General features: G+C 34.2%; 1 protein-coding gene and 1 long non-coding RNA gene across 2 annotated transcripts; one reads left to right on the top strand and one right to left on the bottom strand.

Annotated features, from left to right (window-relative positions):
• The first annotated feature begins 7,415 nt into the window (after window positions 1-7,415).
• On the top strand, window positions 7,416-8,673 carry LOC125864866 (probable pectinesterase 56). Its single transcript, XM_049544961.1, has 3 exons — window positions 7,416-7,440; window positions 7,592-7,912; window positions 7,988-8,673. Exons 1-3 carry the CDS (start codon window positions 7,416-7,418, stop codon window positions 8,671-8,673), a joined length of 1,032 nt encoding a protein of 343 aa, XP_049400918.1.
• Window positions 8,674-59,633: 50,960 nt separating this feature from the next.
• Window positions 59,634-60,912, bottom strand: LOC125864881 (uncharacterized). The gene is made up of 2 exons (XR_007446291.1): window positions 60,727-60,912; window positions 59,634-60,137 (listed from the first exon to the last, which is right to left on the bottom strand). It is a non-coding gene; the product is annotated as an uncharacterized LOC125864881 (long non-coding RNA).
• Between the last annotated feature and the right edge of the window lie 11,177 nt (window positions 60,913-72,089).

Genomic DNA, 72,089 nt, shown 5'->3' with positions numbered 1-72,089 from the left:
AAAAAGCTAAAATATCATTTAAAAAGAAATGAAGTACAAGATTGTATTTTCATCAAAAGAAAATTTCATAGAGCTCACGAGCTGATTCCCTCTGAATAAGAAAATATACATAGTTAGGAAGCAATACTGTAATTAAACTATGAATTAAAATGTTCCCACAATTGCATAGTAATTCTGTAAGTAATTGTTCAAGTTGTAGAAAAATTCAATAAAATGAAAATGACATTTAGTTATCTAGGAAAGGAGTAGTAAAAAATGACATTTTTCACCAATCTCTTATATTAATTAGATATATCTTTTTTTCTCTATTAAATTTAAATTACAAAACAAACGTGTATATGCAATTAACTATTTGTTTTCATTAAGATTGAATCCAATGCCAAAAACAAAAAGATTGAATCCAATATTCTTATCCATGAAATTATTAATGTAACAATGCAAATATGTTAATCATGTATAATATAATGTAATACCCGATTAGACAGTCTCTAAGTTCTAAAAAAAAAGATTAAGAATCCACGAGTCCATCTGTCTATCAATGAGTTTTATTTTTAAAGAAAATGGATGGAATAAATTAAATATTCTTTTAGTTTTTTAGTGAAACTAACAGATTCCCAATTGATTATTTATTTAGAAAAATAGGAGGATTATAAACAATAATAATGAAAGTATTTTATTAGAAAGTTTGTAAGATCTAGTAGTAGAATTGTTCTATGTCACAATAAGTATTAGGGTTCAATTCCATAATACAGGACCTAAAAAATCGATAAATCAATGGAGACATCTGCTTTTTTTTTTTTTTTTCAAATGAATTATGGTTAATTACTTTGTTGGAAAAATAATTCTAGTATCTCAAAAAAAAATATTCATATCATTGTCTAAATTCATTTCATTATATCTTGTTAATGAATATTTAATACGTTAATTATTCTAAATTTCTAACATATTTTTAATGACTATTAAATGTCCTTATCAGTCTTATTTGACCTTTCTCCTAACATAATGTCTATATCATTACTTTCCTAATTGTAACAGATATATTATTTGGACATTATTCCTCTTAATTAGCCGTTAATCTTATTGATAATCCTTTATTTTAATTTTGATGGTTGGATCTCTTTAACCAAATTATGCTATCATCTTTCATCTATAAATACTAAAAGGTCTATTCTTGTTGGAGAGAAAAAAAATACCAAGAACACAAATTTATTCTCCTCTATTGTGTTTCATTCTTATTGAATCTTTGTTAGATTCTGACTCTTAGTTTTATATCAGAAGAGCTTGTTGAATCATGAAAGATACACACATAGTGAAATATCTTTAAGGACAGTGAACACACTTCAAGCTTTGATGAATTCCACACATATATATGTGATGAAAATAGTTCTCATAATATTTCCAACATTCTTACGAATAATTTTAAACTTTATTCGTACAGAAAATCAATTACTACACATATTTGTGGGGGGTTGTGTGAAGGAGAGTTGTGTAACTTCAATGCGAGGTGAAGCCTTTTGCATTCATATTAATAAGGTATGTGACGATACTATATCCCTATAATTTTAATATATATTTATATGTGAAAATTGTCAATATACCCCTTAATGTTAAAGACGATTAAGAGAAATGATAATTCCGCTAAGTGAAAATAGAATTGATTAAATGGATGATAGATTTACGTGGTCATTCCTCAAGATTCTCTTGTAGCTAATTTGTGAAAGATGGAGTGTTAGACTTTGGTGGTACCTAGATTATTTTGTGTTCTACACCCAAATTGGAGAAGAAGAATATTTATATGTGTTGGTGATTCTAGAACTGTATAAGTTCTTAGAATGAGATATGTTATTCTTATTAAACTCACATATGAAACTATTGGTATTATCTTAGGTGGTTACTTGATATTAATATTTGTGCAAGTTGATTTCTATGAAATTGTGAGAAAAGATTGAATGAAGATCTTATTTGAATTTGATAAGATGTTAATAAAAATTATAACATTTCGGTGGATAATGAGTTTGATTTTGTTTGCTCTTAATATTTTTAAGTGATTGATGAAAATGTAGATAGCTATGCTTATTTGATTAATTCATGATGTGATTTATGGTACGTTAGAATTATGCTTTTAAATTTATTTCATATTAAGAGGACACAATGTTTTAATTTTACTTTTTAAATATTTTCAAGTATAAAACTTGAGATGAAATTAAGTATATTATGATATTACATGTTTGTGTTTATAGAGTATCTAAATTATTAGAATAAATTTAGGATGCCAAAGTCTTTTGTTAACTAATACAAGTTTTAGACATTTTTTGTATCATGATGTAATGGTTCATTGTGTTATAACTGTTGATGATGTCTCAGCATGCTTAGATGGTTCCAGACAGAGGCGAAGCCAGGATTTGATATTTGTGGATTCTAAATTTTAAAACAGAACAACATATTAGTCTAATATATCAATTGTTAAATTACAAACATAGACACACATATATCCACAAACATATAAACATATCATAAAAATTGCACTCGACAAGTTATTATGTTTTGAAAACAGAAATGATGCATCATTTGGTACACTTTCAAATACTTCATTTGTTAATATGAAGATTTGAGTTATTTATTTCAAAGTTCTAAAATATTATTTGGTAAAAGGTAGATAAGTGTTATATTTTAGTATAACTTTTGAATTTTTTTTTATAATCTCAATATTATTTTAAGTAAAATTAAAATTATTAAATTCACCATTAATATTGTTGGGACCTAAAGGGAAGGTTTTACTTGATTCACCCTTGAGCCACTCTTGCCTTGAAAGTTGAAGTTCCGAAAAGCAAATAATAACTTAATTAATATAATCAATTATTAATACATGGAACAATCTTAAAATCAAAGATTAAAAATAAGATCTTTGAATAAATTGTCATACAATGTAAAGAAAAATTAAAAAAGAAAAGAAAAAGGAAGAGCTGAGGAGAAGCTGAGAAGAGTAAATAGTACTTACCGGGGCAGATGTCTGCACTTTGACAACAAACAGTAGCAATGAAGTAGGTAGTAAAAATTAGAACCCTAACTTTGAAAAATAAAATAAAATTGGGTTTAACGTTTTATTGAATGCTTCAAAATAAATCAATAGTGAGATGTTGTTTTAGAGTATGACACTATATTTTTGTTACTTACAATTATCTATTTTGAAATTAATAGTCATATGTTGTTTTGGAGTATGACACTACTTTTTTATTATTTTCAATTATCAATTTTCTATTTTATTGTTTGAAAAGAATTTAGAAAAATTGAATTAAAGGAGGGTAAAAGATCGGCACAAAGCACATTTTTAATCCAAAATAAAAAATCTAGAAAAATTGAATTAAATAAAAAGTTGAATAGTTTAGTTGCCAATGGGGCTCGAACCCCCATCCAAAGAATCAGAGCTGCCCAGACTTATCACTGCGCCACCCACCTTAGCTTGATGTGGATTCGCACGCAATATTTAGATATATTTGTACATGATTTTTTAGTATGTATATAGGGTCTATGTAAAAGCCAGTGGGTTCGTCCGAACCCTCATTTAACATTATAGCTCCGTCCCTGGTTCCAGAGATAATTAAGATGTTGCATTATGTGAAAGCTTTGTGACATTGGTGAAAAGTGACACTTTTTAGTTGGTCTGAGCAACCATGGATTATTCACTGTATTTCCTTCCATCTTGATATTGCTCATGCATGGGACTAGGCATTGTTGTTTGAATGGTAAAAAGTTTGTTTCCATAGATTGAAATATTTGAAAAGGTGGAATGATCTGGGAGGCTTTTGTACTTGGCTTCGTTTGTAAGTTGGACCCTTATACTTAGGATTATACCAACTAAACCCTTAAAATCACTGAAACATAATATTTTAAATATCTTTCTCATCCTATGCAGTGCGTGTGGTACACTCATTTACACATGAAATTCCACGTCATTTTTAATGACACATAAGAAATTAAACATTAAACCAATAAAATAAAAATAAAAGGCGTACTTCTGCGTATGCTGGAAATTTTGAACATTATTTTCTCCATTTTTTGCTCTCAAATTGAGCATCCAATTCATGTCAAATGGGTGAAATTCATACCTATTCTACTTGAATTTCATACTATTGGTTCACTAACACAACCCAACAACTCTACATGACAATTTTAAAATTTATTTCATAATTCACAAACCCATTCGCCATTTTTGAAGCTTCATTAAGCTTATCAATGAAGTTTTTCATTTTTCAATACCCACTATCACCAAAGAATACGCACAAAATTGAGATTTTGAAAGTGGGAATACGTGAAAACGAAAAAGGACTAGGATTGACGTTGATTTGCAGCAAAAAAAAAAGAATTTTGAGAAAGTATTTGGGGGTGGGACAGTTCGTGTGGAGGGAGGGGCGTTAAGAAGAAGGGATATGGTGTGTCGATCCTGTCACGCCACGAACGTACACCCTGGACATGACCGATACTCGAAACTATTGTTGGTCCTCAAGCGAACCCTTAGCCTGGATGACTACTTAGTAGAAGACTTACTCAAGCAATGATAGAATCAAAACATAATTAAATCAGTTAAACTCAAATAATCATCTCATAAAATCTGGAAAATACTCAATTGAAATACTATAGTTTGTAAAACAACTCAAAGAGAGTAAATACTGAGATACACCTAGACCGTCTATCTATAAAGCCACTATTATTAAAGAAGGATGTCGGGACAAGACCCACGACATCTAAAAGATATTAACTAGATAGTAAATGTGAATTCCTCCAGAATGAGCGGAGGCTCACCAAAAGCTAGCTGGAGTGTAGAGTGATCTCAACGACGCACCTATTGATGATCCTAAACACATGTATCTCTATCATAAAAATGATGCAAGTCGAATGATATCCTTACATTGAATGTACGGGTATGTAATATAGTTGTAGCGAAACAACTGAAAGAAAGGACTATAATAGATAAATATATATATTCAAGTTGAATGTAAAGAAATAAATGAGTTAAATCATTTAAAGCTTTACAAAATATTTTCTCATCTCTGAACTCAACATAAGAAGTGATATATTAAAATACACTTTAAATCTATTGGAAGATTCTTTAACCGACAACCATCACTATGAGCTACGTGATAATACAACGTCTTACTCACATTGCCAGAACTGTTCTATACCGTGTCGGGGTATAGAACCTCTCAACTAAGTGGATCCATTAAGCAATAAGGATTCTTCTAAAAAGTATGATCTTTTACCCATATTGGCAAGACATGATTTATGAGGATTTTGTGTTTTTTGAACTCATCCTCATATCGGTGCTTAATAATACTCTTAATAATATATATATATATATATATATATATATATATATATATATATATACATACTCATGCTCAAATGTATAAAACACTCTTTCTCTGGTTTGAGATAATTGCTCAAACTATTCTTTTAAAAAAGTTAATGCTCTGAAATATCTCTGAACTCATAAACTCATAAACTCATTTAGAAATCATAGTTTCTTTTTTCTCACTTTAAAAATGATATCTTTGGAAAATACTTAGTTCCTTCTACTCTATCTTGAAACATCTCTTCAGACTCTACTCAAAACTCTTCTTTACATTTTACGATGGACACCTAATACGATGCATATGTGAAAACACAACAAAACTTCTCATTTCATTCTATTCCTTTATATATAAATTTTTGAGATATGCAGGGGATTGTTGGAAAAACTAATTCTAATACCTCAAAAAGAAGTAACCATATCATTGTTTAGGTTTATTTCATTATATCTTGTTAGAGAATATTTAATATTTTAATTATTCTAACATATTTTTAGTGACTATTAAATGTCATTAACAGTCTTGTTTGGCCTTTCTCCTAACATAATGTCTATAATGTTAGTTGTCTAATTGTAACATCACTTGGACATTATCCCTCTTAATTAGCTATTAATCTTATTGATATTCCGTTGTTCTTATTTTGATGGTTGGAGCTATTTCTTCTCCTCTATTGTGCTAGTTTTTTAATTTTCTATGAATCTTTGTTAGATTATAGTGACTAGTTTTATACTAGAAGAGCTAGTTGAATCTTGGGGATATATTCATATCGGATAAAATAGCCTTAAGAACAGTGTCTGACACACCTCAAGCTTTGGTAAATTTCATACAAATATTCTTGATGAAGATATTTTTAGTAACATTTCCAACATACTTTACAGAAACGTCATATAATAAATGTGGTATCTGCAAAAAAGACAATGTTGTTGGAGTCTGTTTTTGTTAATGATGATATTCATGCTAATGGTGGTGATGGTAATAATGATGATAGAATTGATGCTGTTAGGGGCATTTGTGATGGTCCTAGCCATTCTTAATAAGTACTGGTATTAGTAAGACAATTAAGAGGAAGAAGGGGGAAGGGAGGATATGATATGGAAGGATTACTATTATTCTCATAGTATTTTATTATTTTTATTGTCTAATTTGCTTCGATTATCATATTATTGGTCACTGTTATTGTAATTTTCTCCATTTTATTCTATATGGCCTTCCACTCCATTTTTTCACTTTCTTTAATTGATCTTGATACTCTCGACTTGAGTCGAAGATCTAACAGAAACAATCTCCTTATCTTTATATATATATTATCCATATTAACTCGTAAAATGATCAAAATTGCTCTAATGATACTTAAAAGGACCATTTAAATCTAGTACTAAAGAAAAGAGGCCATTTTATTATTTTTCTCGTAGTTTTGACATTTTACTTTCATGTGACCAATAGTGTTCTTTAGCCAGTTTTGTCATTTTACTTTCATGTGACCAATAATAGAATATTTCTTCATGGCTAAAAACAAATGCATATAATGTATAATTATACATAGATGTGAATGTTATTATTATTATTATTCTATTGAATATTTGGAGTTGAGTGTTTAGATACTTTACTAAAAACAGGGTCAACTAAGGTAATTGAAAGCAACAAGTAACGAATTAAATCTTGACTGATAATAATGATCAGAATTCTATTTGAACTTTGAATTCCTTAGCAATGTTGTAATAATTAATTAGAATTTTCCTCTCAAATATGACTATAGAAGTTGTAAGTTGAAAGTTGAAACTACATAATTTAACAAAATATTATCCGCCTAATTAGTATTTTTTTTATTTCTCATTCAATGTATGGTACTCACATTGAACCCCGATTAATGCACTTACTACTCTAATTCTATAGATTATTATTATTATTATTATTAATATTATTATTATTATTATGGCTATTATTGTTTTATGTAGTAAGAGTAGACATTGATAAGAAATATCCATTTATTCATAATAAGCTTCAAGTGCTTGCGGCTTGCTCCTCCCAGTGACTCGAAGTTTTAGTTCTTTATTCTTCTTCACCTTCGTGATGGTTATCTCAGATACTGTTTGCGGTATCGTTCCTTCATATCTCTAGATTGTAGTTGTAACTCATTCATACTATAAAAAAATAATTCTATCTCTATGCAATGGGTACTAGTTACAACCTATATGTTTTCATTAAGGCTGTTGAACTGATCAAATTATTTTATTTTTTCAATGCAGGGAACGTAATGGCGTTACTTATTATTATAACTATAGTTTTATGTTGTCAAAGTCAGTTGATTGCTGAAACACCTAACGTTGTTGTTTCTCAAGATGGGACCGGGGATTTCAAGACTATAGCTGGAGCAATACTAGCAGCCCCGAATAATAATGTTCAACCATACTATATCAAGATTAAACAAGGTACATATTGGGAATACATTCAAGTTGATGAAGAAAAGATGAATATAGTATTGATCGGAGAAGGAATGAGTACTACAATAATAACGGGTAATAGAAGCTTCGTTAACGGCAATAAAACCTATGACACTGCAACAGTGGGTAAGTCTCTCTATATACTTATGGATTTCATTAATTTTGATGAATTTTAATTCTTTGTTCTTATTTTGTTTGTAGGGGTTTTTGGGAGTGGCTTCACAGCCCAAGACATCACCTTTAGGAACGACGCTGGACCAGGAAAGTATCAAGCAGTTGCATTAAGAGTAGAAGCAGATTTGGCTTCTTTCTATAGATGTCGCTTTGATGGGTATCAAGATACTCTATTTATCAAAATGAACAATCAATTTTATCGTGATTGTGAAATCTATGGCACGATAGACTTCATTTGCGGTGACGCAAAGGCCCTATTCCAAAACTGCTTAATTAAAGCACACATTCCATTGGCCATGCAGTATAACACAATCATAGCACAAAAGAGAGAGTTTGAGAAAGATGCAACTGGAATAGTGCTTCAAAATTGCACTATAAAGGCTAGTCGAGATTTGGAGAAAATGGATAACATCACCACCTATTTAGGTCAACCATGGGGTATATTCTCTAGGACAGTGATCATGGAAAGTTACATTGACCACTTGATAAGTCCTAGAGGATGGATTGAACCTGGAAATACATCCATTGTTCGTCGTCGTCCATATTATCTGGAGTACAACAATAGAGGACCATGTGCTGTTGCCCAGAAACGTGTGAAATGGGCATCCCTCACTATGGATCCGAACATTGCATCAACTTTCACAGTTAGAAATTTTATAAATGGTGACAAGTGGATTCCCGCCAATATCCCATATTATTTAGACTTTTCTTAAACAATATTAGGGTTGTGTTCCTTCTACTTATCATATTACAAAAATAGTCAGTATATGTACCTATCTTGTTACATCAAATTTTCTTGGTACAAATGTTTCAGATAAACAAGAAATAGCTATGTGTTTTATGAAGGAACAAACTATTTGACTGCTTGGAACTTCTTTCCCATACTCTGTTTTCCCCATTTTGCTTTAATTTGTACCTTTAGTAACTTTTCCCCCTCTTTATTAACCATCAGCAATTTTGATAGTACTAACTAATTTGAATTCGCAACTAGTGTAATTGTATATCTCCACTGAGCCTTGAGGGTTCTTCGTTCATATGACTCGAGACCTTTGATTAGTAACGGAATGATCCCTAGTGACGGAGCTAAGTGGAGGAAAGCATAATATTCAACCCCAGTTGTTTTTTTTCTTTATCATGTTTCACATTCTATATAGTTGGATCCATATGTCAAATGCCATCATTTCATGTAGCTGTGAGTGAATTGTATCCATTTTATATTTTTAGCTGATTGTCAAATAAATATTTAATTAGTTCAAATTCAAAGTGGAAAGGTTGATCAATAGGTACAAGTAAGGGCGGACCTGGAGGTAGTCGAGGGGTTCACCCGAACCCCCTCAACAATAAATTACATTGTATATATAAGGTATTTTAAAGAATTTTTATGCCTTGATTGTGAACCTTCTAATGTAAAATTAGAGATTGGTTTAGTGGTAGAGAGGTTCAATACTCACCTTCAGGTTTCAAGTTCAAATCTTAGGCACCATTTTTTTTTAATCCCCTTAATGGAAATTCTCGTTCCGCTACTGGGTACAAGGTTGAGGCTCAAGATGAGATATATGGACAATTCCAAGTATATGACTTTTAGCTATAATTACGCAGCTCAGGGTTTTTGTTTTGTATAATTCACACGTTTGTATAATTTGGAATTTATATAATATAATTTGTATAATTTTTGTATAATTTGGAATTTGTATAATATAATTTGTATAACTGTTTACACTTCTAATATTTGTAATTGTATATATTCGTTATTTCGAGTTTATACAAAAATAACTGAATTATACAAATGTACCCGCAAATTATACAAACCTACAAATTATAAAAATCTGTGAATTATACCAACAAAACAACTTAAACTGTAGCTACAGTCCATAAATATGCAAACTATAGCTATGGATCATAATTAAGTTTATTATAATGGCTATATGCGAAAGTTTCACAATTAAGTAATAACTGATAAAAATAAGTGCCTCAAATACGTTTATTGGTTAGGAAAAATCACCCCACATAGCTGTAACATCTCTCAATTTGAAATAGATAGGAAGAAGCTAAGAATTGGAAATAGTCATTTTTGGAAAGAATTGAAAATCTGAAAATTTGTTTAGGTTAGGAAAAGTGAGTTTTTGGTCAACTTCAAACGGCCATAACTCCTAGATCAGGATTAGTTAGGTGTACTTTCAGATATGGTTAGAAAGTTCTTGGAATGATCTTTCCAACGCCGCCGAGTTTGTGCGATTCCGAGTTTGTATGAGTAAGTTATGCCCTTTGGAAGTTGGGCTGTTGGATTAAGGAAAGTCCAAATCCAGATTTTTGAAGGGTAGTTTGGTCTTTTCCTTACCCTTTCATTTTGATTCACTTTTGGTAATTACTTAGGGGTCTAAACTGAACTTAGTTAGTTTACGCTTTTGGAAAAAAAAAGTTAGGGTTTTGAGAGAAGAGAAAAGAAGAGAAAGGAGAAGAACGTTCAAGATTCGTCAAGATCGTCGAGATTTAGCGTGTGGATTTCGTCAGGGGTGATCCCTACAAGGTATATGAGATCACATAGCGTTGGGTTAATTCACCCATGCGCCAACCATGATTTATTTAAGTGAATTTAAGTTCTTGAAAGCTTAGAAATTGAGTTCTTGATGGGTTTGTTGAAGTTCCATTAAATTCTTGTTTCGTTGAATTCGTTGAGGAGTTGATTGATCCGAATCTGTAGTTTTAGGTTTGACTTTGAGTAGAATCTGATGTACTTTGAACATTTAATCGATTCTAAGTAATTGGTGAAAGAACCCATGGAGTTTAGAGGGTTTAGAGCTGGAAAATGAAGAAGAAATTTCGTCGGTCGAAATTTGACACTGCCTTTGCGTCGCGGAGTCATTCCCTAGATTTGAGAATTTTTGTTTTGCATCGTGGAGCCTTCATGGAGTCTTCTGCCTCAAAAGTCATTTTCGAAACTAAATTTTAAATGCTTCTCCACGACGCGGACGTACCCTCAGATACTGATTTTCGGTCTTTTTCTCATGTTTAGCTATCTAAATTCATTCCTAAACATCATGAGATCTTTCATATCACAAATCGCGATCCTTGAATCCATAATTCAATTCAAGGACTAGTAAAGAGTCAAGTCAAGAGCAGTTAAGATCAAAGTCAAGAGTCAAGTTAAGAGAAGTTCGTAAAGTTTTCCAAAAGTCTTTTGCAAACGTTTTAACCTTGTTTTGAGACTTAAGTTTTGAGTTGAGTAAAGACTAAAAAGTAAAGCTTGAAGTTGATTTCTTCAAAAGTATATGGGGACTATATATTCCCAAAGGGTTTAAAATGTTTTCACATTTAAACAAGAAAGGAAAACCTTGATTTCCAAAGAGCCTTTGAGCTAGTTTTCAGAAAAGAGTAAATGCTTTCATAGTTAAGCAAGAGGGGAAACTTTGATTTCCAAGATAGCATTTGAGCTAAGTTTTGAACAATTATCTCAAATCACAGAAAGAAGTATGTTTTAAACATAAAGAGCTAGTATCATATTTTATGAGTATTATTGAGCACCGATATGAGGACGAGCTTGAGTTCAGATAACTCACATCTCCATAAACCTTGTAGCCATCATGGGTAGAAAAGGGTCATACTTTTTAGATGAATCATTTTCGCATAGACTAGTGGATCTACTTAGTAAGTTAGGTCCTATAACCCTGGCAGGGTATAGGATGTGCTGGCAGCGTGGGGGAGATCGATGTATCATCACAATAGCTCTTATGTGATGGTTGTTGGTTAGAGAAACTCCCACAACAGTATTTTGTATTTTTATATACATTAGTCTATTTGTATTTTTACATACATTTCAGAGTTTTAGTGTATATTTGCATACGCCCAGAGTTGACATCATATTTTAAACAACTTTTCTTTATATTGCACTTATTTTAAAACTACTTTATATTGAAATGAGTTCAGTTATGTTGAGTTGAGTTAAGCCAAGTAAGTTCTTCAGTTTCCTTTCAGTTTCTTGTCAAGCTTAAGTTGTGTTTAGCATTCCAACTCGTATACTCGTACATTCAATGTATTGATGCCAGTTGGCCTGCATCTTATTATGATGAGACGCAGGTAGCTAGGATCGGCATCTAGCACATCGTTGATCCAGTGAGCAGTTCAGAGTCTATTAGTGAGCCTCTTTGCATTCCGGAGGATCCTTTTTGTTTACTTTCAGTAGTAGATAGTTCATTAGGATGTCGTGGGCCTGTCTCGACATCCATCTCAGTTGTTTTAGAGGCTTCATAAATAGTCAGTCAGATGTTAGTTCATTCGTCATCATTTTGTTATTGACTTATGTTTTGATTTGAGTTACCATTTTGGCTAAGTTAAGTGTTTATTTTCAAAACATTATGAGTTCAATTTGAGACAGTTAAGTTGTTTGGCATTTGAATTCCTTTCTTATTGCATATAGTCTTCCACTGAGTAAGTAAGCCAAGCCAAGGGTTCTCTTGGGGCCAGCAATGGTTCTCGAGTGCCGGCCACGTCCAGGGTGTAGGCTCAAGGCGTGACAATATCTATTTAAGGCTTAATATTACAACCTTTAGATGTACTTTTTTTTATATTACTACTTATAACATTTTAATTACAAGTATTAACAGATTATTTTTAATCTATGATTTATTTTCTTTTATTTTATTAATTAGTTATTATTTTTATAATTACATTATAATTAGTCAGTAAGATAAATACATTAAAATTAAAGAATCAATTGTCATTATCTCTTACACTATTTTAGGGATAACATTAATATTGGAGAATCAATTGTTATTATCTCTTACACCATTTTAGGGATTTTTTTTCAGTTTTCACACGGCTACCCCCCACCCACCCACCCACATCCCCATCTTCCGCTTTTACCCACACGCAAACCCCACACCCCCACCCTCACGTTCCTCTTTTACAGAGAACTAACTTTGTCTCTTTCACCTTCTTCAACGTTCGTCTTCTTCATTCAAAAAGAAAATCAGCAGAACTCTTCCACATGTATATGATTCAATGATGGGAGGAGATCTACACACGAGAAATGTGGAGAAAGCAGTTGATAAACTTGCCACAATTAGACCACTGTCTTTAGCTAGCACAAAATTTTATGGTAAAAGACTGGACCTCTATTTCAATAAACTACCTGCATATGTTGACAAGCCTCAATCCAAGCTTAAAGTTGTATTTATAAAGAATGTGTCTCAACAGGATCCAAGCTCAAAGTATGTATTCATATCTTATTGTGTTTTGTTCATAATAAGTAATTCACTTTTCTTCTCAATATTTTTCTTCAATGTTTTTTCAGCGATTATGGATTGTACGCATGTCTCTTTGCTAAATATATATATTAGCAATGGAGTTTTTTATATGGGTCTAATTGACATTGATGCAAAGTACCACCGTAAAAGGTACGCCACAATCATGTGGCAGTATGGAAGAAGCAAGAACGCTGATGGCACAACTAGTGAGAGTGAAGTAACTGGAATGGTTGCTAGCAAATTTGGTGGATCCAGCAAAGCAAAAGAACATGCTTAGGATACTATCAATTATCCTACACCAAGACCAAGGAAATGAACTTTAAAATATTTGAATGGAGTTTAGACTTTTAATTATTACATGTTTTGATTTTGGATGATGTATCTTTCTTTTGCTATAGTTTTTGACAACAATATATAATATGGATTGTTTTACATTGTCAGATTTATTCTTCCCAAATTTATACCAGTTGGATATCAATTTCATACATTTTTAATTTTAGTCTTTGTTCTAAAATTTCAAGTTGGATATCATGTATATACAAATTGGATACAACATTAACTTATTTTAGATTGTCTAATTTGGTTGAAATATCAATTACATTTTGTTTTTTTTAATTTTTCAGTGGGATATATGTTGGATACCAATTGGATATAACATTAACTTGTTTTAGGTTGTCTGATTTTGTTGAAATCTCAATTACATGTTGGATTTTCAATTTTTCCAATGGGATATCAGTTGGATACCAAATGTATACCAATTGGATACAACATTAACTAGTTTTAGGCTGACTAATTTAGTTGAAATCTCAATTACATGTTGGTTTTTCAATTTTTCTAATGGGATATCAGTTGGATACCAAATGTATACCAATTGAATACAAAATTAACTTGTTTTAGGCTGACTAATTCAGTTGAAATCTCAATTACATGTTGTTTTTCAATTTTTCCAATGGGATATGAGTTTGATACCAAATGTATACCAATTAGGTACAAAATTAACTTGTTTTAGGCTTACTAATTTAGTTGAAATCTCAATTACATGTTGTTTTTTTCAAATTTTCCAATGGAATATCAGTTCATACCAAATGTATACAAATTTAATACAACATTAACTAGTTTTAGGTTGACTATTTCGGTTGAAATCTCAATTACATGTTATTTTTTCAATTTTACCACTGGGTTATCAGTTTGGTACCAAATGTATACCAATTTCATACTAAGATTTGACTTAATTTTTTCAGTTGATATCAATTGCATACCAACATTACCTAATTTTTGACTATACATTAAAAAAACACCGAATACACAAATGTTTAATTAGTACACATAATAAGTGTTCTGAATATATACGTCATTAACTTAAAAGACAAAGTAAATCAAAACACGAGTTTGTCACAATAAAACAACCAAATAAAAATAAAAATAAAAATAAATCATGTCTTTTTTTTTTGCAGGGTAATTTGAACATGTCTTCATGTTGTGTCCCTCCCGACGACATGTATTGTACGTAACCTTAGACCTGCAAACCTTTTCCAGCGTTCAAGTTGTGGTCTCCCTACAGTCTTTTTGAACCAGATGACAATAATTTATGTTACAAATTTTTTTGAATTGCATATTTTTCTATTCCATCATAAATTATTGTGTCGATATTACAGGATACAAAAGTACAAATAACTTTTATACATATGTTATATCAGTATACGAATTTCATACCATTTTATGCATACTTTCTATACCTATTTCATACCAAAAGTAAACACTGATTCACACAAGATTCATGCCAAAAAAGAATACAAAATCATATAATTTATAACTAGTAATTGTCTTTTATTAAATAAATAGTATACCAATTTCATCCCACTATTATGCACACAATTTCATACCAATATAATGCCAAAAATAAAATAAAATCATACCATTTTTGTGTCATAAAAACTATAAATTTTCATACAAGTTTGATTTTACTATTATATCAATTTCATACAAAATTTACGTCAATTTTTAAACCGAATTCATACCAAAAAATTAATAATGGTTCATACAAAGAATGAACAAATTTAGTTATAAACATTTTTAATCAGTATTCATTCACAAATTAGTAGTATACAATTTATCGATTGCCATACATGTCTGGTATTAATAGTATACAAATTTCAAAAAAAAAATTAATTTTTTTAATTAGAAACATACCAAAAAATAAAAAATGGGTCAGACAAATAACGAACAAATTCAATGTTCATAGCAAAATATAACATTATACATTTTAAAAAAACAGCATAACTAAATTATTATACACAGCAAAAAATCTGACATAATCAAATTCTGTTAAACATGGTATAAACATTATACCAATTACAGATAAATTTTATGTATTTTATTTTTACCAGAAACCTTGAATTAAAAAAAAAATCATACCAAAATCAAACTTATATTATGTAATCTCAAAAAAAAAAAAAATGTTCATACAAAAGAGTCATAATCAAATTCTGTTATAGACAAAACAAAATCTGAAAATTTATTTTTTAGCATCATTGTTCTTAATTTTTTTAACATTTGAGTAGTATAACAATAAAAATAAAAAATTACAAAGATCACTAACCTGAAGGATCATATCTACCACTATGCTTTATTAATATTGATAAGAAGCCGTCCATTACAACAAAATGAAGATTATTGAATAAAAACGAAATGAAACTAGTTGTGAGTGAAGAAATATTCCAGAAATAATCGACAGGAGAGAGAAACGTTTGAATAAAAGGAGAAAATCTGTTTTTGAACTAAACTTAATTGATTGGAGTTAAAAATGGAACACAAATATTTCTTTTTTATTCAATCTCCTAATTTTATGCACATATTAATTATCATTAATCAATTCAAATTAATTGCCACAACTTTATCCGTTTTTTACCTCTCTTTTTTTCAAACAAATTAATTTCTAATGTAATTTTAAAACATTTTTTTTATTTCAATAAACTGTTAGAACTTGCAATTTTTTTTGTTACAACTTGAAAAAGTATTATACTGTCATAACTTGAAATTATTAGTCATATATATGTCAATTACAAAATTTTCACTATTGATTGTGCCACTAAGAACTTATGAGTAGTAAAATCTGTCCAAATTCATTTGAATCACCCAAATTTAATGAGTTGGACGAGAGGTAAATACAAATGGGCTGATTTGGGCACAAATCCAAACTAACCTGTCAAAACGAAGCAACTCATATTGATCGGTGAGACAACCCAAACTTAACAGAGATAACTACAAAAAAATACTCAATTTATGGGGGTTAATTTGTCAATTTGAGGCAGTTTTTGACCCTCACAATAAGAATTGCGACGGTTTTAAAAAATGCTACAATTACCTTTGCCACGAGCATATTTGTGACGGTTTTGAGAAACCTCCATGACGATCGCCACAAAATCACTTTTTAATTTGTGGAGGTTTTTTTAAATCAATTTGTGACAGTTTATAACCTCCACCATATTCTTTTAATCTTTTTAAAAAAATATGTTAGCATGGATTTAAAATTGCCCCGAAATGATATGAATATTCACAAAATCTAATTTGTGGAGGTTTGTGACCGCCACAAAGTTAAATTTCTATAAAAAAAAAACATATTTTACATCAAGCCTTTGTAATAATGCATATAAATACTTTCTAAATATTTAATGTAAATCATATTACATTATACAAATCTGTAATAAAAACTCATGTATAGCAACTTGAGTGTTACAACTTAAAATATAAAATAGTTCCATATCAAAAAAATATTAAAAAGAAGTACTATGCAGTTATTTGGTGACTTGAATTGGTGCCATTATTTTTTTTTTCAAGGTGAAGTAAGCTCGATCTTCATCATCACTAGGTTGAAAGCTTCAAAACCATAAATAATTCATATATATATATCCTGAAATATATAAAAGTATGGCTACATTAAATTTAGCAACTTACATAGTACATATTTATTTTCAAATAAAAAAATATATATAAATCTCAAATTTTAGTGTGAATTCTAAAATTCATGTGATAGAGAATTACCTTTATATTCACAAAAATATTATGATCAAATCCGCATGTTGTACACACTTATTGCTCTGAGAATCACTTCATAAAACCTACAAAGAAAGTCAATTAAAAAAATTTATACATGCACACACAAAATTCTGATTGAACAAAAGAACAAACTAAGGTAAAAAAAAAAAAAAAAGGAGAGAGCATTTTAAGAGTTACCGAATTGTGGAAGTTGGGAAATGGGACAGAAATGTGGGAGTTTATTTTGTAGTGGGAAGGGGGAATTTCTATTTGTTTTGGTTTCAAAAATTTTTGGGAGGGAATTTTAGTTCTTGAAATTTTTAATTTTGTGGGAGAAAAGGTAAGCCTTTTAGGATTTTGGTTAGACTAATTACGTTAAAAGTTTCCTTATAGCTACTAATAACTAGTAATTAGTAATTAAAATATTTTATCTTGAAAATCAAATATTATAAGAGCTTAAATAAAATAAAATGCACACACACATAAATATAATAAATATAACAATTGATAAGACATCTATATTTTATTTTAAAATACGTAAATTTACTCAAAGAAATAAAAACTAAAAGTAGAATTCAAATTATATTTAACTCATTAACGCAAAATGATCTAGCAAAAAATCATACTTAGTAATGCGTGTTTGGCCATAAAAATTAAAATTAGTGCAATTAATAGGTAGTAGTTACATAGTTTAGTAATTGCACAATATAGTTATTACAATTATTTATTTTTATCAGATATAATTGTAAATGTATTGTTATATTGCACAAGTATAATTACACATTTAGACTAAATTTTCAAAATAAATTTTGTTGTCAAAATTTAATATAAAGTAGTAATGTATAAAAATAAAGCACTAAAAAGAAGTTGAATAGACAAAGTAGAAAAGGAATATTTTGATAGTACGTTAATAATAATAATAATAATAATAATAATAATAATAATAATAATAATAATAATAATAATAATCTATATATATATAAAGTATAGAAAGAGAACGATGTATATTTGTGTCATTGTGTATACATATATTGTGTTAGTTAAATTTTATTACTATTTGTCATAAATCATAAAATATGAATATTTTATAATATATCAAAAATAAAAGATCTATAAAAAGGATATATTTTCTAAAATTAATGAATTTACAAATTTATGGGAGTTAATAATCGCCACAAATTATGAAATTGTGGCGATTTCCAAACCTCCTTAATATAATTGTCACAAAAAGATTTATTTAGTAGGGTTTAAAACAAACGTCACAAAATAAAGTAATAGAATAGGTTTTTAAACCTTCCACAAATAAACTGTTACAAATTGAGCATTTTTTTTGTAGTGAATATCTCAGATGGTCACTCAACTATGACTTCTTTTCTCAGAAAGTCACTCAACTTTGATTTTTAACTCAAAAATCACTCAACTATGAACTCTTTTCAGAGAAAGTCACTCAATTTTGTTTTTTTAACTCAAAAGTCACTTAACTATAAGATGTTTTTCTCAGGAAGTCACTCAACCTTTTATTTTACTTATTTTCCCCAAAATTATTTCCTTATCACTTGTGCGTTTTTTTTAATTAACTAATGAGGTGCATGATTTGATAGGTTTAATTTTGAACTTTTGAGTTCAACTTAATGTCACTTTATTTTTCCCAGTACCAAATTAGTAATTGCTTAATTATTACAATAATATGTTGCTAACATCATTAATTAGGAGCTAAAATTATATATAAATCAAATGATTAGTATTTATTGGTCACTGGTAAAATATAAGATATAATATTCTAAATAATTACTAGTAAAATATTAGACATAATATTAAAAATAATTATGCTTCATTACAAAAATATTATGTCGTCACGACGGACTATAATGTTCTAGTCAAAACCTTCAGTTATATTATTGATTAATATTATCCAAAAATATTCTTACAAATGTAATTCTTAATTTAATTAATTTGTTTAACTAAAAGAAATAAAGAACGCATAAGATAATAATTTTGGGAGGAAAAGGTAAAATAAAAGGGGTCACTGTTATATTTTTAATGGGACGGATAAAATAGGTGGGCATTAAATGGTTTAAATAGATATTTATTTAATTCTTAATATTTTGGTTTTGATAAAAAATATCATGTCAATAAATTTTAATTTAAAAAATCAATTAAACATGTTGAGTGACTTTGGAAGCAAAATATTCATAGTTGAGTGATTTTTGAGTTAAAAACCAAAGTTGAATGATTTTCTGAGAAAAGAGTCTATAATTGAGTAACCATCTATGATATTATCTCAAACTTAACATGTTTAGATGGATTTACTTTCACGATTTGACCTTTAAATGAGTTAATCTTAAATTTTTACTCTAGAAAATCGAATTTATATCTAACAGGTACAATCTCTTTAAGAGTGTGGAATATAACTTGTAAGATACTATGATGCTAAATATAAACTTAATGCAAGGAAAAAAAATTAATTATTAGCCCTAAAGAGTAAAACTAATTAAAGACCAAATCAAAATAGGAAAAAGTGCAAATGACCTGTTTAGATGCACAAGCTTTAACCACTGAAATACAAAATTCACTACAACCAAAGTAAATTTGGTATGGAGAATCTAAAACAATGGAGTGTTAACAGTGGCAGATTCAGAATTTTTGTTGAGGGGGTTCGAAGTATAAAGAAGTAAACACGTAAAAGTTACAAGATAGGAAAATTTTAATTTTAATCCGCTAAATTTAACTTATATTGTCATGTTGTGTTAATGTTCTTTCTACTTTTACCCTGGTCCATCGAGCTTTTAAATTTTCTAGTGTCTTTCCTTTTATTTTGCAGTATTCTACTTTTTAGATTTTTTTCTAAATTTTGAATTAGTGCACATTTAATCATATGTTACTTTAAAAACCATCAAGATTCTTTAGAAAGGTGTAAAGATCGAGTTACTAATATTATAGTGCATATTCCGAAGATAAATAAATGATATCGTCGATTTTTTCAGTTCATTTAATTCAATTTACTAGGTTAATCATTTGTTTAAAAAAACAAATTATGAACCAATCAAATAAGTTTAGTTTAGTTTTAATCTCTTTAGAATTGACTTGAAAATAGTAAGAAAGAGATACAATAACATTAAGAAAGAATTCAATTAAATAAATTTTATTAAAAGAATATTCACAACTTTTAAATTTTTCCATTCGATTAATCTTAATTTACTTTATTTTATATAATAATTTTCTAATTCAATTTTAAATTTAATAACAATACATCATTTTTTCAAAGAGTTTCTTTAAGTTAGTACATGAGAAGAGAGTTATGTGGAAATAAAATGAGCAATATAAATAAGAAGAGTAAAAGACAAAAATATAAAAAATGTGGCTAGCAAATTTAAACAAAGATAAATTGAGAAAAAGAGATAACATAAAAAGAAAAATTAAAAAAAAAAACAAAAATAATATAATTTTAGATTGAATTAAAAAATAATGAACCTTTTATCGGGTATTCTAAGCCCAAAACTGAGCCCATCTCAGCCTTTTCAAAGCAACAAAAAAAGTTAAAACTTGTTGCACTCACGAAGAATCGAACTCGAAACGTGCGGTTTAGAAATGAACCCCCTTACCAGTGAGCCATGCTCCTCTTTTGGTTGTTGAGGGGGGTTCATTTTAGTATCTATACGCTTAAAATCAGAAGTCTTCCTTATATATACAGTGTAATTTTTCGACGAGGGGATTCGGGTGAACCTTCTAAGATCAACGTAGGTCCTCCCCTGAGTGTTATGAGAGAGAGAGAGAGATTGATTTTGGTTATTTGTATGAAAAACAAATTGATTTTCGAATATGAAAAGTAATATGGTATTAAATGGATGGTCAATGAAAATTAGTCTCAAAATAATATTCCTAAATGAGATAAGGCACATGTACCTCTCTAGACAATGACCGAAATTACAGAGACACACATTAACTAAACTAAGGTTCTTTACCTCTCCCCCAACCCCCCAAACTCATTTTTTTGTATTTGTGTACTTTTTTTTAGCTTATGTGGCACACTTTGTGATTCTCACTTACTCGAGTCGCGTGGGAGATGTTTGGAGGCGACGTAAGCCAAAAATAGTGTACAAAATTACAAAAAAAATGGGTTTGAAGTGGTACTAGGATCTTAGTTTAGTTAAAGTGTGTCTTGTGGATTTCAGTCATAGTCTAGGGGGTATTTGTGCCTTGTCCTTTCCTAAATTTAAATAATTTTGTTGGGACATACAAAAATTCATATCTAGTATATTTGGTAGGAAAACAAGAAAACATTCCTAATATCTTAAAAGCCCAAGTACAATATCAAAGTTCATGAGAAAAAACTACAATATTTGTGTCGCGACCGACTTTCTAACTCAAGATGACACCTACTATAACCCACCAATAGGTAAGTCAAACCTTACCCAAAATGACAAGTAATGAGTATAAGGGTAGAACTAACTAAATATAACACTAACAATAAGAAAAGATAGAAACAGAAGAAAACAAAAAAACTATATACAATAGAAGCCTCCTAGAATCTGGTAGTCACGAATACAAAGTTGTATAATATGAAAAAAATACAAGTCCTAACAGTGGACCACAACAAGCCATCTCAATCAAAGGCAAAAGACTAGTGAACATATATACATATGGAGATAGGCTGATCCAAGATGCCAAGTGCTCACCCATACAAACGATGCAGAGTGTAGCACAAAAGGTACTCAGTAGGCATCATAGGTCGACTGACCAAGAAAGGTAAAAACAATCAGAAAAGATAGAATCTAGACACAAACAGAGGTCCAAGCGGATATAAAAAAAGTACACGAGCATACCTAAAGTAAACCTAAGTACAGCTAAACCAAACCTAACTGGACCCCATAAGTCCAGAAGAAACACTCGTGCAAAAGTTTAAATAAAGCCCAAACGGACCCCATAAACCCAACATGTACATAAGGTAGCTAAGACTACAAGAGTGAAGTTCCTCAATCCAGCTCCTATAAATGTACTCCGGGCCTCGAACGCTATGTGATGGCCTCTAACTAGAGGTGACGACCTCGAACCGTAACACTTTAGCCTTGTACTGGGAATAAAGGTCACAAACTGTCAACATCATCCTCGGACGGAAGATAATGACCTCGAACTGGAAATAATCGTAGTGTCCAGTCAACTCCCAACCTAGCTAGCAAAGGTGACAAAACTGTGTGTTGACTCCGAAGAGGATTCCAATATCAAGACTAAGTTATCGTGGAACGACGTCCACCTACAAGTATCAACAGAGGGCTCTAAGCCTAGGACATTCCGATCCCAAGTCATTACAAAATCACAAAACCTCCGGTAACATACCGGAGCCACTTAGCTAGGGAGAGAAGACAGAAAGTCTACAAAGCTATGAAATCACCTAAGGTAAGGTTAATCATACTACCAGAATCAAGTCTTCTTTCTAGTCTACAAGGATCTAGTCCATCTGAAACGATGTTAGAGGCGATAACAAGGCTATAAGGCTTGCGAGTCTAAGACAACAGTAGTTTACCCTAGACTAAGGCCAAACAGGCTCCAAATAACATGTAACAACGCAAGTAATTCACAATAGCATGCGGTAACACACATAAAATCCCAAATAGCATGGTACTACCCCCGAAACAGTGGAAATCAATCCTAAAACATGGTTTCTAAGAAGGAAAGCAAGAATAACTAGATACCCGCCTCCAATTAACATTAATCATCATAAATTTACGCATTCAATCTCAATCTATTCAGAAAGGAAGCTATAGCCTACCTGTAGGCCGACTGTGCACACTCTAAATCATAATATATTATCTTTTCCCTTCTGAATGGCCTCCAAACGGTGCCACTCCATAAAAAAATAGGATCACTGTGTCAGTACAATCGTTTAGACACAAACACTTAAAACATAAATAGACCAATTTTGGAGTCAAATAGGAATCATGGGACCCGCATTGAAATTTCTAGAATTGACTCCATCAAAAGGTCCTAAACTATGCCTCAAACTTGTGTTCTAAAATTGAACACAATTCGAGGTCCGAATCAGCGAACAACACATGCAAATAGTTCACAAATTAAGTACCAAAAAGAGGAGGGACAACATCTTTAATGAAAAGTTCAACTCGAACAAAGGTTCCTTAACACAACCCAATCACTCCACCATGTAGCCTCGACAATACAAATGCGCGGGACTTCAAATCACCTTAATCGAAGTTGAAACAAGGGAGAAATTGCCTTTTGAAAATAAGAACTCAAGCTGCAAATTCGCTATATAAATTGCAGAAATCTGGTCACTCAAAGTCTATTTCAGGTCGCTAAAAGTCTAATGTCTAGCCGTTAATTTAAGCCTGCACCATATATCAACAATTCAACTGGTTTACTTAAACTTTGAATTCTCCGACGGGGTACTCGGGATTCATTTGAAACCTTGTACATGAAAACGAGATATGGAACCCTATTATATTTGATATTCCGAACTAACCGAAGCAGTCAAAATTCCCATACAAGATTATCTCAGCAAAAGTGGGTCTCACCCCCAAACTCCATTTTAAACCAAAATCCACAAGAGGGATCAAAATTAGCTCAAAAGCCTCGGGATCCAAATAGAGGGTCGTTCTAGATAAAATTTAACACTTTTGAGCTAACCGCACTGACGGAATTCTCATCTGAGCTCGTTTAGTCAGAATGTTGACTAAAGTCAAACTTAGGCCTTAACTTGAAAGTTAAAATGAGTAATCGCACAAACTCACACCGAAAGCCTCAAGAGCCATGACGACCATGTAACTATCCTAAAATGACCCTTTTAAGGCTGATTAAATTGTCAGAATTGGATTTTGAGGTCATCTTCTTGAACTTTTGATCAAAACTGACCGTTCAAGGTTCAAAAGCTCCTAAAACACTAAAACTTGCACAAAACCCAAACGGACAACCAGGTGGCCGAACTGTCAGTTCCAGTAAGTCATAAATAACTTGTGGTCGCTGAGTGTGCTGACATGGTCAATCGGTCAATGATGACCCAAATGTTGTCAACACCTCTAGAAGTCTAAGGAAAACTTGCCACAAAGTACATAGTGATATGATCCCACTTCTACTCTAGAATACGGTATCTGTGAAACTCACCACCAGGTCTGAAGTGCTCGGCCATCACCTGTTGCCAGCTCAGGCAAATGGCCACATAATGTGTAATATCTCTCCTTATGTCGTCCCACCAGTAAAGTTTCCTCAAGTTACGATACATCTTCGCGGTGCCCGGATGGATAGAGCATATAGAATCATGAGCCTCATGAAGTATCAGCTGGATCAAACCCTAACTCTCAGAACATAAATGCGACTTGCAAATCTCAAAACTCTATATGAATCTAAGGTAGTCTGACTGGCATCATTGGATAACACCCGACCTCAAGCCACCAAGGTCTTACCCTTAAACTGACTGCTATAAATATGATCAAGTAAAAAGGACTGAACTCCCACATAAGCTAAAACAGGCCTAGAATATGAAACATCGAACTGAATCATCTGATTAGCTAGGGACTGAATTCCTAAAGCTAAAGGTCCCTCCTTGGTAGAGAAGGCTAGACTACCAATACTCACTGGCTTTCAACTCAAGGCGTCCGCTACCACATTCGCCTTGCCCAGATGAAAGAGCATGGAGAGTCATAGTGTTTCAGAAGCCCAATCGAACAACGTTGTGTGGAATTAAGATCCCTTTGGCTCATAATATACTGAAGACTCATGTGATCAGTGTAGATCTCACAACAAACCTCAAACAGGTAGTGCCTCTAGATCTTAAGCGCAAAAACTACCGCTGCAAACTCTAATTCATGAGTGGGGTAGTTGCGCTTATGTAGCCTAAGCTTCCTCGACACAAAAGCAATCAACTTGCCCCACTGCATCAATACAAAACCTAAACCAATGTCGGATAGGTCACAATAGACCGTGAAACCTCACCCTTAACTGGAAGAGTCAATATAAGAGTTGTATTCAACAACTTCCTGAGCTTTTGAAAGCTCAACTCATACTTCTCATACCACTCAAAAGGAACATCAAAGTGAGTCAACCAGTTCAGAGGTGCTGCAATAGTGGAGAAGCCCTCCACAAACCATCCATAATAGCCTACTAATCCGACAAAGCTCCAAACCTTAGTAACTGAACTGGACCTAGCCCAATCACGAATAGCCTCAATCTTTACAAGATCTAACATGATTCCATCTTTGGACACAACATGCCTTATGAATGCTACAAACTTAAGCCAGAACTTGCACTTTGAGAAAGCATGAACCCGCTAATATCTCAAAGTCTGGAGCACAATCCTCAGTTGCTACTCATGATCACTTTTAATTTCATCTATGAACACAATGATAAAAAAATCAAGATAAGAACTGAGCACCAGTTTCATTAAGTCCATGAAGATGGCAGAGGAATTAGTCAACCTAAAAGACATCACCAAAAGCTCGTAATGGCCATCTTGAGTCCTAAATGCGGTTTTAGGGATATCACTTCCCTAATCCTTATATGATGGTAACCGAATCTCAAAATAATCTTTGAAAACACTACAATACCCCGAAGCAGGTCAAACATATCAGAAATCCTAGGGTTGAGGTAATGGTTCTACAAGACAATCTTATTCAGCTACCTATAATCAATACACATATGCATCATACCGTTCTTCTTCATTACAAACAGAATGGGAGTGCCCCAAGGTGATACATTAGGCTTGATGAATGACTCATCCAAGAGATATTGAAGTTGAACACTAAGATCTTTGAACTCTACAAGAGCCACCTGATATGGCGAAATAGAAATAAGTTGAGTACCCTTTTCAAACCTAATAGGAAAATCAATATCAAGCTATGAAGGTGGTCTGATAGGTCGGTAGGAAACACATCTACAAAATCATGGACAATTGGAATAGACTCAACTAGAGGGACCTCCCTACTCACATCGTGCACATAAGCCAAATAAGACGAACACTCGCTAGCCACTAGACTTTGAGCCCGAAGAAAAGATATAACTCCAACCATTGTGCTACTAATGGAGCCCTGCCACACCACTGGGGGAATACAAGGCATGACTGAGGTAACGGTCTTAGAGAAATAATCTAAAACTGCACGATAGGGGGATAACAAGTCCATGCAAAATCACATCGAAATCAAGCATATCTAGAAATATAAGGTCATTTCAAGTGTCACGCCCATGAATAGTAACTAAGCGATATTGAAATACCATATTCATTACTAAAGACTCAACTACGGGGTCGACACACGCAATGGCGCTGCCATAGGCTCAAAACTCATACCCATACGAGAAGCATAATAAAAAAGCACATAAGAATGGGTAGAGCCCAGATCAAATAAAACTGAGGCGGTCTGATGGCATAAAAAAATGTACATGTGATCACATCTTTCGATTCCCCAACCTCTGCCCTCGTTGGAGTAGTATAGAAATGACCTTGTCTACCTCTACCCTGGCCATCAATCCTACCACTTGACCTGCCTTCCCGGGGACCACCCTAAATACCCTATTGTCCATTACAATAGTCCTGACCCTTACCTCAACCCATAGATGGAGGTGTTGTTGGTGGAGCTGGTAGCGCTTGGGGAGGATCTTATGAAGCTGGAGAAATCCTCATATGCATGGGACAATCTCTAGACCAATGTTCAAGCTCCCCACACTCAAAGTAACCTGGAGATAATTGACTCCCAAAAGAACGGTTGCCACGGTATGAAACACCAAACTGGGATCAATGACTCTGAATAGAGCCAGCCTCACTCTGACTGTACCACTCACCCTCTTAAGCCTTTAATAAGGCCTGAACAGATTGGCTGGGTTGACCCTGCTGAAACCACTGCCTGGGTCTTTCATATGAGTCCCTCTTCCTGGAATGGACCCGCTATAGATGCCCTCTTGTCACTGCCTCCTTGGGCCTCACGATGGAGCTAGTCAATGGTGCAGGCGTAATCAATAATTTCTAAAAAGGAACAACCCATGGAGGCCATAGTTTGAGTCTCAATCAGTAGTTGAAGTCTTAACCCACGAACAAAGCATCAAACTCTCTATCATTAGTAGGTAGAATCACAATAGCATGCCGGGAGAGCTCATGAAAACTTGACTCGTACTCTGACACAGTCATGGAGCCCTGCTCCAATCTAGAGAACTGATCGCAGAGGTGGTCTGTGACGCTGTGGGGGATAAAACTGTCCAAGAAGGCCTTAGAAAACTCAGTCCAAGTGGTTGGAGGAGACCAAATTAGCCTGGTCACAATGAAGGTACCCCACCTCTGCCTTACTTTCCCATCTAGCTAAGAAGCATTGAAGTCGTCTCCTCTAGACTCCACCAAACCCAATGTTTACAGTCACTCATGGAAAGTAGTCAGAAACTCGTTGGCATTCTCACCCACAACCCTAGAAATCCTCAGAGGCGAAAGCCTAAGGAACACTCTGAGCCTCTTCTACTCTTGGCCCAAGGTACCTCTAGTCTAGGCTAATCCTACTAACCTGGTGGAGGTGCGGGTGCTGGTGTCAATGTTGTAGTTGGGGCCTGCTGCATCCCCCTAAGCATTGTCAGAAATGAAGCAATGGATGCCTATAGATTTGGAGCCATCACCAGTCCAGGTGCCGGCTTAGCTGTTTTTGGCCCCACCGGCTGGTCTGGAACACGAGTTGTTGGATGATCGGTTGCTGGCTCTAGTCCCCTCTCGCTTGTAGAAGAAAGTAAAATTTATGTCGAGAAAATAATAATAAAGACTGAAAATATCATAATAATTGTATTTATTTGATTTCAATATATATATATATATATATNTATATATATGAGGGTTACAATCTCTATGAATCCTCTGATTCATCTTTGCGAATATAAATTCAAGGGCTCATGAAGCTTGAACATGTTCTTGGATTCAAGGGTATTCAAGTTTGATCTTGAATCTTAATGAACTTGATCTTGAGTTATTCTTGAACTTTATCTTTCCTTATACTTGAATTCAAGGGCTTCTGAGCTTGTTGTTAATTATGGTGGTCTAGATCTTGAGTTGTTATTGAATTTGATCTTGACTTGTAGAGCTTTTGAGCTTGTTCTTGAATCTAGTGGTCTTTATCTTGAGTTATTCTTGAACTTGAATATTTGAGTGCTTGAATCTTTGAACTTAATTTGTAGCTTGTAGAGAAATTTACTGTGTTTGACCCATGAGCTCTCTCTAGCTTCTCATTTGAATTTAGGTGTCTTTTTTTTTTTTAATTATGTGACCCCTATTTATAGTTGTAGAATTAAGGAGTTATGATGAAAATAGGTTTTCCTTCTCAAGTCAGATTTAAGTGACATGATATATTGAACTTTAGTAAAGTGGACTCATCATTTGTAGCCATAATCAATGGATTGGTCCAATTAAATTAGACTTTAATTAAATTCATATTTATTGTACTTAAATGATGGATCTAATTATATTAATTAAAAATAGTTATTTGGACTAATATATCTTGAATTGAATAAAAGCCGAATCATTTTATCAATTTATAGCCAATAAATATTAGATGATTGCAAATGTCTCCTACTTCAAGTCTTGGTGAGATATTTTATCATTCTAAGACTATTTCTTGAAGTATTAAAAAAATGATAATTGCATGTCGTGTATCTTAACATGCACCATGAATACATTCAATACATATACTCATTTGTAGACATTAAAATTGTGTGGGACTTTACAAGAAGTGTTCGGTTTCACTTAGGATTCTTGTAGGGTGCTCTACCCTAAGCCATAGCTTATGCCTATATAAAGCGTATTATATTCCCTTAAGATATGCATATAAAAAATTCTATAAATTCATAGAATATTCACACAAAGATCAAGATGTGACCTCCTATATTTGAGAAATACACTGTTAATAGCCCTCGAATCACAGAGAAATTTAGAAAAAAGAATCAACAGAACAAATAGAATCATACCCGTACTATTTATGAATAAAATATTTTTATTTTTTCATACCCTGTGGAACCAAATCCAGTTGTCTTCATCTTTTCTCTCACAAATTAAATCTATAAATATGAAGTCACAAAACTGCAAATATGGAAGAATGAGTAATTCAAGCTTCATCTTTGAGTTTCATCAAGTCCACTCTCCAACAAAACTTAAAGTAGGGGGAATTTGTAGACATTAAAATTTTGTGGGACTCTACAAGACGTGTTCGATTCCAATTAGGATTCTTGTAGGCTATTCTACCCTAAACCCTTTCATGTTATGGTCTAATAATTGTATTTATTTTATTTCAAAATATATATATGAGGGTTACAATCTCTATGAATCCTCTGATTCATCTTTGCGAATATAAATTCAAGCGCTCTTGAAGCTTGAATATGTTCTTGGATTCAAGGGTATTCGAACTTGATCTTGAATCTTAATGAACTTGATCTTGAGTTATTCTCGAACTTTATATTTCCTTATACTTGAATTCAAGGGCTTTTGAGCTTGTTGTTGATTTTGGTGGTCATGATCTTGAGTTGTTCTTGAATTTGATCTTGACTTGTAATTGAATTCAAGCACTTTTGAGCTTGTTCTTGAATCTAGTGGTCTTTATCTTGAGTTATTCTTGAACTTGAATATTTGAGTGCTTGAATCTTTGAACTTAATTTGTAGCTTGTAGAGAAATTTATTGTGTTTGATCCACGAGCTCTCTCTAGCTTCTCATTTGAATTTAGATGTCCTTTTTTTTTTTAATTATGTGACCCCTATTTATAGTTGTAGAATCAAGGAGTTATGATGAAAATAGGTTTTCCTTTGTCCAGTCAGATTTAAGTGACATGATATATTGAACTTTAGTAAAGTGGACTCATCATTTGTAGCCATAATCAATGGATTGGTCCAATGAAATTGGACTTTAATTAAATTCATATTTATTGTACTTAAATAATTGATCTAATTATGTTAATTAACAATAGTTATTTGGACTAATATATCTTGAATTTAATATAAGCGGAATCATATTATCAATGTTGACACTCAATTTTGACCCTCCCCGATAACAATTAATTTTCGAGCTTCTTAATTTCAAACGATTTAAAATAATTGACCTTACAAAATTCAAAATATTTTTTTCAAGTTAGTTTCTAAATAGTTTTGTAACTTTTTTATAATTTTAAAATAGTATATGTATATTTTTTTTAATTTTATAAATATTCGAAAATGGTCTCAAAAGGTTTTGTTTAATCGAATATTTGGTTAGTTTGCTTAGTTATTTAATAGTTTATAATTTTGAGTTAATTAGTGTTTGATAAAATTTTATTTTATACATAATCAAATTAATTATTTTATTTCATGAAAGGTGAGAAGCTCATTAATTAATTATATTAATTCGTCCTATTTAAGTTTTAGTCGAATTTGCTAATTAAACTCAATTTGGCAAAGCTCTTAAATTCAAAGGACCCATGTTGGGCCTTTTTATTCCATTCGGCCGACCCATCACACCACTTTTTCAATTTCAGCAATTCCCTCCAGCAACCCATTTCAATTTTCTCTTTTCTCCGATCAATCCCAGCGCCCCAGCCCACTAATAATACCAAACCCAACCCAAAATCAGCAATCTGCTTATCAATTTTCCCCAACTCAATTCAATGCTCCATGTCCATACTTTCCTCTCCGACCTGACCCATTTATTTATCCTAAAAGAACCCAGAAATTTCCAATATTCCCAACTACAACAGCAACATACCAAAACGACCCAACCCTTTTTTTCCCCGTATAATCCCAGCGTGTAAGCAACAACAAGAAGAAGCAACGTCTTCAAAAACGCTCCATCAGCGAATACACGGCGTCAACAAATGATTCCAGATACGCGACAACAACAACGGACACATACGAAGCAATTGGAGATGGAACTGTACACGGCGACTTCACGCTTTGTACGCACGTAGGCAGTATGCTGCAAATTTTTGTTTGTTTCTTCCCGTGTCTCTCCAGCTCGTTCAGTCGCAGCAACAAGAAATAGGCACACGTCTGTCTCCCTTTCCTCTTCCCGAATGGGTTGAAAACCTCAGAAAAAGTATGTCTGCCTTTAATGGTGAAAATTGTTTTTGATTTGAATTTCGATTTGGGCCTTTTCTGTCCGAATTCTGGTCCGTTTACCCCCAATTTGGAACCCTAATTTTTCCCTATAAATACTTCATCTTCTTCACTATGAAGGAGCCAGAAATTTTGAGTTGGAGAAATATTGGAAACAAAGAGTTGTAAAAGGTTGGAGATTTTTAGTTGGCATTTTTCTAATAGATATACAGAGAGCAACAATAGCAAGGAATAGCTATAAAATACCTACAAACAATAGAGAAGAAAATGATTTTTGAGTCCGAGTTTCACTCTTTTATCTCATTTGTCAACCTCCCGGTCCATTGAAAGTGTTGTGGTCTGAGGTTGGTCGTGGAAGGTTCTTATTCGTGGTTAGCTCGTCTTCTCGGTTCGTTGTCCGAAAAGAGGAAAAAACCTTTCCTTAAACTCTATTTCATTGGACATTTAGTTGTTGCGCTTCCTGTTCTTGTTTCCTCTCAATTATGTCTTGGTGTTCTTCATGTTATAATTGGATAAATATGATGTTTGTTTTAGCTAAATTCTTTGTTTTTGTCAAAATCTTGTCTACTGTTCCATAGAAGTATGTTTGAAAGTTTTCAGTGTTTTGTTCTTTTTTGATCAGTTGTTAGTATTATCTTCATAATCTCAACTGTCGAACCTGATTAGCATGCCAGTTTTTCTTCATGTTGTTCATCTGTGTTTATAAGAATTCATTGCTTGTTTAGGTGTTTATCAGCATTTATGCTTATTTTTGCAAATAATTATTTTACAGCTTCTTGTTTATGCTATTGACATCCCTCAAGCATGCTTTTTGCTCGGATTCTCTGTTGAATACCATTGTCATGATGCCTATTTCATTCATTAGCATTTTTTCGTTCTAATATTCATGTTCTTCGGTTAAATACTTTCTCGAATCTCAAGCTATTATCCTTTCTCTCCTTAGCACCTCCCCAAGCTTGTTTCAGTAATCATCTCCCCTTAGAAAAATTCTAGAATCACTATTCTATCAACACAGTTATTTCTCTCGTAGTCTTTGCCCAAGGTGTGATTTTGTTTAGCTCTAGGTTTTGTTACATACACCTTCTAGCTTGCTATTTTCTTAAGTGTTTTTTTTTTATTTTGTGAGAACATGTTGCTATGGTTAATCATACTTGAGATAGAATAACAAGTGCATATATGATTGGATCGTATGGTGTATTACTGCACTAGATGCCTTGACCCTTTAGTTAACTATTTGTGGATACATTAAATACTCGTTAAGTTGTAAAGAGTTTGGGTTCTTGTTTTCCATTAAAATTAGAAGTAGCATTTATGAATCTTCTTTCTTCTTTATCATAATATTACTATTTGCCATGTTAGTTTAATTGTTGTATATGTGATTTGTGTTCATCATAATTTTAAATAGCTATTGGATGTAGTTGACTATTGGATAGTCAACAGTCTTTAACTGTCCTAGCCCAAGTAGTTCGCGTGGGTCACTTATCCATATAAACAAAGCTCACTCTTAGTCAAGACTAGTGTAGAGCAAAATTCAATCCTGAAATTTAGCGCATTGGTTTAAGATGACCCAACACCCAAGGTGTATTGGGCCCATTAGAAAGATCACCTCAAGTCCAAAGGGCCCATGGCCCGAATGGACGTTCATACGTACTGTTGACACCTACTTTTGACCCTCCCTGATAAGAATTAATTCACGAGCTTCTCAATTTTCAAACGATTTAGAATAATTAGTTTTATAAAATTCAAATATTTCTCGAGGTTAATTTAAGTATGCCTAGTCGATTTTTATAGTATTTCATAATTATATTTATAATTAGTGTTTCTTTAACATTCGAAAATCGTTTAAAAAAGATTTTAATTTTAGCAAGTACTTTATTAAATTAGTTTAGTTTAAATTATGGCTATAATTTTGAAAGATTTAGTTTATAATTAAATTAACTATTTTATTTCGTTAAAATTAAGAAACTCATAAATTAACTATATTATTTCGTCTCATTTTTGTCATCAACCGAGTTTGCCAATTTAATGCAATTTCGACTTAAAAATTGGTTACAATTGTAATTCAATTACTAATACATTCATTCCCTATTTTGGACTTTACTTTTTAAAAGGACCGACTTTGGGCTCTTATTTGCAAATCTCGACAGTCCACAATTCTCATCCCTGCCATTTCAAGATTTTGAGCCCATTTCCCTTGTTCTCCATTAATTCCCAACCAATCCCAACTTCTATTAATTCAGGCGATACTGCCCAGCCCATTTCCCTTACGACCCGACCCGATCCCTGTTCAAAAGAGACCCAGCAGCGTTCTTCCCAGAACGTTACAATAGTTTATTCCAGCGTCTTCTTCGTTGCAACAGCAACAAAAGCATCTGCCAGTCGCGCCTCTCATCCTTGGGGCCCTGAGATCGCTCCGCGTGGCATGGCGAGGACGAGTGATTCGATCCCACCGTCCGTCCCCCCTTGCCCCTTTCGGAATGAAGTTGAAGCTTCAGAAAAAGATGCTTTTCTGGATTTGTGAAAGATTTTTAGAGTTTGAATTCGAAATGGGCCTTGTCTCATCCGGATTTTGACCCTTTTTCCCCATTTTCTAACCCTAGTTTCCCCTATAAATTCCCCCCTTCTTCATTGTGTGGGGTTGGAAAAAATATTGGGAAAAAGTTGGAAGAGTTTGAATGGAGAGACAGTGAGCAGGAACCAAAAGAAAAAGTGTTATTTTACGTTGAGGGAGCTAGTGAAAGGAAGAAAAAAAACACAAAAAGAGTCGAAAATCCAATATAGAGAGGAAAAACAGAAGTATATCTTAGGGCGATAACTCTTGTATAACTAAGTTTCTGAGTTCATTACTTTGGAGTTTAAGATTTCGTCGGGATTCTTGTTGGTAGTGGTGGAAAGCTTCGCTTCGCTCGAATTCTTAGTTCGCTGCTTCAAAAGAGGTACAGTTCTTTTACCTTTAGCTTTTCCTCTGTTAATTTAAAAAATTTAGAATATTAGGAGTTGTTGAGTGAAATGGTGAAATGATATTTCTTGAATCAGTTTCTCGATTTTATTCTGAAAGCTAGCTGAGCCTTTATCTCGTTTTTTCGAAATGGTTTGATGGTTCATGTGCTTTATACCTAAAATGTGTTGGCCATATTGTTCTATCTTCTTCGATTTTTTTTCCTTGCGTTCCTAGCTGTCTCCTCTCATTTAGTCGGAATAGTGTTTATGTCGTTTGGATTTTGATTCTTTGTCGGTGTTTGTAACTTATCTACTTCAATGCATCAATTTAACTAAGTTTATTGTTATTTTTCTAGAAAAATAAAATAAAAATAGTCTTTTGGTCTTCATATAATGTGAAGATATCCATTTTGATTTCAACTGGTCGTCTTCCTTAGTAAGCTTGTTTTGCTATCCTTATGCTTATTCCCCTTTCAAATTTTACTGTCATTACACATGCATATGCCTGGGAATTTCCTTGTTTTAGTCTAACTTGAAATTTGTTACTTTCTAACATGTATTAAATTTCTTCTAGTCCATGTTAAGTCTTAAGATAAGTAGTAAAGGTTTTTCTTGCTAACACGGTGTGTTTCTTTTGTCTTTCTTAAGGTTATAAATAATTGGGTCTAGCCATGCCTTAGAGTCAAGTGTTTTCTAGTTGATTTATTCATATGTTCTAGCTAGGTGCCTTATCTCGTATGCTTTATTTATTTATTATTTTATTTTTTTAAAACTGTTTGTCTTTAGCATTACATGATTGATAGCTTAAGCGGAGAAATCTATTTGTATCGATATGGTATTAGCTCCTCTGCTTATATATATATATATATATATATATATATTGATCTTATCGAATCATCGACTTTCTTGTTGCTTGTTGGTGCGCATCATTCAAGAGTCATTAGATTAGGTTGATAATTACTCCTAGTTTGAAGGCCCTGACTACCACTTGATTTTTGAGCTCATAGTCATTGCTATTTATTTTCTTATGATGTCTTAACTTGATTAATTTGTTTGGCTTTAGCTTGAATGTGGTATTCACTTTGATGCGTTTATTATTTTGCAACTGATTAATCTTCATTGTCATTTAAATGTATCTTTTAAGATATTACTTTCGAATACTAATCCTTATTTCCTTTTGTGCATGTGAAATTTTCCTTGAGTTCATCGTGAACTCATCTTACTATTTGCATTTTCGAGAGAGCCGTAAAGGCTCAGATTCCCATTCTGAGTCAGCCAACTTTAAAAATCGACGAACAAGTCTTGAAGTTAGAAGAATACGAAAGCGGAGGAGAATTGAAAAGATTGGTCCAAAGGCCCACTCTTTATACAAAAAATGTATTTTTGTTATTTTTGGGCCTAAGCCCATTTAGTCATTATGTTTATTATTTTGTTAGAATTTAGGACAGGTGAAAAATTGGGCCTAAGGCCTAAAGAAAACTATTTCTTTTATGTTAGTATAATACAGGTGCAGTTGACTCAAATGGGCCGAAGGACCAAAATGAAAATGGGCCCAAGTACTGGTCAATGCAGACAAAAAAAATCATACTTGGGCCCAAATCTCTTTCCCTCTTTCCTTGGTTGTGTTTGTTAACTCTCTATTATCTGTTATTAATCTTAAAGTTTTAAAAAAATTCAAAATCCCCAAAAGACGCCCATTTTGAATTAATTACTTAACTAAATTATTCGTCTTTACTTGACTTAAAAAAAATAAAATAAATAAAATAAGTTTCAAAATATTTCACTTAGTTAATATTTAAATATTTCCCTTTTTCCCCTTTAAAAATAGTTCTAACTACAAAATAATTCAATTTCGCAATTCAAGCTAAGCTAAAATTATTTTAGCCAAATGATTAATTGTCGGATAACTGCTTTAACGGGTGTTCTATATGCTTTAAAATCCTTCCTAAAGCACTAATAAGAACCCCAAACCCCCTTTAAGTTTTCATTAGGTTTCTGTTTTAGTCTTCTGAAAACGATGGTTTTCTTAATTTTACTTTAAAATTAAGTGACGACTCTTAAATCAGTCCAAATATATTTTCTTAACAAAACAGAATGATGACTCTGCTGGGGACTTGAATGGTTCTAACCTTAAGATTAATTTATTTGGCTACGTGTTTTAACTGTCTACTTGTTTTATTTATCGTATATATTGAACGGTGGCATTCATGGCACCCGTTTCCGCCAAACGGCAAATAGATTGCATTAGGAAAAAGGCGATTACGTGGCTTACCATGGCTGTCCTTCAGAAAAAACACAAGTTGAATTCTTTGGAAGTGATAAACGAATAGTTGGCTTGTGGTCATCCAACGTCGTTTATTAGACTTCACCCCGTTGTTTGTCCGACTCGGGTAACCGTCATTTCTAAACCAATTCTAGTCAGCCTAGAATAGAGTGAAACCAAATCCAAATCTAAGCATTAACCTAAGACGGCTTAATATCTAAGGCATATTAAGTCCATTAGTAAAACCGCCAAAAGTCATGTCCAAGGTCCACGACCTAACGACATATCATATTATTTGACAATTGAAAGATGTATGTGTGGAAACCTGATTGTTGCTATTTTGGGAGGGAATCTTAACCGTGCTTTATTTTGTAGGTATGGATCGATTTTCTAAATTCAACATGGTAGTAGAATCTCCAGTTTTGCTCAAGATGTGGTACAACGACCTCACTACGGTTCACAAAAGGGCCCTCAACAAATATACGGGGGCCTTAACAGAACTCATCAATATGGTCGGGTGGCCCGAGCTGATTGAAATCCTCACAGGTTATTGGGACAACGAGAAAATGGTGTTCCAATTTGGAACCAGGGAAATCACCCCGACAATTGAGGAAATTCGGGATGGAATAGACACAGTCGGTACAGGGCTTGAAGGAAGAGTGAGAAAATGGGAAAACATCCTAATCCTTAACAAGCCTACTCTCGAGGATATTGTAAACTGGCTCGGATTAAGAAAAGATTGTGCCTACTGGGCCGAAGGTCCTAGCGTTTCTTTTATGGATCTCTATGTCAGATTCGGGCATGCGAGCTTTTATACGAATTACAACAAAGAGTTCAGGGTCACTTTCAGAGAATGGGACGAGATCAGACCTTTGGCATTTACTATCGCACTATTAGGCACCATGGTTTTCCCACACGCCCCGAGCCTTAGTATCAACACCCTGGTAATAATGTTTGCACACACTCTATTCCACGGACATATGAACCAAGGGCAAGTAAAGTATTATCCTATCGCACCTGTCATCCTTTTCGACATGTACCGTGCTTTGGGAAAATGCGAGGAAGGGCATCGTTACTTTCAGGGTTGCAACCTTCTCCTCCAATGGTGGATAATGAGTCACTTGGTGAAGAGACACGAAACTCAAGAACTCCATACCCTCGATGAGCATAATGCTCTTAAGAGTTTGAATGACATGTTGTTCTGGGCAGACTTAGAAAAAAGAAGAACCAGATAAAGATGGGCACAAATTTTCTCTGAGTTGACAGAAGAAAATATCCAGTGGATGTTCGACCATTTCATCTAAAAAAATGTCATAGTACGGGGCGACAGACAACTTGTGCTTCCTCTACCAGGTTTCGAGGTATCCGCCCATCCGGGTGCTGAGGCAGTTCGGAAAAAGACAAACTATACCCCCAGAAGCATACTACCGTATCTATGTGTTCGACATCGGGGATGATAGAGTGCCTGAGGCTTCAGAGATGCTAAGAGAATGGAAAAGAGCGGTGCAAATGAAAGAAGGCACTATCGCCGCAGACCGATTTAGTGCTGGGTACGATGAAACCTACAAAGCTTGGTTGAAAGACAATATACAAGGTATCTCCTTCTCAGTTCCGAACATTTACTGCAGTGTGGAGGACAAAAAGTCCAAAGCTTTGATAGAACTAAGAGAGGTAAGAAGAGAAGCCCAGTTAATGCACGAGGAATTTCTCCGAAAGCAAGAGGAGGATAAGTACGCCCTCGAGAGCGTAACTCAAAAATTAGAAAGCTTGAGAAACAATTTGGGAGAGCTTAACTTTTGGATTGGAGATAAGAAAAGCGGAATGTGTCTCAAAGACTGGGAAGAGAAAGGCCGCTAGAGCGAAGGATACTTGCTGATGATTCAATATAGGCTTCAACATCTCATGGCACAGAACAAGAGGAGCAGATCAGAGGCGGGGCCATCGGGAGCATCTTAGCGGATTTCACCCCTGCGTGGGTTTTTCTATATGTACTTATTGTTATTTTCCCCTGCGTGGGCTTGCCTTTCTTGTATTTTGGTACTCTTTTCAAATGACCCATGCGTGGGCCTTTCCTTTGTGTTTCCTATTTATTTCCTATTTCCCATGCTTATTTTCTCTTTTTTGAACATCATTTTATATGCGAAATTTGCTTTGGGGTAACGAAATGGTTCAATTCTACACATACATCTTTCAAATACGCTAGGCCTACCCTTGGCACAAAAGGGCCCCCTATTTGTTTAGGACACGCGATTTATGCTTGTATGCTTTAAACTGTTTATGTGATATGTTGCTTTGAATGAGGACATTTTTAGCCCACTCCTTTCAAAATTTTCCGAAAATCCCTATAATTCCAAATACAAGTCACTACCAAATGTCCGACTAAAATTCCACGAGTCTTGAGTTTCTCAGCCAGAAAATAAAATCCTACTACTAAATCCTAAAACAATATTCTATCATCTCAGGAAAGGTAAAATTGCTGCTAAGATGGAAAAAAGGAAAGAATGTCGAGGTGGAGCCGACTGAGGAGAACTTAAGGATGAAACTGCGTCGATTCAAACAAGAGATTCGAGAAATGGGAGAAAGAAAGATAGAAGTAGAACTAGACACCACAGCTGCGCAAGCCAAAAGTGTAGCACTAGACGCGGAGTTGGCAGCAAAGATGGCAAAGTATGCTATCATGAACGAGGAGACGGTTGCTATGCGGAAGGAACATGATGTCTTTAACAATGATATAACCATGAGACTTCAAAAGCTACATGGAAAATACTCTTTCTTCAACCAAGAGGCCACTAGCAGTGGTCCCGAAGGCACTGGACCTGAATCTGTTGAAGAGGAACTTGAGGAGGAAATTGTCTATAGGCCTCCTTTCCAGGGACGGTGGAAAGAAGGGGATGAGAAAATCGCCCCTAAAGCATACAGGTTTGCCCCCCGTGATTAATGCAGCAGTCAGAAGAAAAAGCTTTGATGAAGGCGCCACCTATCTTTTAGGAGCTTTATTGCATGTTTTCCTTGTAATCAATCAAATGAATGAATGAAAATGAGAATTCCCTTTTGTATACGAACTACGTAGGGTCTGAATTCTCCTTTGGAGATACGTAGGCAGCCTTTCAAGGCCCGACCCCTATCTTTTAAAATTCTATTTTTTCACTTCATTCTACAAGGATACCTAAATTTACTTCAACATACACCGAGAGATGCAACAAGAAGACCTTAGCTCAACGCAATTTGACCTTTTTGAGTCACTAGCCTCAAAAATAAAATGAGCAAATTCCTGTTTGTTCAAAAAAAACGAAAGATCAGTCCCCATTACTCATGGGTTAATGTGTTCTCAAACGAAGCAACTTTTATGTGTTTACATGTTTTCTATGTGATATTTTGCATTGTTTTCCTTGAATCAAAACTAACATATTTGTCTTTGAGTTGTTTTCCTCTACAGGTAGTTAGAACTGATCTGTGTTGATAAGCTGGCTAAACACCCCTATTTTACAAGATCAAAAGGGCCTACAGATTCCTCCCCCAGTCAAAGTTCTCGAAAGGGCAAGTCAACAATGGGTGATAACAATAAAGAGATTGTCCTTATTGATGTTGTTGTGGCTCAGCCCGTTGTCGCTTATCAGAACGAGTTGATTATGCAGTTGATGCAGCAAATAACTGCAATGCGGGTCAAAATGCAGAAGAGGCAAGATTTGCCCAATCCAGCTTTTGCTTTCAATGCTCCAGCAGATGGAAGGCCTCCACTTCACTTTCCTCCTTCAATTGCGAAACAAGCTCAAAACTTACCTTCAAGTCCTGCTCATAATCCCTCCATCATTGACCTTACCACCCAAAACCCCCATTACGCCTCAACCTTTTATCAAACACCACCCTCTCCTCAAAATACCAACCTTCAAGCATCACTCCTTCCCCCCAATGCAAACTACCAAACTGGCCCGCCCCTTCAAAACCAAAATTTTAACCACCCGCACACTTCCCTCCATCACCAAAATCAACATACCAACCCCCAGACTGTCCCTCAAAACTACCAAGCCACTCAAAATGCCCAAAGTCCCTCCATTGCTCCACCTCTACCTCAAAAAGCCACTTTCCAAATCTCGGTCCCCAATGAGCATGACGCCTATGGTTCGGAGCTCGACCACTATGAGGAGAGGGAGAGAGAGTGGAGGTCAAATAAAGAGACCGCCAAGATAGATATGAAGGAGGAGATTAGAAAAGCCATGAAAGAGTTGAACTGCATTCTTGAGGTCACCGGGTTGAGTTACGAAGACCTGTGCATTCATCCGAATTTAGACCTCCCGGAAGGGTTCGAGGTGCCAAAATTCAACATCTTCAGAGGAATGGGGAATCCCTTAGCACACCTGAGGGCTTACTGTGACCAACTCGTAGGAGTTGGGAGAGACGAAGCTTTGTTGATACGGCTTTTTAGCCGAAGTCTGAGTGGAGAGGCTCTGGAATGGTTTACGTCTCATGAAACAAGACAATGGCCCAGCTGGAATGCTCTAGCTAAGGACTTTATTGAACGATTCATCTACAACGTGGAGATCGTCCCTGATCGTTATTCCTTGGAAAAAATGAAGCAGAAATCAAATGAAATTTACAGAGAATTCGCATACAGATAGAGAAAGGAGGCAGCTAGAGTTCGGCCTCTTATATCTGAGAAGGAAATTGTTGAAGTATTTGTGCGGGTACAAGAGTCTGAATATTACGATAGAATCATATTGCTCGTTGGAGCAAAGTTTGCTGAGATAGTCAAAGTAGGTGAGACTATCGAAGATGGACTAAGAACCGAAAAGATTTCCCGTGTTGTTGCCTTGCCCGAATCTTCGGGCTTGTTGAAGAAGAAAAGAGAGGATGTGTCCTCTATCTCTTATGAGCGGAAGAAGACCCCAAGAAAATCCTCATCATACCAAGGTCGTTCTCGACCTTCACAGAGTTCGTACTCGGCTCGTTATGCACCGGATGATTGCGAAAGCACCGCTCCCCACAGTTATCAAATTACCCCTCCTCCCAGTTATCAAAATACTCCCCATCCTAGCTACCAAACTCCCCATCCTATCTACCAAACTCTACTTCATCACTACCTAAATGAAACCCTTAACTGTGCCAACATTCAGACAAATTACCAAACTCCTCCCCCAACGTACCAAACCCCAGCTCCACTTTACCAAAATACCCCTCCCCCCCGAACTACGAAGCTCCACAACCAAATTATCAAACCAACTCATATCCCAGATATCACGTCCTCCATGTAAATGCTCCAAATTATCGCCAAATTCGTCCCCTTAATAAGGCAATTACGATCCCTTCCGTCCTAGATTTAAGAAGAAGCCTGCTAGAAATTTCAGTCCACTCATCGAAAGCCGAACAAAGCTATTCGAGCGATTAACTGTGGTAGGATATATTCACCTAGTGGGGCCCAAGCCGATTAACACTAGCTCAAAGTTTAATAGACCTGACCAGAGGTGCGCATATCACTCCAACGGTGTTGGACATGATACTGAGGACTATATCAACCTGAAGCATAAGATCTAAGATCTGATTAACTAGAACGTGGTCTCTCTTCAGACAGTTGCGCCCAATGTCAATAGTAATCCTTTGCCAAATCATGGAGGCGTCACTATTAATATGATAGAGACAGATGATGATTGGTGCGTGACAAGGGATATAGTTCATGTTGCTCTTTATGAGCTGGAAAGGGCTGTAGCCTCATTGAGCATTAAAGAGAAGAAAGAGTTTGTGATTCTGACACCCGAGAAGGTTGTTGCCTTGGTGCCACGAGAAACTCTTGCCCGACCAAAGTTTGTGATTTAAACAGTTGTTACCCAGGGTATGACCAGATTTGGCAGGTGCTACATACCAGAAGAGCTGGTCCACGGTGTGCAAAAGAAGGACCAAACAAAAAGGTCGATCTGTGAAGCTGAGGAATTCTGGAGAAAACTGCAGTCGAAAAATTATTCAATTGTGAAGCATTTAGAGAAGACGTCGGCTCTGATCTCTGTGTGGGTCTTATTGATAAGTTCACAGTTGCATAAGCAGGCTCTGATGAGGGCTTTGGATGATACTTATGTGCCTGTGGGTTCTAACAGTGGCAATCTAGCAGCCATGATAAACCAGGTTATTTGAGGACACCGAATAAGTTTTTGTGACGAAGAGCTACCCGTTGAAGGAAAGATGCACAACAAAGCTCTGCACGTCACCATCAAATGGCAGGACAAAGTTATAAATTATGTGTTGGTCGACAACGGGTTTGGTCTCAACATCTGCCCGCTTTCGACTCTCAAGAAGCTGAAATTCGACTTGAGAAAGGTTCAACAAAACCAGGTCAATGTGAGAGCTTTCGAAGGAGCGTAGAGAGACACGATAGGGGCAGTAAATTTGGATATTCAGATGGGGCCTGCGGAATTTAATGTGGAGTTTCAGGTGTTGGACATCAATACCAGCTACAATTTGCTTCCGCGAAGACCATTTATCCACATGGCTGGGGCTGTGCCTTCTACCCTTCACCAAATAATGAAATTTGTTTGGGAGGACCAGGAATTGGTCCATTTTGGTGAAGGAAGTCATTCCAACGGGTATGCACCGATCGCTGATGAAGTCTCTCGAGGTTGTGATTTCTACACGGTGGAGCTGGTAAATGCCACCGGTGATGACTTGGCTCCCCAACCTTCTATGCATGCCATGTACAAGATGATTGCTACTGTCATGCTCCAGAATGGTTTCGAACCAGGTTTTGGATTGGGGAAGCATTTCCAAGGAATTGTCGAGCCTATCTAAATTCCCGCCAAAGGAGCAAAGTTTCATTTGAGGTATGTCCCAAAAGATGATGAAGCGGAGATGAAGACCAAAAGGGCTGATCAAGCATTAGCCAGGATAATTCCTCATCTGTACCAGTCATTCCCGGTGCAAGAACATGTCAACAAAGGTGGTCTCGAGGAAGGAATCTGGGGCCTATTTGAGGAGATTGATGCGGTCATCGAGGAAGAGGCTGAGACATCAGGAATCCGCGATGCCGAGCCAGAGGAACAATTGCAAAATTGGACCTTCACACCGCTCCTAATTTCCCGTGCAGCTTGGTAGAAAAGACATGTGTCTTTGTTTGGTTGTTTTTAAAATCGGTGATAGTCCATAAGAGGTCCAAGACCCACCCTTTATGCAATTTTTACTCGTTTGAAGGTTTTAAATTCCCTTTTGATGTCTAAAAAGGAGAAATGGCCCTTGGCCATGGCCAAAGCTTGTGCTTGTTTTTCAATTTAAATGAAAGCCTCTTTTATCGAAATTTTGTGTACTTATCCGTTTACATTTTTCTTTCCTAACTTTGTTTGTTTATGATTTCAGTTAATTTAAAACCTACCAATGCCATGTCATGTCATGAACCGAGTGAACGAAATAAGGTATGTGATGATGAGTACGAGGAATACGAAGAAGAAAATAAGGTACCCGAACATGTTGCTGAAGAGTTTCGACAATTCGAGAACCAACACAAGCCAAATTTAGAAGAAACCAAAACTGTGAATCTTGGAGATGAGAAATGTGTTAAAGAAGTAATAATCAGTGTCCATCTGATTGAAGCTCAAAGAAGGGACCTGGTCCGTTTGCTCAGAGAGTACATTGATGTGTTTGCCTGGTTTTACAGAGATATGCCAGGATTGAGTACGAATATGGTGTCCCACAAGTTGCTGATTAACCCAAATTTCAGTCCAGTAAAACAAAAGACTCGAAAGTTCAAGCTTGAGTTGAGTTTGAAGATCAAAGAGGAGATTACAAAGCATATTGAGTCCCAAGTAGTGAAAGTGACACATTATCCGACTTGGTTAGCTAATGTTGTTCTGGTTGCCAAGAAAGACGAAAAAATTAGAATTTGTGTTGACTACAGAGATCTCAATAAAGCTAGCCTGAAAGATAATTTTCCATTGCCAAACATTCACATCCTCATTGATAATTGTGTTAAGCATGAGATGCAGTCATTTGTTGATTGTTATGCGGGTTACCGCCAGATCCTGATGGATGAAGAAGATGCAGAAAAGACAGCTTTCATCACACCTTGGGGTGTATATCATTATCGGGTGATGCCTTTTGGTCTCAAGAATGCCGGCGCTACTTACATGAGGGTCATGCCGACCATCTTTCACGATATGATTCACAAAGAGATTGAAGTGTATGTAGATGATGTCATAATCAAGTCCCGCGAGAGTTCAGATCACTTGACTAACTTGAGGAAATTCTTTGATTGTTTGCACCGATACAATTTGAAGTTAAATCCCGCCAAATGTTCTTTTGGAGTACCAGCTGGCAAGTTGTTGGGATTTATAGTTATTAGGAGGGGCATAGAGCTTGACCCTTCCAAGATCAAGGCGATTCAAGAATTACCTCTTCCGAAGACCAAGAAAGAGGTGATGAGTTTTCTGGGAAGGTTGAACTACATCAGTCGGTTCATAGCTCAATCCACCGTGGTGTGTGAGCCCATCTTCAAGTTGAAAAAAGATGTCTCGACCAAGTGGACCGGAGAATGTCAAACTGCTTTTGATGCCATCAAGAACTATTTGTCCAATCCATCGGTGTTGGTCCCTTCGCGAGAAGGGAGTCCGTTATTGCTATATTTATTGGTCTCGGATAATGCATTGGGATGCGTGCTTGATCAACATGATGAGTGCTCGTTACACTCTTTTGGAGAGAACATGTTGTGCTTTGACCTTGATTAATTAGAAGTTGAGACATTATTTGTCTTCATACACCACATACCTTATTTCTAGGATAGATCCATTGAAGTATATTTTCCAAAAAGCAATGCCGATCGGGAAGTTGGCAAAATAGCAAATGCTTTTGAGTGAGTTTGATATTTTGTATGTGACCCAGAAGGCGATAAAAGCACAAGTCTTAGCCTATCAAATCCAGTTGATGAAGAGTATGAACCGCTCAAGACTTGTTTTCTTGACGAGGAAGTTTCATTTGTGGGTGAAGATATTTTTGAAGCATACCCTGGTTGGAGAGTGTTTTTTGATGGAGCGGCGAATCATCAAGGGAAAAGTATCAGAGAAATCTTAGTGTCAAAATTTGGTCAGCATTATCCTATGGAGGGGCTAAACTCCGATTTGATTGCACAAACAACATGGCTGAGTGTGAAGCTTGTATCCTTGGGTTGAAGATGACCATTGATATGAATGTTCACGAGTTGCTGGTTATTAGAGATTCAGATTTGCTGATTCATCAGGTTCAATGAGAATGGGCTGTGAAGAACCCAAATATCACGCCGTACGTGCAGTATATACAGAAGTTGTGTAAGAGATTCACAAGATTGAATTCAAACATACTCCCAGGACACAAAACGAGTTGGCCGATGCTTTTCCCACCATCGGCTCAATGATCAAACATCCAGACACAAGTCATATTGATCCAGTGGATATAGAGATAAAAGAGCAGCATGTCCATTGTTCATATGTTGAAGCGGAACCATATGGTTTGCCTTGGTATTTTGACTTCAAGAAGTATTTAGAGACCTGGACTTATCCTGAGAATGCAACGTTCAACCAGAAGAAGTCGATACACTGTATGACCCTCAATTTCTTCGAAAGTGGAGAAATCCTTTATAAGAAGACTCCAGATTTAGGTCTTCTCAGATGTGTTGATGCTAGTGAAGCTGTAAAGCTTCTGGAACAGATACATGTCGGAGTTTGTGGTACTCACATGAATGGACTTACTTTGGCGAGGAAGATCCTCCGAGGCGGTTATTTTTGGATGACTATGGAACATGATTGTTGCAATGTTGTGCAGAACTGTCATAAATGTCAAGTACATGGTGATTTGATTCGAGTGCCGCCTCACGAACTCAATGCTATGAGTTCGCCTTGACTGTTTGTAGCTTGGGGCATGGATGTCATTGGCCCAATAGAGCCAGCCGCCTCTAACGGACACAAATTCATTTTGGTTGCCATTGACTACTTCACCAAGTGGGTAGAAGTAGCTTCGTACAAATCGGTAACCAAGAAAGTTGTAGTTGATTTTGTTCGCAACAACCTGATATGTAGGTTTGGAGTGCCAAAATTCATCATTACTGATAATGGAGCGAATCTTAACAGTCACTTGATGAGAGACATATGTGAACAATTCAAGATTATTCACCGAAACTCAACCGCTTATCGTCCCCAAATGAATGGAGTTGTAGAAGCAGCCAATAAGAACATAAAGAAGATTTTGAGGAAAATGATTGATAATCGCAGAGGTTGACATGAGATGCTGCCATATGCTTTGTTGGGTTACCGAACGACTGTCAGAACATCAGTTGGAGCTACTCCATATTTTCTAGTATATGGAACAAAAGCAGTTGAATTGAGTGATGTTGAATGGGTTCGTAAGCGGATTGATTAATTAACATTGATTGATGAGAAGATAATGGTTGTTGTTTGTCATGGGCAATTGTATCGACAAAGAATGATTCGTACTTTTCACAAGAAAGTGAGAGCCAGAATGTTTGAGATTGGTCAGTTAGTTCTCAAACGTATTTTCCCTCACCAGGATGAATATAAAGGGAAATTTGCACCAAATTGGCAAGGACCCTACATGGTTCGCAAAGTCTTATCCAGAGATGCCTTGGTCCTGTCGGAGATGGACTGAACCGAATGGCCAAAACCAATCAACTCAGATGCTATCAAGAGACACTGTGTGTGAAGTTTCTATTTGTATTTTCTGTCATTTCCTTGTAATCGTTCTATTTGCTTGTAATCGTTTATGTTAAAATTTTCTCCCTCTTGTAATGAACTAAGTCTGACCTGAATTCTCAAGAATGAGATACGTAGGCAGCCTATGTCGGCCTCGGTCACCCCTTTATCCCTTTTTAATATTTTCCTTGTATTTGAGCTACGTTCGACCTGAATTCTCAAGAATAAGATACATAGGCAGCTATGTCGGCCTCGGTCGGTTTTTTTGTAACTTTTTCTTATTTTTGTTAGTCCTCGAGAGGGGGACTACGTTTGACCTGATTTCTGCCTCAACGGGATACGTAGGTGCCACAACGGCTCGATCATATTTCCCGTAAGATTTCTATTTTTCTTACAATAGAAACTGGGACAGAATTTATGAGGGGAACTCAAAAATTCTCAAGAAGAAGATCTCTCCAACAAAGTCCAGACTGAAGTTACTTTAGAGTTTGCAACTAGGACAGTTTTTGAGAAGATCTCAAAAATTCCATCATTTGATCACCAACAGTTCGAAATAAGCCAAGACAATTAACTAAGACAGAAATTTTGAGGATGGCCTCAAAATTTCAACAGGGTTTATCGGCAATTAGAGCAACTTTGAATACTTCCCAGTAAGTAATCAGATAGATCTCGAGACATTACCTCCAAATGGCGTTCATTGAGCTTTACGTGACATGACACTTGACAGTGACTTTTTCCAAACATTACTTTTGAAAATCTATTTTCCTTAAAAGCTTTTCCTTAATGTTCTAATTATTTTTGCATAAAAATATTTTGTCTTATCTATCAAGAGGCGGGAGATCAGAGAAATCAACCTGAGATAGCAACACAAGGAGCAGACAACCGAAGAGATCGACACAGATCAGTTCATTTTTTAAACTAACAATTTTTCTGTGGATGCAGGTCTATAGGTTTACCTCAAAGCCAATATATTCTTCCATTCAATGAATATGGAGAAGTCAAAAGGGAGAAGAGCTCACCAAATTGGCAACTTTTCTGTGGATGCATGAAATATTTTATGCTTCTTATACCAAGAATTGGGAATATGAGTAGCATTACTTTATTCAAATTCTCAGCAAGGCAAGGTTCATAATGAACACGCAACTATGTTTAGAGATGGAACAAATGAAAACCTCGAAGACAGAAACTTTATTGTTTTCCATCAACTAAAGATATCTAGAAGACGTTTATCTGCATTATATTATCAGATATAATAATATCTCTTACCCCGAGGGTCATTTATGTTGTATTGTCAAATGAGGCGATACCACTACTCCGAGGGTCATTTTTATTTATATTGTCGATTGAGACGATAACATTGTCCAAGAGATACCCAGAAGATCACCTATGTTGTTGGGTGAAGCATCATCTTTGTTCGGTATCAGGGAGGCATCATCAAAAGGTTCATGCATAGCAAGAGAAAGAAGTCATGCATCGTGGAAAAGTCATGCATAGAAAGAGAAAAAACTCATGTATCGCGGAGAAGTCATGCATAGCAAGAGGAAATCATGCATAACAGAGAAATAAATTATGCATCGCAGAGAAGTCATGCATAGCAAGAGAAGGAAGTTATGCATTGCGAGAGAAGGAAATCATGCATAGCAAGAGAAAAAAGTTATGCATCGCGGAGAAGTTATGCATAGCAAGAGAAAATCATGCATAGCAAGAGAAGAGTCATGCATCGCAAGAGAAGGAAGTCATACATCGCAAGAGAAAGATTCATGTATAGCAAGAGAAGGAAGTCATGCATTGCATGAGAAGAAAATCATGCCTAGCAAGAGAAGAGTCATGCATCGCAAGTGAAAAGAATCATACATCGCAAGAGAAGGAGTTATGCATCACAAAAGAGAGATTTACCCATCACAAGAGAATCAACATCAATTGCATCATTTTTCTTTGCAAAGACGACATGAAGAGAACTATCAACATATTACATCAGCTTATTTTATTACTTTGACATCAAAGGAAGAGTAAATTGAAAATTATATTGCAAACATGAGACACAAACTTTATTTGCTTCACGTCAAACTCGATGGATTTGACGTCAAATGTTCAAGGAGAGCCATTAAGTGTCAACACGGTAACAGACACTATCTCCCCATTTGAATTGCATTTTATGCTAATGAGTTTTATCTCAGTCTTTGTCAAGAGCATCCGAGAGGATGAATTCTCAAAGCAAACCACAGGTGCGGATGACATAAAAAAGGATGCAGCACAACGTAGAACCTTTTCTTAGCAACAAACTGGGACATAGTCCAAAGAGGAGTGTCAAACTCTTGGCACGCGAGTAGAGGAGCGACTTCCACCACAATCAAACCACACCCCTATCAGAAGGCATGTGGGTTTATCTTTAGGTTTGTCGTTTTCAGTTTCGCATCCGAAAATTTTGGTCTCTACCGGAAGCAACTTTCCAATCTGAGTGACAATGCACCAAGATATTTGGAAACTATGTCTGTGTAAGTTCTTAATTATGGGTGTGAAGCGCGCCACACTCATGGCTAAGAGGTTGCAAGCCTCCTTTTCATACTCGACTTACTTTGTCACTTTTCCAGAACCAAAGGTTATCTTGCATAATAGATTTTCTTTTTAATGGGTAGAGTCGATCTACAAGGAGTCTGATTCCCTAGGTCGAGGGATATGTAGGCGGGCTCGATGTTGAAAACTCGGCTGTATTCCAACATTCCCTCTTAAATCCTATTTCCGAGCATTCTAATTTCTTCATAATTCAATATCAAGATGACTTCTAAATTCTTTCAAAATCATGCGTGAAATCAAGCGTATCAAACTACAAGTGGCCTAAATTCTCATATAGCCCGAGATATGTAGGAAACCCATTTTCGGGGTTCGGCCATAATTCCTAAGTCCGTACAAAAATCCCATTTTAGTAGAAGATAAAGATGTGGTCGGTCAAAATTTGGATTAGTCAATGTCATTTTTCTCGAATTTCTTGCATCTATCCGAGTCAAACGAGGGACAGTTGTTGACACCTAATTTTGACCCTCCCTGATAAGAATTAATTCACGAGCTTCTCAATTTTCAAACGATTTAGAATAATTAGTTTTATAAAATTCAAATATTTCTCGAGGATACTTTAAGTAAGCCTAGTCGATTTTTATAGTATTTCATAATTATATGTATAATTAGTGTTTCTTAAACATTCAAAAAAATTTTAAAAAAGATTTTAATTTTAGCAAGCACTTTATTAAATTAGTTTAGTTTAAATTATGACTATAATTTTGAATGATTTAGTATATAATTAAATTAACTATTTTATTTCGTTAAGATTAAGAAGCTCATAAATTAATTATATTATTTCGTCTCATTTTTGTCGTCAACCGAGTTCGCCAATCTAATTCAATTTCGCTAAAGTTTCAAATTAAAAATTGGTTACAACTGTAATTCAATTACTAATACAGTCATTCCCTATTTTGGACTTCAATTTTTAAAAGGACCGACTTTGGGCTCTTATTTGCAAATCCCGGCAGCCCACAATTCTCATCCCTGCCATTTTAAGATTTTGAACCCATTTCCCTTGTTCTCCATTAATTCCCAACCAATCCCAACTTCTATTAATTCAGTTTATACATCCCAGCCCATTTCCATTACGACCCGGCCCAATCCCTATTCAAAAGAGACACAGAACATTAACAGAACCCAACAACATTCTTCCCAGAAACATTACAACAATTCATTCCAGCGTCTTCTTTGCTATAACAGCAGCAAAAGCATCTGCCAGCCACGCCTCTCGTCTTTGGGGCCATAAGATCGCTCCGCGTGGCATGGGTCTCCCCTTGCCCCTTTCAGAATGAACTTGAAGCTTTAGAAAAAGATGTTTTTCTGGATTTGTGAAAGACTTTTTGAGTTTGAATTCGAAATGGGTCTTGTCTCATCCGAATTTTGACCCCTTTCCCCCATTTTCTAACCCTAGTTTCCCTTATAAATTCCCCGTCTTCTTCATTGTGTGGGGTTGGTGAAAATATTGGGAAAACGTTGGAAGAGTTTGAATGGAGAGACAGTGAACAGGAACTAAAAGAAAAAGTGTTATTTTACGTTGAGGGAGCTAGTGAAAGGAAGAAAAGAAAAAAAAACACAAAGTTTATGAAGAGGAAAAACAGAAGTATATCTTAGGGCGATAACTCTTCTACAACTAAGTTTATGAATTCATTACTTTGGAGTTTAAGATTCCGTCGGGATTCTATGTTGCTAGTGGTGGAAAGCTTTGCTTAGGTCAAATTCTTAGTTCGCTGCTTCAAAAGACGTACAGTTCTTTTACCTTTAACTTTTCCTCCGTTAATTTCAAAATTTTAGAATATTAGTAGTTTTAAAGTGAAATGGTGAAATGATATTTCTTGAATCAGTTTCTCGATTTTATTCTGAAAGCTAGCTGAGCCTCTATCTCGTTTGTTCGAAATGGTTTGATGGTTCATATGGTTTGTACCTAAAATGTGTTGGCCATATTGTTCTATGTTCTTTGATTTTTTTCCTTGTGTTCCTAGCTGTCTCCTCTCATTTAGTCGAAATAGTGTTTATGCCGTTTGGATTTTGATTCTTTGTCGGTGTTTGTAACTCATCTATTTCAATGCATCGATTTAACTAAGTTTATTGTTATTTTTCTAAAAAAAATAAATAAAAATAGTCTTCTGGTCTTCATATAATGTGAAGATATCCATTTTGATTTCAACTGGCCGTCCTCCTTAGTAAGCTTGTTTTGCTATCCTTATGTTAATTCCCCTTTCAAATTTTACTGTCATTACACATGCATATGCCTGGGAATTTCCTTGTTTTAGTCTAATGTGAAATTTGTTACTTTCTAACATGTATTAAATTTCTTCTAGTCCATGTTAAGTCTTAAGATAAGTAGTAAAGGTTTTTCTTGCTAACTCAATGTGTTTCTTTTGTGTTTCTAAAGGTTATAAATAATTGGGTCTAGCCATGCCTTAGAGTCAAGTATTTTCTAAGTGTTTTATTCATATGTTCTAGCTAGGTGCCTTATCTCATATGCTTTATTTATTTTTTTAAAAAAAAAAACTGTTTTTCGTTAATATTACATGATTGATAGCTTAAGCGGAGAAATCTATTTGTATCGATATGGTATTACCTCCTCTGCTTATATATATATATATATATATTGATCTTATCGAATCATCGACTTTCTTGTTGCTTGTTGGTGCGCATTGTGCAACAGTCATTAGATTAGGTTGATATTTACTCCTAGTTTGAAGGCCCTGACTACCACTTGATTTTTGAGCTCATAGTCATTGCTATTTATTTTCTTATGTTGTCTTAACTTGATTAATTTGTTTGGCCTTAGCTTGAATGTGTGATTCACTTTGATGCGTTTATTATTTTGCAACTGATTAATCTTCATTGTCATTCAAATGTATCTTTTAAGATATTAATTTCGAATACTAATCCTTATAACCTTTTGTGCATGTGAAATTTTCCTTGAGTTCATCGTGAACTCATCTTACTATTTGCATTTTCGAGAGAGCCGTAAAGGCTCAGATTCCCTTTCTGAGTTAGCCAGCTATAAAAATCGACGAACGGATCTTGAAATTGGAAGAATGCGAAAGCGGAGGAGAATTGAAAAGATTGGGCCAAAGGCCCACACTTTATACAAAAAATGTATTTTTGTTATTATTGGGCCTAAGCCCATTTAGTCATTATGTTTATTATTTTGTTAGAATTTAGGACAGGTGAAAAATTTGGCCTAAGGCCCAAGGAAAACTATTTCTTTTATGTTAGTATAGGACAGGTGCAGTTGACTCAAATGGGCCGAAGGACCAAAATGAAAATGGGCCCAAGTACTGGTCCATGCAGACAGAAAAAACCATACATGGGCCCAAATCTCTTTCCCTCCTTCCTTGGTTGTGTTTGTTAACTCTCTATTATCTGTTATTAATCTTAAAGTTTTAAAAAAATTCAAAATCCCCAAAAGACGCCCATTTTGAATTAATTACTTAACTAAATTATTCGTCTTTACTTGACTTAATAAGTTTACAAAATATTTCACTTAGATAATATTTAAATATTTCCCTTTTTCCCCTTTAAAAATAGTTCTAACTACAAAATAATTCAATTTTGCAATTCAGGCTAAGTTAAAATTATTTTAGCTAAATGATTAATTGTCGGATAACCGCATTAGCGGGTGTTCTAGATGCTTTAAAATCCTTCCTAGAACACTAATAAGAACCCTGAACCCCTTTTAAGTTTTCATTAGGTTTTTGATTTAGTCTTTTGAAAATGATAGTTTTCTTAATTTTACTTTAAAATTAAGTGACGACTCTTAAACCAGTCCAATTATAATGTCTTAATAAAACACTTACGTGTTTGAAGGATGTATGCATTGTTTGACAAATTGTTGTGTCTTCGGTTTGGGAGGTATCTAACTAATTGTATGTTTTTGTAGATGGCCAAGCAACACTTAAGTTTCAAAATGATCACCGAGACGCCAAACCTCCTATGTGTATGGTGGTACATTATCAACGCATATCAGAAAAGAGAACTTTCCATTCACTTGGGTCACCTCCCATTGATAATGAATCTCAATGTTTGGCCTTAGTTCATTCAGGTGGTCACTCGATTTTGGGATGATCAGAGAATGGTGTTTCGCTTCAGAGATGTCGAAATGCCACCTACTGTTGAAGAAATCAAAGATTGTTTTGACAACGTCGGAATGTGCCAGAAGAGGAAAAATCATCCAGATCATCACATTTTGCTACCGGATAAGCAGACCAGCAAAGAACTGAAAAACATATTGTTACTGGTAAATGCGGACTGGCTACACACCTTGAGTATTCCATTTGTGAAGTTCTATGAATGATGGGGGCATGAGAACTATTATAAGAATTTTACCAATGAGTTTCTCGATTATGGTAGTTGGAGGCATACTCAAACTCTAGCATTTGTCGTATGCCTATTAGGAATGATCAACATATTACATCAGTCTATTTTATTACTTCGACATCAAAGAAATAGTACATTGAAGATTATATTGCAAATATAATCCACAAGCTTTATTTGCTTTACGTCAAACTGGAGGAAGCTGACGTCGAGCGTCCAAGGAGAACAATTAAGTGTCAACGCGGTAAAAGACACCATCTCCCCATTTGAATTGCATTTTATGCTAATGAGTTTTATCTCAGTCTTATTCGAGAGCATCCCAAGAGTATGAATTCTCAAACAGACCACATGTGCGAACGACATCAAAAAAGGATGCAGCACAACGTGAAACTTTTTCTTAGCAACAAACTGGACATAGTCCAAAAAGGAATGTCAAACTCTTAGGATCCGAGCAGAGGAGCGACTTCCACCACAATCAAACCACACCCCTATCAAAAGGCATGCGGGTTTTTTTTAGGGTGTCTTGGTTTCAATTTCACATCCGGAAATTTTGGTCTCCACCGAAGGCATCTTTCCAATCTAAGTGACAATGCACCAAGAGCTTTGGAAATTATGTCTGTGTAAGTTCTTAAGTATGGGTGTGAAGCGCACCACATGCATGGCTAAGGGGTTGCAAGCCTCCTTTTCATACTCGACTTACTTTGTCGCTTTTTCCAAAACCAAAGGTTAACTTGCATAATAGATTTCCCTTTTCAATAGATTGATTAGAACTACAAGCAGCCTGATTCCCCAAGTTGAGGAATATGTAGGCGCGATCAATGTTGAAAACTCAGTTGTATTCTGACATTCTCTCTTAAATCTTATTCCCGAGCATTCTGGTACCTTCATAATTCGATATCAGGATGACTTTTGAATTCTTTCAGAATCATGAGTGAAATCAAGCATATCGAACTACAAGTGGCCTGAATTCTCATATAACTTGAGATATGTAGGAGGCCCATTTCCGGGGTTAGATCATAATTCCTAAAGTCCGTACCAAAATCCTTTTTTCCAGAAATGACGAATACGTGGTCGGTCAAAATGGGATTCATCAAATTCATTTTCCTCGGATTTCTTTCATCAACTCAAGTAAAACGAGGGACAGTTGTTGACACTCAATTTTGACCCTCCCCGATAACAATTAATTTTCGAGCTTCTTAATTTTCAAACGATTTAAAATAATTGACCTTACAAAATTCAAAATACTTTTTTCAAGTTAGTTTCTAAATAGTTTTTTCACTTTTTAATAATTTTAAAATAATATATGTATATTTTTTGAATTTTATAAATATTCGAAAATCGTCTCAAAAGGTTTTATTTAATCGAATATTTGGTTAGTTTGCATAGTTATTTAATAGTTTATAATTTTGAGTTAATTAGTGTGAATTTTTTTTTTATTTTATACATAATCAAATTAATTATTTTATTTCGTGAAAGGTAAGAAGCTCATTAATTGATTATATTAATTCGTCCTATTTAAGTTTTAGTCGAATTTGTTGATTACACTCGATTTGGCTAAACTCTTAAATTCAAAGGACCCATGTTGGGCCTTTTTATTCCATTCGGCCGACCCAGCCCACCACTTTTTCAATTCCAGCAATTCCCTCCAGCAACCCATTTCAATTTTCTCTTTTCTCCAATCAATCCCAACTCCCTAGCCCACGAATAATACCAAACCCAACCAAAAATCAACAATCTGCATACCAATTTTCCCCAACTCAATTCATTGCTCCATGTCCACACTTTCCTCTCCGACCCGGCCCATTTCTTTATCCCAAAAAATCAAGACATTTCCAATATTCCCAACGACAGCAGCAACATACCAAAACGACCAAACCCTTTTTTTCCATTCTAATCCCAGCGCGTAAACAACAACAAAAAGCAGCAGCGTCTTCAAAAGCGCCTCCATCAGCAAATACACGACGTCAACAAATGATTCTAGCTACATGACAACAACAACGGACACATACGAAGAAATTCGAGACGGAACAATACACGACGACTTCACGCTTTGTACGCGCGCAGGTAGTACGCTGCAAATTTTTGTTTGCTTCTTCCCGTCTCTCTCCAGCTTGTTCAGTCGCAGCAGCAAGAAAAAGGCATGCATCTGTCTCCCTTTCCTCTTCCGAAATGGGTTGAAAATCTCAAAAAAAGTATGCCTGCCTTTAATGGTGAAATTTTTTTTTTATTTGAATTTCGATTTGGGCCTTTTCTATCCAAATTTTGGTCCGTTTCCCCCCAATTTGGAACCTTAATTGTTTCCTATAAAACTTCATGTTCTTCACTGCGAAGGGGCCAAAAATTTTGAGTTGGAGAAATATTGGAGACAGAGAGTTGTAAAAGATTGGAGATTTTTAGTTGGCATTTTTCTAATAGATATACTGAGAGAAACAATGGCAAGGAATGGCTATAAAATACCAACAAAAAATAGAAAAGAAAATGAGTTTCGAGCTCGAGGTTCACTCTTTTATCCTGTTTGTCATCCTCCCGGTCCATTGAAAGTGTTGTGGTTTGAGGTTGGTCATGGAAGGTTCTTCTTCGTGCTTAGCTCATCTTTCCTGGTTCGCTGCCCTAAAAGAGGTAAACACCTTTCCTTAAACTCTATTTCGTTAGACATTTAGTTGTTGCGCTTCCTGTTCCTGTTTCCTCTCAATTATGCCATGGTGTTCTTCATGTTACAATTGGATAAGTTTGATGTTTGTTTTAGCTAAATTCTCTGTTGTGTCGAAATCTTGTCTACTGTTCCATAGAAGTATGTCTGAAAGTTTTCTGTGCTTTGTTCTTTTCTGATAAGTTGTTAGTATTATCTTCATAATCTCAATTGTCGAACCTGATTAGCATGCCCAGTTTGTCTCCCTATTATTCATCTGTGTTTGTAAGAATTCATTAAGAATTCATTGCTTGTTTAGGTGTTTATCAACATTTATGCTTATTTTTGCAAATAATCATTTCACAACTTCTTGTTTGTGCTATTGACATCCCTCAAACAGGTTTGTTGCTCGGATTCTCTGTTGAATACCATTGTCATGATGCCTGTTCGTTCATTAGCATTTTTTGGTTCTATTGTTGATGTTCTTCGGTTAAATACTTTCTCAAATCTCAAGCTATTATCCTTTCTCGCCTTGGCACCTCCCCAAGCTTGTTTCAGTAATCGTCTCCCTTAGAAAAATTCTAGAATCACTATTCTACCAACACAGTTATTTCTCTCGTAATCTTTACCCAAGGTGTGATTTTGTTTAGCTCTAGGTTTGTTACAGACACCTTCTAGCTTGCTATTTTCTTAAGTTTTTATTTCATTTTGTGAGAACATATTGCTATGGTTAATCATACTTGAGATAGAATAACAAGTGCATATATGATTGGACCGTTTGGTGTATTACTGCACTAGATGCCTTGACCCTTTAGTTAACTATTTGTGGATACATTAAATACTCGTTAAGTTGTAAAGAGTTTGGGTTCTTGTTTTCCATTAAAATTAGGAGTAGAATTTATGAATTTTCTTTCTTCTTTATCATAGTATTACTATTTTCCATGTTAGTTTAATTATTGTATATGTGATTTGTGTTGGTCATAATTTTAAATAGCTATTGGTTTGATCACAGATTTCTCTCCTTTAATTAATTAACTTTTGTGTTGAATAAGTGATCAAGCCTTATCTGTGTTTTTCCTATTGTGATTATGTAGAATAATCATGCACTTTGTTTTGGTCTCATATGGGTAATGATGAACATGCCACGGGCACATTTTATTTGATCACCATAGAGTTCTTTCCTCTTTTGTTCTCATGGAAATTTAGCATCTGTTTAAAGTAAGACTCTTAATATTGTATTGAACAAGTTACTTACTAATCCATTTATCTTTTGTTGCATGTGAAATTCGGTCGGGTTAACTATGAACTCCTACCTTCTTTCTTGCATTTTGAGAGTGCCATAAAGGCTCAAATTCCTTTTTTTCGAGTCAACCGGCTATTGAATCGATGAATAGGGTTTGAAGCAGATTTACAAGATTGTATACACTAGTATACATCTAGTGTATACGAAAGAGGGAATATGGGCCTATAGGCCCCAAATTTCGAAAAAATTGTATTTTGTTACTTTGGGCCTAAGCCCCTCTCATTTCGCTTATTATTATTTTGTTAGAAGTTTAGGACAGGTGCAGGTGACTCAAATGGACCAAAGGCCCTAAATGAAAATGCGCCCAAATACTAGCCCAGGCGGACAGGAAATTTGGATTTGGGCCCAAGTCTCTTTCCCTCTTTGCTTTATTGGGTTTGTTTACTGACCGATATCTGCTAATTAAATCTTAAGGTTTTTTGAAAGAAAAAAAAATTAAATCCCCGAAAGACACCCATTCTGAGTTAATTGCTTAACTAAGTTATTCATCTTTTACTTGACTTAATAAATAAATAAATAAGTTTAAAAAATATTTCATTTAGGTAATATTTCAATATTTTTCTTTTAAAATGGTCCTAACTATAAAATTGTTCAATTCAAATTAAGTCAAACGAATTTAGCCAAATAATTAATTGCCAGATAACAACATATTATCAGGCGTTTCGGGTGCCTTAAATCACTTCTCAAAATGCTAATAAGAACCCCGAACCCCTTTTAAGTTTTCATTAGATTTTCTGTTTTAGTCTTTTGAAAACAATGATTTTCTTAATTTTACTTTAAATTAAGTGGCGACTCTAAACCAGTCTAAGTATGTTTTTAAATAAAACAATCAATTTATATCCAATAAATATTAGATATAAATTGTTAAAAGGGTTGAAAAGAGAAACACTTCTATTAATTGTTAAAAGGGTTGGAAAGAGGGACCCTCCTCGCACCGTCGTTGTCGTCGCTCGCTCGGCCCAGGCTTCAGCTTCAGATCGATCGATAGATTATTTTTTGGACAAAGTTTGTTTTAATTGTTTAGTTAATTATTTATTAAATTAATTAAATTAAATTAAATGGACAAAACATTTCAATTAATTAGTTAATTAACTGAAATGTTCCGACCCGACTCAGATTAAACTTTCCCGTTTTATTTAAATTTCCCTCCGTTGGAAATGACTGTTCTGAAAGGTTGCAACTTTCAGGACGTAACAACCATGACCGTTTGAAAGGTTGCAAACTTTCATTAATGGTCGTGTGGATTCTGGAAGGGTGCAACCTTTCAGAATCAATTTCTCTTGGCTATAAATACCCCTGATTCTTCAGATTTTTTCCTTACGAATTTTTCTGATTTCTTCTTCTTCTTCTGCACAAAGTTTCTTCGTGTACTTTACTGTCGTTGAGTGGCTCGCTGACACCAACGTTTTGGGTATCAATACACTGGTGATTGAGATCATTCTATCCTGGGAGGACATTTTCCAAATCAAACCTCAGATACTAGAGGGGAATAATTTTCTTAAGGGGACACTGTGTATTCCGTGGACTTGATCTTTTTCTGTTATGATTTTCCAGATTCTGGTAAGTTTACAGATTTTAGTTTTTTGTGAATTAATTTATGTTCATCTATTTCTTCACTGGTTTGGATAAACTTTGGTAACTTCGTGTTTCTACAAAGTTTGTTGAATCAGTAATATTGATTTTTAACACAGATTGCTAGCATACATTACATTACAACTCATATATATCTATTACAATTCCATGCATAATATAAACGAAACAAATGATCCCTAATAGGATAATCCAAGGACGGTAGAAATAGCGCTTCACATGTCACTTTTAGACTCTATTTTTGAAAAATAACCAATATCGTAAAACAGAAATTGGTTATTTTCAAATTAAGGAGCTGAAAAGTGCCTATTTGTAAATTTTACCTTGCAAACACCTACCACAAAATAAAATATTATAGATGCATTTTGTACTTTGACCAACTTTAGACCAAGTACAAATAACTTATTACGATCTTTAACAAAATAGATTCCTAGAGATGAGATCAATTTGCTTTGACCATGGAATTATCTTCTTGGAGCTTTATGTTACTCTTCTCCTCTATCATCTTATTCTCTTTCTTGTCTTTGAAATTATTGTTTTGTGGTGGTTTAGTTTTTATGGGTGGCCTTGGTGGTGGCCTCCTTGTTGTAGTCATGCATCTCCTACAAATTAAACACAAAAAGGCCAACAAATTCAAAAGGCAATATAATCAATTGGAAATATATCCCATGAATGTAAATGAGTGACTGACAAAATTTACTCTGCTAAATTATGGAACTCCAACATCAACTTTAAGAAAAAGGTCATTCAAGATATGACTTAGTGATCAATAAAGAGGATCGATAACCAAAAGGTTTCACGTTCACACTCCAAGGTGATTTCTTCATAATCGTCAAAATCCTTGGTGGACTAAGTTGTCCAGTACCTACGTTGGTGGGATATAGCAGATAACTTGAGGAATTGGAATTTGTTTTTATCAAATTTACCTCTCTATTTTTGGCTAAGGTTTAGAATTGTTCTTCGTTATACTTTAGGTTGCAGATCCATTAGGGTTAAGGAAATATATGAAACGATTTTCTAACACGAGAGTATGTATGGCCCCAAAAATATAATCAATGTGACTATGCGAATTAAGATATATCATATAGTAGACGGATATTTTTCACAATTTTTTTTCCTTAAATAAAGATGATATCATTTTTCAGATATGCATACATTTTCTTAATGAAAATAGCTAAGATGATAACTTACATTGTTGTTATTGTCTTGAGTAGACATGGCTTGAAACTGGGAAATGTTAGCATGGTTTTGGACACTAAGCTACCTGAAATTTGAAATTTACTTAGGAAAATTAATGAGAGGAATGAGTATCTAGCAAATCTTGTTATAATATATAAAGAAAAATATGGCACACTGTTATCAATGTATAGGGCAATCATTGACCCCACCCTACCCAAAAAAAAAAAAACAAGAAGTATTATAAAGTGGCTTTATTTTTTTAGTGAAAGATGACAATATTCTTCACTCTTCAGTTCACATTCCAAAATACTGTTTTTTTATTCATGTTTTTACACTCACTGTTAATCTTGTTGTCACCTACTGTCTTTCTTTAGTTTTTTCTCCAATTAATTTTGGTCAAGAATATCTTTTTCCACACATGATCGATTGGCTTATTGGAAGACAAGACAAATGAAACATTTTTTCCACCAATTATGAGAAACGAAGAGGATTTTGAATATTCCATTGGTTTAGTCAATTAAGAGAAAAAAAAAATACATTATTACATTTCACATATTTAAAAGTGATAAAAATATTTCATTTTTTTGGTCAATTTCACATATCAGAAAAGAAGTGCATACACATACCAATAATTACCTACTACATGTCAATTATTTTTAATTTCTTTTTTCATATATGTTATTTCTTTTTCTTTTTTTTAACAAAGAATTTCTCTTTTCTTTTTCTACATTGGTTCATGTATGATGGACTGCAGTAACCCCAACAATTTTACCACATAGGATCATAAAGGGAATAAATCCACTTTGAACAGGAATAAGGGGGTACCGAGACATTTTCTTAATTAATTTCAGTGTCTTTTTTTTTTTTTTTAAATGTTATAGTTAGAGGGGGAGGTGGGAGGGCCCAGGGGGTAGTAATTTATTTTCTCATCAATTAATCATGAAGGGTAAATGAAGAAGTATAATAAATTTTTGTGTTGGTTATTCCCTAAATATACATTTTCGTTTTTCAATAAATATATAAAAAGGAGGGAAATAAAATAAATTACATTTGAGAATAATACATGAAGTACTTCTTTAAGAGAAAAACTTTTCCTTGTTAGCTAACTGGGACTTAGTAATTAATCCTATTAAACTATGGGGGGTTGGGTCTTCAAAAGTCAAATGGAAAAAATTTCAACATGCTAGCAAATTTAAATGGGAGATTTAGCAATACGAAAAATCCTCTTTGGGTTAGAGTCTTAGAAAAAAAATAAAAATAAGAACCATAACCTCCTATTAACTATATTTGGAAGAGCCTCATAAAATTATACATTTTATTTAAAAAAAGGTATACCCTAGAATATTAGAAATCGAGATGGAATATATACACCTATGTTGGACTTCAGTAACCCCAACCTTTTTTACTCCTCTTCGCTGCCAACGGTGATCCTCTAGCATACCACTGTTATAAAGTTAACTCAATTATTGGTATCGCCTAATCAAAATTAAAATTGAAAAATAAAAATAACTATCAAAATCAATGGCTAAGTTAAACGGTAGGAATGAAATTTCTTCTATTTTCTCCCATGGTTAATCTTTTTTTGTTTACTTTGCTTTTTATTTTTGCTCAAAATAAAGATGTTTTTTATTTGCAAAGTCTCTCTGTATTTTCTACTTGGTCTGAACATCACCCCCCTCCCCCACCCCGACTCTCTCTTTGTCGTCGCCCTCAATACTCCGACGCTTCCCTTACCGGCCCTTTTTGATCTTCCTCCACCACCTCACTCTGCTTTCATCTCTTTCTCTTTCCAATAGTCTCATATTTTTTATCTTCTCAGCTAAACAAAAGTCTCCTTTAAAATCTAAGTCTTCTTACTAGAAGATGGTAAAAGGAGAAGAAGAATTGGAAAAAAAAAATACATAGTCTAAAAAGAAAATAATATTTCTAATTAAATAAATTTTGAAAGAAATAAAATAATATTTTTTGCATATCTCACTCGCTAGTGGCAAATGAAATACACTTTATGTACCACATATGATCATAAAGGATAATAAATCTACTTTCAACAAAAATAAAAGGGTATCAGGATTTTTTTAATAGTTCTAGTCTTTTTCTTAAAAAATGTTATAGTTAAAGAGGAGGGGGGGAGGGGGGGGGGAGGTTAATGATGTATTTTCTTGTCAATTAATCATAAAAAGCAAATGAAAAGGTATGATAAAATCTCGTGTTGGTTGTTCTCTAAATATAAATTTTTATTTTTCAATATATAAAAGGTGATAAATAAAATCAATTATATTTGAGAATAACACATGAAGTACTTGTTTGAGAGTAAAACTTTCTCTTGTTCAATTTTAAAGAAAATTTGAAATCTTTAAAGAATTTTTAACTCAAAAAACTAATTAAGTGTCTAATATTTCAGTCAGAGGTTAAATATACCTAAAAGTTATTTTTAATGTTGAATGACAGTAAGATTGTAACCATGACCTCTTTTCTTTGACATCATATTAAGGACTTGTTTGACTATAGATAGTGAAAACACTTTCTAGATTATTTTTTTTATATATGTTTGACGTTATAGTATAGAATTTGTCTAGATTTCGAGAGATTTTGGAAAACCCCAAAATCTACTAAAAACAATTTTTTGGCAAAAAATAGTTATTGATTTCTTTTTAAATTTTAAAACTTACCCAAAAATTTTAAAAGACCCCAAACTATTGATGGCCCCAACTAATTCCTATCTACCATTTTCGGTCATTTAGGCTAGAAATGCATGCTCACCGTGATTATAAGATGGTTCGTAGAATATGAAAAGATTATAGTAAAGAATATAGTTAATTACTATTGTTGTTATTTTTTTTTAACTAATGGATCTTCATAACTAATTATAATTTAACGAATTATAGTAGCTAGTAATTGTTTTATATATTAATGATTTTAGGATAATATATTATCTTGTTTATTATAAAAACGATAATTGTATGCCAAACTTATGAATAATTTTGATAGATTTTAGAATTTGGATGACCTTGATCATTTTAGAGTGGAAGACCCAAAAATAGGAATTGATCGATGTACACGACACTTGAAGTTGTTGTCCCAGCATAGTGGTTTTGCTCCTCGTAATAGATTCAAACTTTCAAAGGTAACACGTAGGATTCATTCTACTTTAGTAGAGAACTTGGAGCCAGCAACGTTAGAGACAGTTGACTAAGAGTCGATCCTCGTGGAAGCCATTTCGATATGCTTTGATGCTTGAAAAGTTGAGATGAGACGTAGAGATCGTCCCATTGGGCGTGCCAAAATTTGTAGAAGACGGTAAAATTTATGTCGAGAAAATAATAATAAAGACTGAAAATATCATAATAATTGTATTTATTTGATTTCAAAATATATATATATATATATATGAGGGTTACAATCTCTATGAATCCTCTGATTCATCTTTGCAAATATAAATTCAAGGATTGTTGAAGCTTGAACATGTTCTTGGATTCAAGGGTATTCGAGATTGATCTTGAATTGTAATGAACTTGATCTTGAGTTATTCTTGAACTTTATATTTCCTTATACTTGAATTCAAGGGCTTTTGAGCTTGTTCTTGATTATGGTGGTCTTGATCTTGAGTTGTTCTTGAATTTGATCTTGACTTGTAATTGAATTCAAGAGCTTTTAAGCTTGTTCTTGAATCTAGTGGTCTTTATCTTGAGTTATTCTTGAACTTGAATATTTGAGTGCTTGAATCTTTGAACTTAATTTGTAGCTTGTAGAGAAATTTAATGCATTTGATCCACGAGCTCTCTCTAGCTTCTCATTTGAATTTAGGTGTCTTTTTTTTAAAATTATGTGACCCCTATTTATAGTTGTAGAATTAAGGAGTTATGATGAAAATAGGTTTTCCTTTGTCCAGTCAGATTTAAGTGACATGATATATTGAACTTTAGTAAAGTGGACTCGTCATTTGTAGCCATAATCAATGGATTGATCCAATGAAATTGAACTTTAATTAAATTCATATTTATTGTACTTAAATGATTGATCTAATTATATTAATTCTGGTCCATTTCCCCCCAATTTGGAACACTAAGTTTTCCCTATAAATAATTCATCTTCTTCACTGCGAAGGGGCCGAGAATTTTGAGTTGGAGAAATATTGGAGATAGAGAGTTGTAAAAGGTTGGAGATTTTTAGTTGGCATTTTTCTAATAGATATACAGAGAGCAAAAATAGAAAAGGAATAACTATAAAATACCTACAAAAACAGAGAAGAAAACGAGTTTTGAGTTCGAGTTTCACTCTTTTATCTCATTTGTCATCCTCCCGGTCCATTGAAAGTGTTGTGGTTTGAGGTTGGTCGTGGAAGGTTCTTCTTCGTGCTTAGCTCGTCTTTCTGGTTCGCTGTCCGAAAAGAGGTAAAAACCTTTCCTTAAACTCTATTTCGTTGGACATTTAGTTGTTGTGCTTGTTGTTCCTGTTTCCTCTCAATTATGTCTTGGTGTTCTTCATGTTATAATTGGATAAATTTGATGTTTGTTTTAGCTAAATTCTCTATTTGAGTCGAAATCTTGTATACTGTTCCATAGAAGTATGTCTGAAAGTTTTCAGTGCTTTGTTCTTTTCTGATCAGTTGTTAGAATTATCTTCATAATCTCAATTGTCGAACCTGATTAGCAAGCCCAGTTTGTCTCCCTGTTGTTCATCTGTGTTTGTAAGAATTCATTGCTTGTTTAGGTGTCTATCAATATTTATGCTTATTTTTGCAAATAATAATTACACAGCTTCTTGTTTGTGCTATTGACATCCCTCAAACATGCTTTTTGCTCGAATTCTCTGTTGAATACCATTGTCATGATGCCTATTTCATTCATTAGCATTTTTTGGTTCTATTGTTCATGTTCTACAGTTAAATACTTTTTCGAATCTCAAGCTATTATCCTTTTTCGCCTTGGCACCTCCCCAAGCTTGTTTCAGTAATTGTCTCCCCTTAGAAAATTCTAGAATCACTATTCTGCCAACACAGTTATTTCTCTCGTAGTCTTTGCCCAAGGTGTGATTTTGTTTAGCTCTAGGTTTGTTACAGACACCTTCTATCTTGCTATTTTCTTAAGTTTTTTATTTTATTTTGTGAGAACATGTTGCTATGGTTAATCATACTTGAGATAGAATAACAAGTGCATATTTGATTGGATCATATTGTGTATTACTGCACTAGATGCCTTCACCCTTTAGTTAACTATTTGTGGATACATTAAATACTCGTTAAGTTGTAAAGAGTTTGGGTTCTTGTTTTCCATTAAAATTAGGAGTAGCATTTATGAATTTTCTTTCTTCTTTATCATAGTATTACTATTTGCCATGTTAGTTTAATTATTGTATATGTGATTTGTGTTGGTCATAATTTTAAATAGCTACTGGTTTGATCACAAGTTTCTCTCTTTTAAATTAATTAACTTTTGTGTTGACTGAGTGATCAAGCCTTATCTGTATTTTTCTTATTGTGATTATGTAGAATAATCATGCACTTTGTTTTGGTCTCATATGGGTAATGATGAACATGCCACAGGCACATTTTATTTGATCACCATAGAGTTCTTTCCTCTTTTGTTCACGTGGAAATTTAGCATCTGTTTGAAGTAAGACTCTTAATATTGTATTGAAAAGTTACTAATCCATTTATCTTTTGTTGCATGTGAAATCAGGTCGGGTTCACTATGAACTCCTACCTTCTTTCTTGCATTTCGGAAGAGCCATAAAGGCTCAAATTCCTTCTTTTCGAGTCAGCCGACAATTGAATCAATGAATAGGGTTTGGAGCAGATATACAAGATTGTATACACTAGTATACATCTAGTGTATACGAAAGAGGGAAAATGGGCCTAAAGGCCCCAAATTTCGAAAATATTGTATTTTGTTACTTTGGGCCTAAGCTCCTCTCATCTCGCTTATTATTATTTTGTTAGAAGTTTAGGATAGGTGCTGGTGACTCAAATGTGCCAAAGGCCCAAAAAAAAATGGGCCCAAATACTTACCTAGGCGGACAGGAAGATCGAATTTGGGCCCAAGTCTCTTTCCATCTTTGCTTTATTGGGTTTGTTTACTTACCGATATCTGCTACTTAAAGTTTAAGGTTTTTAAAAATAAAAAAATAAATCCAAATCTCCGAAAGACACCCATTCTGAGTTAATTACTTAACTAAGCTATTCATCTTTTACTTGACTTAATAAATAAATAAATAAATAAGTTTATAAAATATTTCATTTAGGTAATATTTCAATATTTTTCTTTTAAAATGGTCCAAACTATAAAATTGTTCAATTCAAATTAAGTCAAACAAATTTAGCCAAATAATTAATTGCCAGATAACCGCATATTAGTGTGTGTTTCGGGTGCCTTAAATCGCTTCCCAAAATGCTAATAAAAACCCCGAACCCCTTTTAAGTTTTCATTAGATTTTCTGTTATAGTCTTTTGAAAACAATGATTTTCTTGATTTTACTTTAAATTAAGTGGCGACTCTAAACCAGTTTAAGTATGTTTTTAAATAAAACAATCAATTTATATCCAATAAATATTAGATGATTACAATTGTCTCCTACTTCAAGTCTTGTCGAGATATTTTATCTTTTTAAGACTAGTTCTTGACGTATTAAAAAAATGATAATTGGATGTCATGTATCTTAACATGCACCATGAATACATTCAATACATATACTCATTTGTAGACATTAAAATTTTGTTGGACTTTACAAGAAGTGTTCGGTTCCGCTTAGGATTCTTGTAGGCTACTCTACCCTAAGCCATAAATTATGCCTATATAAAGGGTATTATATTTCCTTAAGATATGCATCTCAAAAATTCTATAAATTCATAGAATATTCAACAAGAAATCAAGATGTGACCTCCTATGTTTGAGAAATACACTGTTAATAACCCTCAAATCACGGAGAAAGCTAGAGAAAAGAATCAAGAGAACAAACAGAATCGTACCCGCACTATTTATCAATAAAATATTTTTATATTTTCATACCCTGTGGAACCAAATCCAGTTGTCTTCATCTTTTCTCTCACAAATTAAATCTATAAATATGAAGTCACAAAACTGCAAATGTGGAAGAATGAGTAATTCAAGCTTCATCTTTGAGTTTCATCAAGTCCACTCTCCAACAAAACTTAAAGTAGGGGGAATTTGTAGACATTAAAATTTTGTGGGACTCTACAAGACGTGTTCGATTCCAATTAGGATTCTTGTAGGCTACTCTACCCTAAACCCTTACATGTTATGGTCTAATAATTGTATTTATTTGATTTCAAAATATATAAATGAGGGTTACAATCTCTATGAATCCTCTGATTCATCTTTGCGAATATAAATTCAAGGGCTCTTGAAGCTTGAACATATTCTTGGATTCAAGGGTATTTGAGCTTTATCTTGAATCTTAATGAACTTGATCTTGAGTTATTCTTGAACTTTATCTTTCCTTATACTTGAATTCAAGGGATTTTGAGCTTGTTCTTGATTATGGTGGTCTTGATCTTGAGTTGTTCTTGAATTTGATCTTGACTTGTAATTGAATTCAAGCGCTTTTGAGCTTGTTCTTGAATCTAGTGGTCTTTATCTTGATTTATTCTTGAACTTGAATATTTGAGTGCTTGAATCTTTGAACTTAATTTGTACCTTGTAGATAAATTTATTGTGTTTGATCCACGAGCTCTCTCTAGCTTCTCATTTGAATTTATATGTCTTTTTTTTGGAATTATGTGACCCTATTTATTGGTGCAGAATCAAGGAGTTATGATGAAAATAGGTTTTCCTTTGTCCAGTCAGATTTAAGTGACATGATATATTGAACTTTAGTAAAGTGGACTCATCATTTGTAGCCATAATCAATGGATTGGTCCAATGAAATTAGATTCTAGTTAAATTCATATTTATTGTACTTAAACGATTGATCTAATTATATTAATTAACAATAGGTATTTGGACTAATATATCTTGAATTTAATATAAGCCGAATCATATTATCAATTTATATCCAATAAATATTACTCCCTCCGTTTAAAAAAGATTGGTCTGGTTTGACTTGGCACAAAGTTTAAGAAATTAAAGAAGACTTTTGAATCTTGTGGTCCTAAATTAAAGTTATGTCAAATGTACAAAATTGCCCTTAATCTTGTGGTCTTAAACATGCCACGTGGAAAGCAAAAAGTAAAATGTTACCAAAAAAGGAAAGAGGTCATTTTTTTGAAACTGACTAAAAAGAAAAGGAGGTCATTCTTTGTGAAACGGAGGGAGTAAATGATTACAAATGTCTCCTACTACAAATCTTGGCGAGATATTTTATCTTTCTAAGACTAGTTCTTGAAGTATTAAAAAAATGATAATTGCATGTCATATATCTTAACATGCACCATGAATACATTCAATACATATACTCATTTGTAGACATTAAAATTTTGTGGGACTTTACAATAAGTGTTCGGTTCCACTTAGGATTCTTGTAGGCTACTCTACCCTAAGCCATAACTTATGCCTATATAAAGGGTATTATATTCCCTTAAGATATGCATCTCAAAAATTCTATAAATTCATAAAATATTCACACAGAGATCAAGATGTGACCTCCTATGTTTGAGAAATACATTGTTAATAGCCCTCGAATCATGGAGAAATCTAGAGAAAAGAATCAAGAGAACAAACAGAATCGTACCTGCACTATCTATCTATAAAATATTTTTATTTTTTCATACCCTGTGGAACCAAATCCAGTTGTCTTCATCTTTTCTTTCACAAATTAAATCTATAAATATGAAGTCACAAAACTGCAAATGTGGAAGAATGAGTAATTCAAGCTTCATCTTTGAGTTTCATCAAGTCCACAGTCCACTCTCCAACAAAACTTAAAGTAGGGGAAATTTGTAGACATTAAAATTTTGTGAGACTCTACAAGACGTGTTCGATTCCAATTAGGATTCTTGTAGGCTACTCTACCCTAAACCCTTACATGTTATGGTCTAGTTACTCTAAACTTCACTTACATCGTACATATATGTAACATTCAAAGCAACATGTAGAGGTCTACATTACAATTCATATACTCCTTCCATCTCATTTTATATGAGCTAGTTTGACTTGGCACAAAGCTTAAGAAAGAAAGAAAGAAAGACTTTTGAAACATGTGGTCTAAAATAAGAGATTGAAATTTGTGTGACTATAAATCATTTCATTAAGGATAAAATTGACATTTTAAAGTTACATTGTTACTTAATATAGAAATATATCAATCTTTATGAAATCGACTAAAAGGAAAAGTAAATCATATAAATTGAGAAAGAGGGTAGGGTATATAAAACAATCCCTGCATAATTTGTAATGAACCAAACGATCCCTAACAGGATAACCAAAAGAAAAAAGAAACCTAAAGGACAATATAAGCATGATAGAAATAGCGTTCACTTTTCACTTTTCGGTTTCTATTTGTGAGAAATAACCAATGTCATAGATTACAGAATTGGTTAAATTGAAAAAGAGGAGCTGAAAAGTGTCTACTTGTAAATAAAATATCATACATATATACGTACTACTTTACATATGTTGGTAGGAATAAACTAATGAAGCACTTTGCTGCTACTAGTTTCCCTAATAACAAAAGCATGCATTTATACTTTGACCAACTTTAGACCAAGTACAAACAACTTATTATGATCTTTAACAAAATAGATTCCTAGAGATAAGATCAATTTGCTTTGACCATGGAATTATCTTGTTGGAGCTTTATGTTACTCTTTTCCTCTATCATCACAGTCTCTTTCTTGTCTTTGATATTATTGTTTTGTGGTGGTTTAGTTTTTATGGGTGGCCTTGGTGGTGGCCTCCTTGTTGTAGCCATGCATCTCCTGCAAATTAAACACAAAAACACCAATAAATTCAAGAAGCAATATATATATATATATATATCACATGAATGTAAATGAGTGACTGTCCAAATTTACTTCCCTACTATACAAAATATCGTGTACTTACAAAAAAAGAAGGTGTTGAAGGTGTAATTTAGTGGTCAATTAAATAGGTTGATAATCATAATGTTTTAGGGTCAAATTCCAAGGTGATTTCTTCATGATAGTTGTCAAAATCCTTGACAGACTGAGTTACCCCATACTTGTGTTGGTGGAAGGTAGCAGATAGCCCCTGAAATAACTAGCTAGCTAAGGTACACTCAAACAAGCCCGAACACTAAAATTGTTCCATAAAAAGAATTTGGAAAATTATTCATTCTCTATTTTGACTTGAGATTTAAAATTGTCCTTCGTTATACTTTAGGCTATCCAGATCCATTAGCACAAGACTATGAATGTCCCAAAAAATATATAGAATGTAATTATGCTAATAAGATATTTCATATAGTAGACGGATATTTCATCTTAGAAAATAGGTAAGATTAATTGTATAGTTGTTAACTCACATGGCTATTATTGTCTTGAGTAGACATGGCTTGAAGCTGGGAAATGTGAGCATGGTTTTGGGCACCAACTTAAATGAAAAAGCCATTAGCAAAGAGTTTTTGAAATTTTCTTGGAAAATAAATGAGAGGAAGAAGTATCTATATAAGAAAAATATTTCAAACTGTTCTCAAAATTATTAGGGAAAAAGAGAAAGGCAACTGTGTAGGACAATCATTGACCCCCACAAAAAAAAAAAGAATTATAAAGAAAGACTTACTTTTATTAGTTAAACGACATGTAACTTTTCAGTACGACTATGGTGCTCTGAAAAATAAAATAATAACATGTTATACAAAATTACAAATAGCCAATACCTGATTCAATACATCTCAATTTATGTGACGTTGACGTAATTTGGAGAGTCAATCAAATTTTTTATATATTTTTTATTTTTTAACATAATTTTTAAATATATATAAAATTAAAATAGAAAAATTATAAAATTTACAAAAATACTCTCGACTAAAAGTAGACATGACACCAACCAAGGATGTGTGCTTCTAGAGAGTATATAATATAGTAGTGAAAAGTATATTCTTTTTTGACTACTTTTTCTTTGTTTATTTTGATATGTGCATACTAGTGGATAAGCATGTTTCACGATTTTCTTTATCTATTAATTGATTGCCTCTCTCTTTTTCTCTAATAATATTGGTCCCATGCAACTATTTCCACAAATATCTGGTTTATTACTTTCTTGGAGCTTTTTGATGAAAGATTAATTATTTTGAGGACATGAAGTTAGGTTTTTGGCTATCAAGTGTTTACATGAGAGAAGGAGAAAGAAGAGAACATTTTCTATGAGGTCTCAAATTAAAGCCTAGGCCAACATATTTAAATTTATGCAGTTGAGTAATTCTCATATGAGAAATGAGAGAGCAGTATGTTGATATGTATT

Source organism: Solanum stenotomum, chromosome 5 (genome assembly GCF_019186545.1).
Source record: "Solanum stenotomum isolate F172 chromosome 5, ASM1918654v1, whole genome shotgun sequence".
Taxonomy (NCBI): domain Eukaryota; kingdom Viridiplantae; phylum Streptophyta; class Magnoliopsida; order Solanales; family Solanaceae; genus Solanum; species Solanum stenotomum.
This window is presented reverse-complemented; position numbering and strand designations above follow the sequence as displayed.

What these genes read in the sequence shown, in the direction of transcription:
- LOC125864866 (XM_049544961.1), top strand. Translation starts at nt 7,416, where the DNA reads ATGGTTATCTCAGATACTGTTTGCG. An exon ending in TATCTCAGATACTGTTTGCG is followed by an intron (nt 7,441 to 7,591) that starts GTATCGTTCCTT and finishes TTTTCAATGCAG; the next exon opens with GGAACGTAATGGCGTTACTT. An exon ending in CTATGACACTGCAACAGTGG is followed by an intron (nt 7,913 to 7,987) that starts GTAAGTCTCTCT and finishes TTTTGTTTGTAG; the next exon opens with GGGTTTTTGGGAGTGGCTTC.